Source organism: Canis lupus, chromosome 20, assembly GCF_011100685.1.
Source record: "Canis lupus familiaris isolate Mischka breed German Shepherd chromosome 20, alternate assembly UU_Cfam_GSD_1.0, whole genome shotgun sequence".
Classification (NCBI taxonomy): domain Eukaryota; kingdom Metazoa; phylum Chordata; class Mammalia; order Carnivora; family Canidae; genus Canis; species Canis lupus.
In genome coordinates, this window is record NC_049241.1 from 10083100 (window position 1) to 10155188 (window position 72089).

Sequence of the window (72089 nt, forward strand, 5' to 3'; positions counted from 1 at the left end):
AGCCTCTGAAATATATTGCTGTTTCATCACTTTGCACCTGACATTGTGTTGGTTACATAACCAGAGGCAGTTAAAGTTATATATACATAATATACATAATTACAAAACACCTTCTCTATATTTGCAAGATCTTCTTGTTTTTAGAAGACATTCAAAATCCATCTTAATCACTTTTCTTTTTCCCAAGAGAGTGCAAGAAGTTTAATGCTTCTAGCAAGTGTATCTGGGAAAAAGTTGTATCAAAAAATGATACCAGTACTTCTTCACAGTGATATATATGACTTTTTTGAATCTTTATTGTGGTTGAGGTATGATTGAAGAGAAGTCAGGAAATTCACAGTTAAATCATATAGAAAGACCAGAAGCTATTCCCTTTTCTTTGTAAAGTGAAACTCCAAGGGTATAAATTTAAAAAACAAACGATCTTTCCCAAATTAGTTGAGAATGAGGTTGGATTTAGCCCAGTTGTGGTTGCCTAGCAACCGAGCTACATATTGGAAAGAGGATGAGGGTACTTTAGCCCCTGGGTACCACTTAAGGCACTATGAAAAAAACTTTGCTCTTTTGGAAGTTTCTGTTCAAAGACGCTTATGATCCATACCATATGCCTTTCACCTTTTAAATCAGATTTAACATTGTAAGACATTTTAATTGTCACCTCTTCCGCGAAGCTTTCCCTGACCATCACCATGGAACCCCTCAATCTGGGCCATGTCTACTTCCCCTGTGCTCCCCTTACCCTAGCATTTTATTACCTTTGCACTCATCATCCTAGAATCACTAACTTGCTCATTTATCTGTTTTGTGTGTCTGCCCAACCTGATTGTAATTAGGCACTGTCTCTCCTAATTTCCTTTGTATCTCCCATGCATAACACCATGTCTCATAGTCTGTGGATGCTCTGGCATTATTTGTTGAATGGATGGCTGGATGAAGAAATGAATGTATGAATAAATCAAAGAGTTAATCAGCCTTCAATGGAGATACTCCCTAAATGAGCAGATGTATCAAGGACTCTATATGTAAATGTAATGGAATAACTCTAATACAAACTGTTGGAACAGACTTTGTGATAAGCCTGTTTCAAGTCATTGTTATAAAGAGTTTGTGTGAATTAAGTTACCTTCCCTCTTTTTTTCTGCTCTTTGCCCTACAGGCTGCCTAAGCAGGTGTGACTGGTTCTTAAAGAGTTCAAATTATCAGTCATTTGGCCCCATCTTCCCATCCCAAAGCAGGTGTGTCTGCCTGATTCTCCTTGCTTGTTGGACTTGCCTGTTTGTTATCACTCAACTGCTACCTCTTTCATTTTAGTGTGAAGTATTCTTCATCTCGGGTTGGCACAGGGAATTTTTCTTGGGGAAATCCTGGATCCCCTGTGGCTGTTAACATGTTTAGTTATGGCTACAATAACCTTAGAACTCCCCTGGATAATCCTTAAAAAGGACATTATACATCGAGCTCTTTCCTGAGTTAGGGAGCTATAAAGGGAACTCATTTCTCATATCCAGGTCTTTACATGTAAGGTATTAGAAGGGCCCAGTTTTGATCAGAGTTATGGTAAGAACCATATGGCATACAAATTGTAGTTTGAAGACAATTTTAGAAAGGGACTATTTACAAAGGCCTGGTCAGGGCACAAAGAAAGCAAGACAGATTGGGTACCACCCTATTCTAACCAGGGTTAGAAATAGGATCATCTGAAGGGGAAATTGGGAAAGAATGGTTCTTAAAATCTAAAGGAAAAAAATCAGAGCGAGGATGAGAGTATATGGAGAGAGTTGTCTGAGAAGAGCAGCGCCTTTTGTTCAAGTTAATGGAGACTATGCAGAGAGGCATCCCAGGGAATAAATGCCCTGAACTTTCTTCCTCTAGTCTCTCACTGATGTGCTCCAATATCCAAACCAAACTGGAAAAACTAGAGAGCAGAGAAGCTTGAAGAAGTGGCCTATACTAGGCAGCCTCTTGGGACTCAGGATGCAAATTGGAGAGAAGATCTGGAAGGACAAGCAGAAGATACTTAGCACAATCACCTAGAAGGAATGCAGATATAACAGGATGTGTGGGTGGAGGCAATGTTGTATATAGTTTCACTCCAAAATAATTTGAGGGGAAATATTTTGACATTTTCTTGTAGATTTTCACTGCTCTGTAAACATTTCTTTATCTTATTCCTCATTGGCATTAGCCCATTACTAATTTGCTCATTTAAAGGCTATAACACTTTCTAAAAACACACACAAACTTTCTTTGGCTTGCTCTTACCTCCAGGATGAAGTGTGGCATTTGAGCATCTTTAAACTTTGGTTCCAACTTTTTACTGTCTGGGTAGCTCTTATTCATCTTTCAACCTGAAACTTGACTGAATGAAAGTAGGATAAATCTATATTACACTAGTTTGGGCAAAGAATGGAATTTACTGGACAAATTCCTGCCCAGGAAGGGCAGGTGTCTGAGCAGCTTCTGGAATTCCAACACCCCAGCGGGGGGACAATTTGTCTCTAGAACACCACCATCGATATGACTTACCTTCCAATCCCTATACTCTGTGTGTTTCAGTTTAGGTTCCCCAGGGAGATAATTCAATTGGTCTAGTTCTGGTAAGATGCATACTGCTGGTCTAATGGTCAAGGGGTGCCTGAATGGTACAGTTGGGTAAGTGTCCCACTTGTGATTTCAGCTCAGGTCATGATCTCAGGGTCCTGGGATTGGGTCCTTGCTAGGCACACACTCAGCATAGAGTTTGTTTGGGATACACTCTCTCCCTCTACCCCTCCACCCATGCTCTCTTTACAATAAATAAATAAATTTCTTTTAAAAATTAGGTTTGGTCAATAGAGATACAAAGCAACCATGTTGTTCCTGGGAATGTATTTGTGGATAGTGGTGATAGAGCAGTTATTAGGGAAGAGATAACAGATTATAAATTGGAGAGACACTTTAAAAGGTTATCTAGTATAAAGAACTAACTTAATTGTAGTATTTTTTTTAAGATTTATTCATTTATTTTAGAGAGAGAGTGTGTGTGAACGGGGGTATGGGGAGGGACAAATGGAGAGGGAGAGAAAGAGGGAAGGCAGCAGACTCCTTGCTGAGCATGGACGCTAATGCCTGGCACAATCTCACAACCTTGGCATCACAGCCTGAGCCAAAATCAAGAGTTGGATGCTTAACTGACTGAGCCATCCAGGAGCCCCTATTTGTGATCTTTTTTAATGAAGTCTTTTCAGATTTCTCTAGAGGCTTCTATATCCTTGTTACAATCTATTTTTCTAAATATTTGTCAGTTGCTCCCCTACGATGTTAAATTCAAAGAAAGGGACCATATTTTATTCATCTTTGTATGCCCAGTACCTAATAGACTGAATAGAGAAGCACTCACTACTTTTTGTTAAGCAAATGGGTGAACATCGTTGTAGAAAAGTAATGGGCATTGCAATCACAAGGCTGGTGCTGAGTTACTTTCATTCATTTACTAGATCTTTTTAATTAAACCAATTTTTAAAATTATTTTAGCTCTGGTTTCTTTCTCTCCAGTAATAACCACATCTTAGAGTAATGAGAACCAAATGGGATATTCATGAAGCAATAATCCATAAATGAAGGCTTTAATTGTTTGGGAGCCTGCATACTATTTGAGTAAGACAGACTTGATTTTGAGTCATTCTGTTGCCTCTTGTGTGACATTGAGCAAGTCACTTAGTCTTTCTGAGCCTCTGTAAGACTAAAGATAATAATACCTAACTTCATAAAGTTATGATGAAGATTAAATTTGATAATCTATATATTATGATTGGCACTGGTGATTGCTCATATTGTTACTTACATATATGTACAAGGCCAAATCCTAGACAATATAGGAAAGGTGATGAAGTCTGATCACATATTCCTTTTAGCTGCCACTTGCTTCATCTCCACACTTACTGCCTGGATCTTATGTTGTCTTTCATCTAATCATCTGAAATGATCTTAAGCAATTCAACTGCTCTCCCCTTCACTTTATCAACACAGATTTTCCTGATGGGACTTTTCTTCCTTTAGTCCTTCAAGAACTAAAGTGAACTAACAATCAATCCCTGATAATATTGTAAAGGATGCTTATGAATTCACATCATTTTTCAAACAATTGTCATGTGTATTTTCCTGGGTATATTTTGGAGACTCAAAGTAAACTCAACAGAATGGCTTTCATGGAGAGATGTGCCAGCATTGGGCTTGGTTGATAAGTGAGAGGTCTAGAGGCATGTGTGCCTTTCTGCATTCCACACATTATATAACAGGGGAGAGACCCTTGATGTACCTCAAAGAGCAATGACTCTGATGAAAAAAAAAATAGTCTTTCAAACTTTGTCTTCCTTCTCTAAAGAAAAGAAGATTTTGGCATGGTCAAATAGGTGTAGAACAAAAAGCCGAGATTTCTTTTATGTGGCAATACTATCTACCATCACTATATGGATCACTCTCACTTTATGTGAAATAGGTCTAACCTCCATCCCTTTTTTCTTACAGGACACTTTTGGAAACTCAAGAAATAGCATATGAGCAGAATTTTGTGAAGATCCTTGAAAATCAAGGATCTGTTTCTAAAAGTCTCCATTTCATGTAGCTCAAAGCCTAGAAAGGTATTTTCAGGCTCTAAAAAATTAGTTCTTATATATTGACTCTCTGCTTTATTTTCTTAAAGATTTTGCTTATTCATTCATGAGAGATACAGAGAGAGAGGCAGAGGCATAAGCAGAGGGAGAAGCAGGCTCCATGCAGGGAGCCTGATACAGGATCATGTCCTAAGCCAAAGGCAGCTGCTCAACCACTGAGCCATCCAGGCATCCCTACTCTCTGCTTTAAATGGAGGCTCTAGAACATCATTTTCCATTATGTAGAAGAAACAAACTTAATAATCTGGTTTAGGTTTAAATTGTTGTGACTTTTTTTTTTTTTTTTAATTTTCATCTAGGCTTGTTGGGACTAGCAACAGGGAGACATCAATATTAAAAAGCCACCTCAAAAATTGTTCTGGACTTTTAATAATATTGAAGAAAAAGAGGGATTAGTTCTAGATGTTAAAGAAGTAATATGGTTTTTACATGTATGTTTATTATAAATTTATTTATATCTGAAGTACTTAACACAAGATAAAACTTATAAACTATCATTCTATTCTAAACTAGCCATTTTTTACAATCTGCCACAATTTCTAAAATGTATTTTAAAGACTCTGATACCTAAACAACATGGAGGTTTATATTTCAGATGAATTTACACAAATATGATAGTAAAATTACTTGAGAGTGATTTCTTACTTCTTTGCATTAAAAGGCCAAAAATAGCACTGAGGAACCCTTTTATTTATGATTAAAAAGTTTGATGAGCTTCCTGCATTAACTGGTTTGTCAGTCAACTAAAATACTTTGTGTTTTCCAGGTTACAATTGGTGGATCCTATAGACTTTCTATCTGCACAGGGAAGAAATTTAAAATGAGAAGATACAAATACTTTCACATTCTGGAGATTTACTTGATGACTTTCTTTAATTACAGTCAATTCCTTATTCAAGAGGACTCATATTTCCAATCCCTCATCCTTTCTTTCTCTCAAAGAGAACACTCATACTGTTGTTTCCACAATATTCCACAATATTAGATGGTTTCAAATGATTGCTTTATCATTATTTTTGAAGTCATTTTTTCATGTGAATACCTAATTCAGAATCTCTCTACATGTTAATATCCTGATTTATGGGAGAGATCAGTGGTCATAAGGTTGTTTTGAGAATTCAATGAGTTAAGCAGAAGTAAAGAAGTTAGAATTATCCATGGAACAGAATAAAATTTAATCTATGTCTCCCACAGTGTGGCTGTTGTCCCTATCACTGTTGCCTTTGGTCCTTTAGGACATTCTTGATCATATTCTCTCAAGAACATGAAGATGAATGGGCTTCTTTTGTTTCTCGTGCCCTGATAGAATCCAGAAAGATAAGTCTAGCTAGTAGGATGATCTCTGAGGAGATAAATACAAGATTTTATTTCAGAAGCTTCAATCTTTGAAAGTCTTTCCCTTATGAGCAGAATATGAGTATTTGGAGTTCTCCAAAGTAGAATAATGAATATTTGCTTTTCGTTTCATTTCTTACAATTTTCTGGACCCAGAAGCAGTGGTGGATTCTTCTGTCATTCTGGTATTCCCTCACTATTCCTGTGGGCACCTTGCCTGATTCAGTTATGCTTTATAAATTTCAAAATACAATTGGAGTCTCCAGTCTACTTTATCTGGGAGTCTGAGAAATCTAAAAATGAAAAATATAGTGGAAGCCTGTATTAGTTAGGATTAAATTCAGCTACATATGAAAGAAACTCAAATAGCAGCAGCTTAACTAAGAAAGAAGATATTTTTTTTTCTCTTACAAAAAAATAAGCAGTGATTGACAGTCCAGGGCTGGTATGATAGCTCCACATTAATCAGTGACCCTGGCATCTGCTCTTCCATCTTTAATATGACTTATATCTTCAAGGATGACTTACTGTTGTGAGATGGCCATTGTAACTCCAGCCATCATATTTCTGTTCTAGGCAGGAGGACAGAGAAAAGGAGAGTAGCAGAAGTATTCATCCTCATGGAATGAACTCCCTTTAGAAAGCTTTGTGAGAACTTTTGCCTACCATGTCAAAGGGAGATGGGAAATATAGGTTTTATCTAGAGCTTGTCAAAGATCCTCTTTACCATCTCCATAAGCTGACTAGGTCAGAGCTATATTTCCCATTGTATTCCATAGTGGTAGGCATAGGCTACAGAATTAGACGAGTCTGGGTTTGGATCTCAGTTCCACTCTTACTCTTTGGATGTCCTTGGGAAAAATCAGGGAATTTCTTTGAGGCTTAATTTATCATATATCAGTTGGAAATAATAATATAGCTTATTTTTTAAAGATTGAAGGAGATGACATATGCCTATGTCTTTTTCCAAGTAATAGTTTTTAAATGAGTACCAATAATTTTATTTATTTCACTATCCCTTATGGTTCAAACATTGTACCATCTTTGATAAATGTGATATCTCAACAAGTTTTCAAAGTGTTTTATAAATCAACGAATCAGAAACTCAAAAAGGCTAAGTAATTTGATCAAGTTTTTACAAAATGAAATGTAAGCCTTCCCTACCAATTAAGAAAAAAAAAAAAAAAAGTCCAGATCTTTCTGACTTAACAATTGAGATTTTTCTTCCAGATTAGATTGTTCTTTTCAGATCCAGGTACACACAGTACATATAGGTTTATGTAATAACAAGCTGGATTCTAATAGCATTTTACTTTACTGATTGCATTCATTCAGCAAATGTCAGGAGTTGCCAGAGATTATAAATTGGGCTTTTTAGCCCAGACTTTGGGCTTGTCCTGTCCTGAGAAAAAAATAGGACCCTGCTATAGAAGAAAAATAGGAAAGATTTTCTGCCTAAGACTTTTTTTTCAATCTCTCCATGTTTCTAGTTCTTTGTCACCAAGATACATATGTAGCCTTTGTATGAAATAATCAGGTTGGAGAGCCAGATCCTATTGTTCTCTGTCTTCTGATGTCAGCTCAGTTTGTAAAATTGAAATGGGGCATCTGCTATGCTAGTTATAAGGTTGAGCTGGACTAATGTGATACACCCCTGGATGGTGTATGCAGTGCCCATATTACTTGCATATGGTAATAGCTGCCATTATAGAGAAAGTCTGGGATGCTGTCAGTACAACAGAAGGTACAACTGAATTCTCACATGAAGGTCAGAGCAGAAGAAACATTTTCTAAGCTGAGGCCTAAAAGATAAATTGAGATTTATCAAAAGAAGAGAAGCTGGAAGATATCCCAAGCAGGAGAGAGAGCGTGTGACTTTGACCCTGGGCTCTGACCTATATTCTTTGATTATTCCTACCTTTACCTCTTAACTATTGCCTTGACTCCGCCAGGGCTCGCTTTTAGTCTTGCCATTTGAAAGCCCATCATGAACATAGATGCCACCACCTTAAACAACATGGCACTGGGATTATGTACTCATAAAGCCAATGTTAACAAACCATTCTGCAGAATTGTTCTAAAACAGAGATGGCAACTAGGCTTCATTTCCTGTGCCAATGCTAATAGTTTATAGTAGCAGCCTGGACAGATCAAAAGAATACTGAGAATTAGTGGAAAGAGTCCCATGATTAATTAGTGATGCTTCCCTAGGTTCAGAAAGAGAGTTCTGATGCACGGGCATTGGCATCTTGGGTCCAAAACTCTCTTTCCCCCTTTCTATTATGTTTGAATGGAACTAGGAAAAATGTCAAAGGAAAAACAGGGTATAGGCCAGAACGGACAGATGAGAACACCTCCTGTCTCTTGCCTGTAGCAATTTCAATATCATCATACAAAATTTAGCTTTTGATAATAATGAAAAGCTGGCTCCAAGTTCCCTAGGTCATCTTGGTGGTCCCTACATTTGCAAGTCGACTTCATTCGGACACCCAGCTGTTGCTGCTAATAAACTTGCTAACAATAAAATGCCTAATGTAGGGGTTGCCTCAAACAAGAATGGCTGAAGGAGAGGCAGAAATATATCTGTGGTCACAGACTTGCGTTTGTGCCATACCATCCTGTGCCATACCATCCTGCATGGACTTGAGCCTATGACCTCATCCTCATAAACGTTTCCTGCTAACCTACAAGTAATAGGCCACAAACAATAGTCTCCTTTGCAAAAAATTTTAAAAATTCTTACTGTATTCTCCTGCTTAAAACTTTTCATTGGTCCCATTGACTGCTTGCCAATCATTCTAGACCATCTTGTATACTACATTGCAGATGCATAAAAAACCTAGCATTGCTTTTCTTTGTGCCACTCTGTTTTACTGCCTTTGCCTTTATCTATTCAGATCTTTGGAGCCTTCTTCAGTTCCACATTGTCCATTTAGTTATCTCTCTCTCTATTTTTAAAGATTGTATTAATCGTTCATGAGACACACACACACACACACACACACACACACACACAGAAACAGAGACATAGAGGAAGAGGCAGGCTTCCTGCAGGGAACCCAATGCAGGCCTCCATCCAAGGACCCAGGGAACATGCCCTGAGCTGAAGGCAGTCGCTCAACCACTGAGCTACCCAGGTGTCTCATTTAGCTATCTCTTATCCAAATTCCAGACCTGGCTGGGATACAACCATCTATGCAACTCTTGCCCATCCAACCCACCTGGTTCATCTCTCTCACCAGTGCTATCTCTGTGCGTTTTATATACTTTTATTATTGCACATGTCATATTGGTAGTAAATAAATCCTGTGCCCCAGCAGACTGTGAGCTTCCTGAGTGCAGGAACTAGATCTCCGCCTCTTCCAACAGATATTTAAGCCAGAGTCTGGTCACCTCATATACTGAATTTAACTTAATCTTTAAAAAAACAAAACACATTGGGACACCTGGGTGGCTCAGTGGTTGAGCGTCTGCCTTTGGCTCAGAGTATGATCCCAGAGTACTGGGATCGAGTCCCACGTCAGGCTCTGCATTGAGCCTGCTTCTCCCTCTGGCTGTGTCTCTGCCTCTCTCTCTCTCTCTGTGTCTCTCATGAATAAATAAATAAAATCTAAAATAAATTAATAAATAAAAATAAAAAAACACTAAAATAGTCTTTACATTCACTTTTTTCATTGGGCTCTGTGCATATCTGTAGGAGTGAGGAAACTCCTGGCTAATCAAAGATAGAGATATATGCCTGTTTCATTTGTTTATCTTTGAATTCTCCTATTTCATAGATTATGGTCAGGACAGGGAAGATTGGAATTAAAAATTAGACATTTTGAGTTACTCTACTGCAATTTGGAAGGATGGGAGACTATATATATTTCCTTGGAATTTTTAACCAAAGACATTTTATTTTTATTTATCACAACAGGGTTCCAGGCAACATCTTGCCTAATCATATAAATTGAATTATTCAGATGCTCATGAGTTTACATTATCTTATCCCATGTTTCCAGCTCATTAACTAATAACCAAAAATGCAAGTAATTAAGGCATTTAGAAAATGCCATTAACTGCCATTGAATTTGGTCTCCCTTCTGTGTTTGTTGAATAGCTGGGTAGAAAACACTTAACCTTTGGCTCACATTACCTTTCTAGGGAATGACCATCATCCTCTTGGCTTCTTTCCAAATGTACTGGGCTAGTTTTCTTCACGGCAGATTCTCGAAGCCTTTATTTCCACTAACTCTTGTGCTGTTTGGAAACATGCCATCAGTCAAAGGAAAAGAAGGAGAAAGATTGTGAGCTCTCAGTTGTCTAAACATGCTTATTGGTTTGCTTGCTTTCTCAAAGTTTGATAAAGACAAATTTTAGTGTATCCCAAGGGGCCTCCCAGAACCGCCCCCCCCCCCGCAGCCTCTGTTAGAAAATAAAGTTAAACACCTTTTTTAAATATCAAAATTAGGAAGTGAGCCCCTTTTATGTTTGCAGAAAGCTCTGTCTTCAACACTTGATTTCCTCAGGTGTCTCTGCACATCTACAGAGAATGCTTAAGTATTTCATACATTTATCCAATTGGCTATCTCCACCAACTGTCTGGCTCTAGATCTCTGCCCTTCTCTGCTGCTGGGTCCACTCAGGCTTGGGCTTCTTTCTGTAACTAGGTCTGGGTTTGGGCACATTCTTTTCTTTAACTCACCATAGAGATAGCTAATACAGGCTGATGCAACCTTTTTAAATAATGGAGGAAAATTGCAGCACAAAGACTAGAAATAGATACCGAATGTAGAAGATTTCAGAATTCATAGGCCAAAGCCTCCTCTGGAAGATGTATGGAGGATGCACGATCTACTATGAGCTGATTTATGTTTCCCAAAATGTATTTCAAAATCTTAACCCCCAGTAACTCAGAATGTGACCTTTCTTGGAAATAAGATCTTATGGATGAGGTCAGTTTAGATGAGGTGATACAGGAGTGACACGAACTCTTTAGCCCCACATGATTGATGTCCTTATAAGAGAGAGACCCAGAGAAGAGAATGCTATGTGAAGATAGAGGCAGAAATTAAGGTGATATAGTTGCAACCCAAGGAACACCAAGGACTGATGGCACCACCAGAAGCTAGGAAGAGGCAAGGAAGGATTCTCTGCCATAGGCATGTCCTTGCTATTAGCTTGATTTGGGGCTTCTAGCCTCTGGAACTGTGAGACAATAAATTTCTTGTTTTTTTTTTTTTTTAAGCCACCTGGCTTATGGTACATTGCTATAACATCTCTAGGAAACTATTACCAGGTCCTCCTGCTGGCTCCCAGCCTGTCATTCGTAATTGCAGAAGTGGGGCCCCTGGGTGGCTTAGTCAGTTAAGTGTTGGGCTCTTGATTTTGGCTCAGATCATGATCTCAGGGTCGTGGGATCAAGCTCCACATCAGGATCCGTCCTGAGCATGGAGCCTACTTAGGATTCTCTTCCTCAGGATCCCTGGGTGCCTCAGTGGTTGAGCATCTGCCTTTGGCTCAGGGCATGATCCCAATTCAGGGATCGAGTCCCACATTGGGCTCCCTGCATGGAGCCTGGTTCTCCCTCTGCCTATGTCTCTACCTCTCTCTGTGTCTCTCATGAATAAATAAATAAAATCTTTGGAAAAAAAAAGATCCTCTTCCTCTGTCCACCTCCCCCACTCCTTCTTATACTCTCTCTCACAAAATAATAGTAACAACAATAATAATATGAATAATAATTGCAAAATCCAGCTCATCTCTTAACTAGCAGCTGCCTTTGCCCATCAGAAGTCGCAGATTAAATTCCAAGGTTCTCCCTGTCTAGCTTAATATCTGCTCCATTCTAGGATGACTGCTGCTTGAGATGTCCATTTTTTTAAGAAAATAAATTAATAAGGCTTTGGTTGACTCTCTTGCAGGAACCCCTTTGTGATGACCACCACCAGGCAAACAATATAACATAACAAGGTAGGTTCTGGCACTATTAATCCAGTTCCTTTTAGAGTCCCTCTGGCTAATTTGCTGACACAATCTCTATCATTCTCTCTTTATGTTTTTTGCGTAAATAGGAATACACATATCTTCTCAGAATAAACACACATTTTAGGAACAGCACATGAATTAGGAAATGAATGTATCCTTAGAGAAAGCATAATCTGTAAAATGTTAACACAATGAAATAAAAATTTTTACAGTCTATTTCAGAGAAACTTAAATTGTCTTTGCATTCTATTTCTACATTCTAAAACACATTGCTTTACCTTTGCATAGCTAAAAGCCACATCAGAGTGATTTTCCTAAAATAAAGGTACAATTTTTATTGCAAGGTAAATTTAAATTTCCACCTATTAGGTAATACAAAAATATTAAAAGTATTGAAATGCCCATCCCCATTTATATACCCCATCCTCCTGCTTCTAGCTATGAAGGGTTTCAAGAAAAAGAAATAGAAATATATAGAGCAATAGAGATAGAGATAGAGGTAGAGGTATAAGTGGAGAGGAAGACAGAGGCAGAGAGGCACAGAGAGAAGCCTCAATCCCTCAGCATCCAAAGTTGGCTAGAACTCTCCATTACCTCAAGAGCTTTTTTTCATTTTAGGATTTCAGTTCTTCCTATTCTTTCTTCCTCCATGAGTCATTGCTCCTTGGATTATACTTTCATATGGCAGTTAGAGTTGGAAATTCCATAAGTAAAAGAAGAAATATCTCAAGAGGAAAGAGATGTAGAGGGTACAGTGATAGCAGTGGAGTGAACATGCAGCTTTCCAGAACATTGCCAATCCCCAACCCACTCCCGTGATGGATCTGTGATGTCCACCATGGGTGTGAGAGGAGGTAGAAATGAACCCGTAGCATAGATCTTCTGTTCTGCACAGTCTACCTAATCTGACACTTTATGCAGTAGCTGTCCTTCCTTAGGTTAAACCCTCTAGTCAAGAATCAACAAATTTGGCTCACCATTATTTTCGTAAATAAAATTTTATTGAAAGCAGCCACACTTATTCATTTACATACTATCTGTGGCTGTTTTTATACTACAAAGGCAGAGCTGAGTAGTTCCTGTAGGGACTGTATAGCCCACAAAGCCAAAAATATTTACTATCTAACCCTTCGCAGAAAAAGTTTGCTGATCATTACTCTATATGGTGCCAGTCCTAGGCAAGGCCCTTCTTGTTGGATCTGCTAAGTGGATGAATTCCATCCCTCAACATGGAGTATTTCATATTCTAGTTAGAATCTCTCAGTAACAGATAAGTGAAATCAAAACGAAACAATCTAGAGTGAAAAAAACAAATGATCTAGGATGAAATAGTAGAATGTTGACTCTAAATGCAAAGTCCAGGCTTTAGGTACAGGTGGATCTTAAGAAGCAAGGATGTCATCAGAAGTAATCCCTCTATCTTTATCTTTCAATCTTGCTTTTCTCTCAGGCACCCAGGAGTCCCAGATTTATAGTTGACCCATTATCCCAATAGGGTAATGGCATCTCCTTGCCAATTAGTCCAGCAAAAGCACCAACACTGAGTGTAAAAGAACCAACGTGGATAACTTGACAGCCTTGGACCACTCCTATGGCCAAAAGGAATGAAATTTGGTAAGTAGCCTGCCTGGGACGATGGATCTATCCCTATAATTTCCAGTTCCATCCAAATTATAAGACTAGTTATGAGGAAGAGCTTGTTCTCCAAAGGAAAATCAATGTTTTCCTCCAGGTTAAGGATAAATCAATTTATAGTAAAGAAACATCCACTGTTCCAGACTAATGGGATTTCTATAAGAAGGAAGAGAAATAAAAGAGGCAGGGAACCCATCCTGTTAGATTCTGGTCCTATCTAGTCCTGGATTGGTCCTCCTGGATCCCTTCTGTGATTCTGATCTGATCTGTGACTGCCAGTCATTGCATGCCAATCTGAGGGAGCATTCAGTACTGCCCTAGCCTGAGGTGGTGGACAGGAAGGAAAGCTTGGTGACCTCTGGATGTCTGTATACTCTCCTAACTGAAGATCTGCACAGGCAAAAATCCCAACTCAGAGAATTATACATTGTGACCTTATCCCAAGAGATTTTCCAACAGAGCTGCGCTCATATCCAGCTGTAATTACTGATGATGATATATCATAGCAACAGATCAAACCTTGGCTAATACCTAATAGGGAGATATCTTTCTTTTCTCCCCAAAATAAACTCAAAACAATAAAAAGTGGTTGTTAATTTGATAGCTTTTGTTGAGAAATGATCATTGTTGACCATGAACAGGAAAATGACACAGTGTGCCCATTTCAAAAGTTTATTTCCTTTTCTATCCTAAATTTAAATTGTCAATGCTTCCATCTGTAAATACTTTCAGTAGAAACAAAAGTCACAATTTCCTGTCCCTTTGCCTTCTGTTTATTTTAAATAATAATGTCTTAAGGTGGTGAAGCCCTTTCACTGTATAAAATCTGTTCCTCTACAAGTGAAAATGGGCCACCTCTTTCCACCTATCCACATGTTATATAAGGAGCATCAAGGCATTGGTATTTTTTAAAGCTCCTCAGGTATTTCTAGATACTGATGATTTAGATAGTACTCTTGTTTGGCACCTCTGAATCTTCTAAGCCCTACACTGATCATAGAGTTAGCTATCATCTCTCTTTTCATTGTGCTTTTGTTATGACTTCCTGAGTGATTTTGCAGCAGCTAATTTACTTATTTGCTTCTTTCACTAAGCTTTGATCCCTGTAGGCATAGACTCTTTCTCATTTATTTTTGAATCTTCAGCATTTAGTGGAGCACCTGGAACAAGATAGCTATTTGATAAGTTATAGCTGAATGGAATAATCTCACACCATCCTCTCAAAGATACTATAAAGTAGGTATTATAATCATTCCTGTCTCATCAGGTCAGAAACTGAGGCTTATGGACATTAAGTGCTATGTGCAGGTTTGACTTGAACCCAGACCTTCTGACTCCAAGGCCATGTTCCTCTCCAAAACATCATTCTTAATGGAAAGTACTGATACAGTTGCTACTATTTACGGCTGAAAAATGTGAAATAGCCTGTTAAAAACAGTCAAAATTTGGCAGTTTCGTAGGCTTCAACCTGATAATTTTGTTGTGGCCTTTATGTAGGGGTTGGCTTTTTGTTAAAAGAGAACAACACCCAGGAGTCAAAGCAAATGGACTGGAACTCTCAATGGCCTTAGCTGGTCAGAATAAATGTACCTCGAAGGTTGGTGATCAGAAACTCAGACCCACTGGCCCCTCATAAGTAAAGACTTCAGTCAGTGTTTCATAGGATGAGTTTAGTCTAATGATTGTATGGACATTAACCATCAGATTAGGGCTTTTCTTTAATTTATAGAGTCATGAGTTAGAAGTCAATCCATCAACTCATGGAGCCACAGAGTCATGAAGACTTCTCATGGAGTCAGATCATTGCACAAAGAGTTAAAAGACCTGAATTTAAGTCTCAATTAAGCTACCACCTTGCTATGTGAACTTATGAAAGTCCTTCATTTCTGTGAGCTTTACTTTCTTCATCTGCAAAGTGGAGAGAATAATTTCTATCATACCAGATTACTCTAAGGTTAAAAATAAATATATTATCCATTAAAAGCCTCACAAACTATAATGTAGCGTACACTCGTAAGATAATTTTATTGTGGCTCTCTTTCACATAGAAGAGAAAGACTAGCAGGCTCACTAAACACAACATTACAATATAAATACTTGAATGAACAACCTAGATGTCTTTAATGATAATACATGAGCATCCTCTTTTTAATGTAAGGTCCCCTCTGGCATGAATAGATTGTTACAGCCAGTTCATTTTCCATGTTTCCAGCAGATTAACTGCTTGTCTGAACTCGTGAAATAGGAATGATGAGCCTCCGTGGAGTTGAAGGGGCTTCCTGATGAACTCATCTGTTTTCGTCTTTTGTAATGAGAAGTTACCACTGTGCCCAGAATGTTCTGCTTCTCTGAAGGCTTGCAGTTCTCACTTTATACAGCAGGTGCGCATGCAGGTCAACAGTCTGATTGAGAAATTCACTACCTAAGACCTAGAGAAAGAAATTACATTAGGTCTGAAAACATCTTAAAAATAATACATAAGTAGTGCCATTTCCTTGTTTGTATATTTTGGATACCTCTGAATGAAATTTTGATAGTATATCTATATGGCTCTCAAAGTGCAGATGCCAGAACATTACCACCATCATCATCATCTGGGAACTTTATAGAAATAGACATTCTTAAACACTCCCTGGACTTACTAAATGAGAAAATTGGAGGTGGGCCCCAGCAACCTGTGTTTAAGTACTTTCTTGGTGATGCTGATGCATTAAAGTCTGAGAAGCATGACATATCATTATTGGATAAATTCATGCTCCTTTAAGACAGGGACAGAAGAGTAATATACATATTTAGAGTTAATCTCTCTTTACTTGAGTATTTACTGAGAATTCTTTGTCAATTATTCTCAGTTCTGATTATGGGACTTTATTGAGTTAATAGATGTGTGAGTGGAGAAAATTGGACAAAACCATGAGAATCTGAATTCATATAAATTTTAAAGAGACATGTTGCCATCTTTAGTTGAAAAATTCTGGGAAGTATAGGTGGGGCAAAAAAGGACCGAGATAGCTAAATGAACTGGTCCTTCTTTTAGGAAAAGACAACAACAACAACAACAACAAAAGAGGTAAAACGTGAATGTCCCTAGTTGTTTAAGCCTTCAATCTCCAGTCACACATTTAACTCATTTTCTTGTCTTCAGTGGCCACATCACGTCCATTATCAAATCTTCTCAACTCCATCTCCAAAATGTATCTGAAGCTCATTCACATCTCCGAATCTATGCTGCCACTTCCACATCGAGGACATTATTATCTTTCTCCTGGGCCATGTCTTGCCACCTAATTGGTCCTGCAGTTTCCACTCTTGTCAATCTACTTTACACACATTCTGAATCCCTTAAAACATAATTTAGATCAGTCATTCCTCGACCTGCCCAGTTCTCTTTAATGGTAATTCTTTGCATTTTGAATAAAAGCCATACTTCTAACCATGACCCGTAAGGCTCAGCCTGATATGGACATTAACTACCTAATCTTGTTTTAATCCCCTCCCCCGCAGTCTGATGCAATGCCAGGTTTTTATTGTCAGTTCCTTAAACATCCCAGGCTCTTTCCTGTCTCTGGGTATTTGCCCTTATTATTAACTCTGCTTGGGATGCTTTTCCTCCCACTCTTTCAAAGCCAAGGCTTCCTTCTACTTTAGGTCTTCACCTAACTAGCTGCTCTTCACAAGGACCTGTATTGGCAAATCTGTCTCAAGTGTGTTTCCTTATACTCACTCAGTCCTTACTCTACCTTGACTCCTTTTTTATTAGTATTTTTCACAGTTTGAAACTATTTATTTGTTACTCTAGAATGTGAAGTTCTCACATACTGACATAATGTATGTCTTATTTGATTTTATTTCTGCCCTTACAAGTATGGGCACATAGTTATTGCTCAGTAAATGTTTGTTGAATCAGTAAATTGAAGCATTTTTTTTTTTGTACTCTGTGATTCTTTAGACAGATAGATGGATATTTAGAAAGATTTGCTTGTGCTCTGTTATATAATTCTGTTATAATTGTTCTTCAAGAGAGCTTGGGAAAGGGTTGCTGGTTTTAAATGAGGTGGGCTATGAAAATATGCAGTGCTATGCTAGAACCAGTTCATACTGGCTTGTGAGAACAGATTTTGAGCATTTCTTAATTCCATGACCTTATATTTATAGCTTGAAATCTTTAGTGGTAGGAGTATTTACACTATGGCAACTGACAAAAACTAAAAATGTGAGATTTTTTTTTTACCCAGAGAATTAGTTCTTAAAAATTTCCCAGCATATTGTTGATAGATAGGTGTTTCAGGTTGTGATCCCCAGAAATAGACCCTTAATTGAGAATTTGTGAGAAAGTGATTAATTTGAAATCATTACAGAGATAAGGGAATAAGAGGAGAATAAGGAAATAGGACCTAGTAAAGGAAGAAGGCCAAAGAAGAGTATGATATCAAACACAGTCCTATGGAGTTTTACTTTGTCTTAATCCCACAGAGCATCTCTGAAAACAAAGTTGTCCATTCAGGGACTAGTGATGTGGATTATTTGTACTTTCACTTATCAGTTATTGGTTAAGGACTGACCCTTGGGGAGCATGCATTCTTAGGCACTATGTTTCTGTGTGCAAAAGAAAAGCAAGTTCTGACAGTCTGAGGTCAGGGCTGTTAGAAAGAGACACACAGGTTCTGGCTGTTGGAAATGAGAGCACCCAAAAATGATAAAGGAAACCTGGGCCCATGCTTAGCTTGCTGACAGCCCTGCTACAAGAGTACCTCCTAACCTTTAACATAATTACCCAGTAATAGGGAGATCCGGATAATCAGTAGGTCTGGGGTTGCGTCTAAGATTCTGAATGTCTAACAATCTCCCAGGTAATCTCACTGATGCTTCTCATGAATCACACTTTGAGGAGCAAAGAGCAACAAGATGCTTTAAATCATTTTGTACAGGAAGATCCAGTTTTATTTGGCTTATTCAAGTTAGTTTTCATGGAAACATGGTTTATAGAAGAGTTTGAAATAGAACCACCTGAGAGATATTTGATCCCACTACTGAATTTCCCCAAACACTTTGTCAATGAGGTCAAATCTTATAGTACTTAGATTTGCCAGGGACGTTTCAGATCCCCAGTACTTCAGAGAAGATAAGTAAATGCCAGGTAAGTACTTAACACTTTTTTGACCGTGTCATAGTGCTAGTAGCCAAATCTATTCCTCAGATACCAATGATTTTTGTTCTATCTTTTGGCTTCATTCATTCAACAAGCATTTAATGATACCTATTTGATTGCAAGTCACTATGGGTGTTTTGTTGGGGACATAAAAACGAATTAGGTAAAAAAAAATAGACATGTCTCTTACCCTTTGTGGCATCACAGTTTAGAGTATAGATTTATAGAAATAACTGGAAACTGGTTTCAAATTGATAAAACATCGACAGTGTTTTACTTTGTGGTATTCAATGGGAGACAGAGCTTGAATTACCCCTGACCTGCATTTTCCTTACACAACCAACTTAAAAATGTGAGGGGGCTGCCTATAGCACAAACTCAATGAAGAAATAAAGTAGAAAATTATTTTTAAGCCTCATTGCTGGAGATGTGAAGACATAAATGTTTTTTTCATGCCAACTATACTCTTTATTTTTATATTCCTCAATGAATGCTAATAAGACATACCAGTGCAGACTGCCTTAGGCAGAAATAAATATTATGCACTTGCAGTAATTAATTTATGGCAAAGTGTAGTCAGTAGGGTAAAGTGAATTTGTGAAATTCTCAGAGTACTTGACAGCTTCTTATTGAAGCAGAAATAAAATGTAGTCAATAAACGGTAAAATGCTGAGGAAAGTGTTTAGTTATCACCACAAGGGTTATATTAAGTAATTTGGGGTACTTTGCTTTCCTACTCATCCCAGAAGTTATGCATTCATATTATTGCAACATCAGTGCAGTATTTTCTAAACCAAGTGAATAAGGAATTGAGCAGAAGAAAACTTTATGGAAGTATTCTTTGACAATCCTTTTTTTCTAACAGTATGCAAATGAGTTTCTAGGTAAGTTAGCCTTTACATGGATCTTCATGGGGCCTCCAACTCAAGTATTTTGGAAGTATTTTGGTTCAAATAATTTGGAGGCAGCTGCAATTCATAAAATGTTACTTTATAGACATGGGAATGGTTTGGCAAATAGACATTGTTAACAGGATGCTGTTGAGTATTTTCAGAATTCCCTGCCTTTAGGCATGCAGTTTTGTTGATGGTAATCTCTCTAAGTTCAGATTCCTGAGAAGCAGAGCCTGAGATGAGAAATCTTGTGCAAGTAGTTTATTGAGGGAGGGCACTTGAGAGGACTGAAGGAAAAATATGGGCAAAATAAGAAGATACAGAGAACAAAAATTATTGGTACCTGGGGAAGAGATGTGGCTAATAGCACCATGACATGGTCACCACCATGGGGCAAAGGACCTAGACTTTTGTACCCCCCAAGTCAGTTAATCAGGAAGCAACTCTGTTTGGAGAGAAGTGGACTATCTCCAGGTGCGGTGGCTCCTTTCGGCCAAGGACAGTTCTTGTATTGCAGATTTGGAGACAGAAGCAGCTGAGATCCAATACATACAGGCAGCTGGGGATAGTGCATTAGCCAATAAAGGAAATTTGGGTGGGGCACAGACTTGACCCATTATACTCACCTGGGAATGAGGAAAGGAGAAAAAAATAACAAGTTTACGAACTAAGTGCTATGATAAAATAGTAAAAATAATGCTCTTGCACTGATTAGCAGGTTTTGGCCACAAGAACATTTTGGTTCCTGGTATTATTACTAAACTTTTCCTTCTGAAGTAAGTTAAAGGTTCATCCAGTAATGATTCCACACTTTTTAAATTAGTTTCCAGCGTAAAATATGCCCAGAGGAAATAAATGAGCTATTACAAGATTGGGGGAAATTAACCAGGCAAGGCTCATGCCTTGGATGACAAAATCCGGGGGAAATAGTATAGTGAGTAGACTAATCCTTGGTCATGAGCTAGTATTATTGTGGTGAGTGTATCACTTCCTTTCTCCATACAAGTCTTCTGCAGACCCAATTGACACACCTTGCATTCCTCAGATATCACCTGGGTAGCCGCCAGAACATTGAAAGCCCTGGTCCCTGAAGGGTAGCTAACAGTGTCATCTGTCATCAGCCATGGCCATCCTGTAGGAGAACCTAATTGGTAGAAATATCCTCCCTGGAAGCATGGGTGCAAGTCCAAGGGAAATAGGATTGAAGATACTTTTTTCTTTCCCCACTATCTCGTTATTAGATAGATGATTTTTTTGCATTTTTCAAAATCACCCAGAGTTCTCTCTTTGATCAGTCTGAAGGTGCAGGTCAGAGGGACTTGGAGTCTCCCCACTCCAATTCCTCTAGTTAGCTTTCAGGACAACTAGAACACTAGACATGATACCTTATGTGGACTGATCCTTCTCTTCTTCCCTCTCTTCATTTTCTGTTTCTTCTTTTGCCTTTTTGCTTGTTTCTTCCACCTTTCTTCATTCTTTTTTCTTTAAGTTACTTTATCTTCCTCCTTTCTTCTTGCCATCTCTCTGCCTTCCTTCTATTTCCTCTCCTTTCTTCCCAATTTCCACCCTTAATCTCCTTCCTTCCCACCCCCTTCCACCCCATTTCTTATGTTAAATCCCACACCTACCAGTTTCTTTCTCCTCTCTTCCCTACTCCATTCTTCTGTGTCCCTCCTCATCTTCCTTCCTTCTGTTCATCATTTCATTCTTGCATTTCACATCTGTTCTTTCTTTTTTCTATCCCTTTTTCCTTCCTTCTCTTCTTTAATTTCCACAGCAAAATCTATTGGTTCCCAGGTAGCCAGGGTGCCTGCATATTCAGACTGCCTTCTCAGGATCCAAACAAGGTTCATCACAATTAATTTGGTGAAAGTGATACAACCAAATGATCTAAGTATTTATGTTTCATAATTTGGGGAAGGCACAAAGAATGTGAGAGGCAGGTAATTCAACAGGGCATTGCCTTTCTTCTAAACTACTTAACACAAGGCTTAGCTCTGTCGGGCCCTAACCTGTCAGGGCCCCAGTGCTTTGGATCTACCATGCTTATGGATCCTTTTCCGGATCCCCCCATTTGCAGTTCGTGGCATTCTTTGCAGAGCTCAAAAAATGCTGATGTAAGTTCACTATCCCCACCAGCCAGCTTTGAGCAAGATCTGTCTCAACTGCCTCTCTCTCATTACACATCCCATCTGTCTCTGATGCTCCTTTGGCAGTCAAAGAGCTTGATGCATTATGCATCTCAAATATTAGAAAGATTATATAACCACCAGGCTATCAAAATCAGGAGACCAGAAATAATGGGAGCATCTCTTTCAAGGACTTTTCCCTTAGTTATATTGTCAAGGAGGACAATAGTACTGGTTGGAAAATTTTAAATGGGAAGAAAAATACACAATCACAGGTATATACACTTGCAATCTCATACTGTTCCAAGGATTGACTTTGTCAACTTGGTTAAGAAGAATGGAAGTATTAAACATCTTTTGGCAAGAGTCTCCCAGAATCATTAACTGATTTTGTGATTCAGCAAAGGTCTATAAATTGCTAAAGGTATTGCCAGAAAGATGCAATTTATGTATAAATAGATGAAAGTAGAAGATACTATATCTTTTATAGGTTGCTTAACAATATCCATGGGGTGACATGTTAGTCATAAAAATGAGTAGAGATAGGGGCGGCCCGGGTGGCTCAGCGGTTTAGAGCTGTCTTCAGCCCAGGGTGTGATCCTGGAGTCCCAGGATTGAGTCCCATGTCAGGCTCCCTGCATGAAGCCTGCTTCCCCCTCTGCCTGTGTCTCTGCCTGTCTCTCTCTCTCTCTCATGAGTAAATAAATTTTAAAAAATCTTTTTAAAAAATGAGTAGAGATAGAAGGAATTAATGCAAGCCATTTTTTTCACATTGTTGATTTGCTAATCTGACTAGATTAGTAGTTATTTTTTACACCAGAATGTTAGTTGGTTATGGTAGCAAAGCATCAATCTATGTTGCACCTTGCTCATTAGAGTATTCTAATTATTAGAAAGATTCAAGTTAATTATACACACCATAGGCAGGAAAGAGTTAACTATCCCTATGGAACATTTGCAGATTAGTGGAAGACTAGGAATTCAGAGAAGAAGAGCAGCAGAAAAATCTAACAGGGAGGGTTGCTAAAATCAAGGAGGGGTGCTTATCAAGACTTCATTACCCCCAAACCCTAAAAACCCAGCATAATTATCTTATATGGTTGCAAAGCTTCTTTTAATTTGGGAAATTTCAACCCCTGGAGCTAACTTTCAGGTGTTTGCTATGATTCAGAGATTTATCTTAGAATTCAAGCATAGAAAGTATATGCACTTTGGTCTTCTGCAGGACAGGAATGTCACTGAGAGCCACAAAGTTTCATTCTTAACCTTCTCTGGAGCCACAAGTTCTCTGTTTCTATTTCTGTATTTACCTTCAGAAGAGGAAGGGCTTCTTCTGCTTCATTGGCATATTAGCCCTCATAGCTACTCCCAAGATGGTGCCTTTGGCCACTGAATCCACATCTTATTTCAAATCTCCTGCCATAGCCAAATGGTCCAGTCTTGTCCTGTGCCCCAAATTAGGAGAAAACATCTAATGGCTTCACTTGGGTCATATGACTACCTCTGGTCCAATCAGCTATGACCAAGAGGATGAGTTACATTTCACACATGTGTTCATTTATTTGGTGGAAGGGAGAGTTATTATCAGAGCATGGATGTGGCTAGAAACATCAAAAGTCTGACACATCATTCCAGTATTTAAAAAGTTGAATTGAGGGATCCCTGGGTGGCGCAGCGGTTTGGCGCCTGCCTTTGGCCCAGGGCGCGATCCTGGAGACCCGGGATCGAATCCCACATCGGGCTCCCGGTGCATGGAGCCTGCTTCTCCCTCTGCCTGTGTCTCTGCGCCTCTCTCTCTCTCTGTGACTATCATAAATAAAAAAAAAATAAAAATAAAAAATAAAATAAAAAATAAAAAGTTGAATTGAGAAACACCACCAGCAGAAGGATGATCATGGAATGGAACTGTAAAAGTTGAATGGATCTGTAATCATATCCTAGTTTAAAAGTAATGTCCCCAGAGATCTTAAGCTGTATTATTATTTTTTAAGCTGTCTTTAAAAATATGAAGGTTGTACACAAATTTTAATTTATGGAAATTTAACATGATCTTTAAGATAAGATAACCAATGGCAAAAACATTCCTGCTTGATACTAAAACATCCAGTTTAAAATAAACAAAGCTATATGATGGCTTTAAATCGATGTGTGAATTGTGTTTTTTTTAAATCATTGAAATATGAACACTATTGCCAATTACTTGATTCTTTTAATAAAAAAGTTATTTTCTCCCAGTATGTAAGTTAAATTATCTTCTTATTTCCTAGCTCTACACTTTCCCCTTAAAGGAACTGTATCTAATTCTCTGCCTTTCAGATTAACTTCTTGCTGTTCCAATAACTTAAATAACAGAAGTGACCTGCAATAAGCCCTAAGATATGAGATATGAGCTTTATAAATAAGATCTATACCTCCATCGTTGCTACTATTCATTCAAGTGTAAAAGCCCATAACTCTTCCTTCTCTGACCCAAATTGTTCAGTCACCAAGTCTTGCCAATTTCTCTTTCTTGATGTCTATCAAATCCATCTCTTTCAATATTTCTTTCCTTCAATCTTTTGTATACATTTCCCCAGGAATACTTCCAAGGCACTGTTTTGCTTTTGTCTATTCTTTCTGCTAACAAACTTTTCATGATTCACCATTGATTTCAAAACCAAGTCCACTCTCACCACCCTCCCATTCCAGAATCTTCCTTCCTAGCTTCTAACCCAAAGGTAACAGAAAGCTGGAAAAAGAGAATGAAAAATAAGAGACAAACCTGGTGTCGACTTCTATGGCTAGTTCAGGTAGTGAAGCTGAATTCCCTCAGCCAAATGAGAATAAATCCATCTGTCTTTACCTGGTTTTGGTTGTTAAACATTCTCAGTATTATTTTCTTCTTTATTAACATAGCGGTTCCTGAAATGATGTCAGCCTCCCAGTAGCTTCTGAATGAGTCTTCATTCTATGTCTCCTTATCCATAATAGAAGCCATATGGCCCAGGTATGTTTTATTTAGACAACATGATGCCTTAAATGTTTTAAAATAAGTTACTGACATTTAAAAATGGGGAGATCGCAACAAATCTGGTTTCAGATTTGCTCTGTTAGGGGATGAATCAGAAGCAAGAGTGCAAGGTTTGATTTAAAAGTTATTCTGCTGCTTCTCTTTGCATACCTAGTTCTATAATAAATGTTAGTTTGCATTTGCCCATAAAGATATTTTATGGAGGGGGTGCTTTCCAGTTATTTCATTATTTTCCCAAGTATAGAGAAGATAAATTTTGGTCTTTGTTGTCATAAGCTCCTATGTGTACATTTAAAGTTTTTTTTTTTTTTTTTAAGAGAGAAGAGGTAAATATACAGCAATAAATTAATATATAATAGAAAAGAGTTAGAATCAGAAATTACCTTGGCATCTGCTTATGTTAGAGAATATATCTGTTTGCTCTGGAGTTATAGCCCCTAGCTAGTTCCTAATCCTTCTTCTTGGTTGGGGGTGTGCATAATCACTTTTAAAACAACCTATTTCTGGAAGTCCTGGTTCTGCTTTTTTGACTTCTTAGTTTACAAGTCTTGTAGAGCTGATAGTGTCAGTGGACCCATTCAACAAATACCTATTTTGAGCATCTTCTATATGTAAATACTCTTCTAGGTATCAAAAACAAAAGTGAATATGGTCATGAAAGAGTTTTTAACAGGTTGGATAAACAGTCTCAGTGCTTCTGTGAAAATGAGAGTAGGAATATAACACTAGCCAGGAATGAAAGAGCCTAAAACATAACATGTAATCAATACATGATCAGGGCCTTCAGCCCTGGAATGGAATTTGTTTACTGGTGCCAATGCTAGGTAGAGAGGCTGTTGTCCAGGTGTCACTGTAAAGTACAATAATCATTTACTGATGCCCTACTCTGGACCTAGTATCATGCTAGATGCTAGAGATACAACTAGAAGCAAGACATAACCCTTCCTTTCCAAAGCTGACATACAGTCTCTTAGATTGCTTGGAGGGAGGAGGAATAGGGTACCTATATTAACAAATAAATGTGTGGTCCAAGATAGTCTCATCCCCTTTTGTCTTTCCATTCTCCTCCATCCTTCTGCTTGGTGGAAGTAAGTATCTTTTAACATAAACATCCATGGAATTTATCATTTGAGAGGTGATCAATATTTGTACTGCTTTTAATCTGATTAATTATTCATCATAATAATATTATCAAAACAAATAATAGCTGACATTTATTGAGCACTATTTGCCAGGAACTCTTCTGAGCACTTTTTATATAGTACCTCATTTATCCTCACAACTTCTTTATGAAGTATGTGCTTTTATCCTATATGTAGTTAAGGAAGCTAAGACACAGAAACATTAAATAACTTGCTCAATAATTCATAAGAAAAAATAATAAAAAATAAAAAAAAATAATTCATAAGAGAATTGATCTTGTCAATATGAGGCTCAACCATTGCCAGCCTCAGAGATCTAAGGCCAGGGTTCTTGCTGCTCTGAAACACAGAGAGTGAGGGAGTGGTTTGATGAAATCAGGAAGTTGGGTGAAGGCAGAAGAGGTAGATTTAAGAAGGGAAATGAAGGACTCAGGTTTATCTATCTAAAGTGAGTACTGTCTGAAATGATTCCATGTGAACAGTAGAAAAATCCTTTGATTTAGATGCCAAGTACATTTGAACTTGGCTGGAACTAAGAATTATTTATTTATAGTAGAGATTACCTGGTTATTGTGGGACATAAGTCATATATATATCATCCAGCATCATAGGTCCTAAGACAGGTTTTTTGGGGGAGACAGAAAAGGAAATGGTCAATTTTGCTGATTGGCAGTCTGGAGATAGGGAAGGCTTCTTGATGGAGGTCAAGCTGAGTCTTAGAAAGTAAGCAGGTATTTACCAACTCGCTCTCTCCTTCTCCCCCAAAGAAAAAGAGGGTGGAGAAGGGCATTTCTGACAAAATAGTTAGCATGGACAATGGCATATAAGTAGGAAATGGTCTTCAGAGGAATCACAAGAAGTTTAACTTGGCTAGAGTTACCTTGCTGTAATGATGTTGACTGGAGATGTTGCCATGAACTGACAACGTTGTAAGCCATATTTAGAGTAGGATATAGGAAACTGTTGAGGATGTGTTAGCAGAGGAGTAACCTGGTCAGGTATGGTTTATAAAGCTCACTCTGGCATGATGCAGAGCATGGCTAGGTGAAAGATAAATGCTTCAGCATTGCTCCTAAACCCACTATCTCTAAAGAGGTGCTAACTGTAGCTTGTATATCCCTTTAAACATATCCTGAGTATATGAAAAGGAGAAGAGAGATCTCTAACATGTGTTTTGTGACTTTGAACTTCTCAGGAAAATGACAAACTGTATATTGCGCATGGAGCAGATGGAAGATCACTTGTAGTTTATATTTACATCTGTGAGAAATCTTTAGGATTGAGTGGTTTAACAGTACTTCTGTTGTATGTACTATAAAAATTCATTGGTCAAATCAAGTCTCAAGGCTGATTATGGAAATAAAATGTGCTACTCTATTTCACCATTTTATTATTTAATTAACAAATATAAATTTAATGTTTGCTATGTGCTGAATATGTCTTGGGAGATGCCAAGAACAAAACAAATACTAATACTATTACTAATAATATGGTAGTGGCCAACATTTATTGACTGATAGCTTGAAGGCATTTTTGTAAATGCTTTACTTGGATTACCTCACGAAAATACTGAAAGGTAGATATCATAATTTTTGTTATATTAATGAGGAAACATACCCAGAAAGATATGGTATGAGATTACAAAGCTAGTTAGAGGTAGAGTTGAGATTTCAAGTTTGTCTGATCCCAGAACTTAAGCTTTTAATGTGATACTCAAGGAATTTAGATTCTAACTATGAGCCAACAAAATGGAGAATAATAAAAATGTCACAGGACAGATACAAAATAAGTATAAATGGATCCAGAAAAGCAAGGTGACCACATTTATTTTGGTAAGGTCAGGGAAAACTTTGGAGGGAGAAAGTACTATGTCCTGGATTAGGTTTCTCTAGAAGAAACCCTAAGACAAGGACTCAAGTATAAATAATTTATTTGGGAAGTGATCCCAGAAAGCACTGGTAGGGTTGTGGGGGAGTGAGAAGAGGAGAGAAGTAATAAAGAACATGTTCTAGTACAGGTCACCACTATAGACAACTAAGGCTTAATTCCATGGGGGATTCCAGAAGGTAGTACAGAAAATGATTCAGAGTTGTACCAAGCACAAGGTGAGGAAGCTGAGGTATTTATGCTCCTATTTCAATCTTACAATGACTAAAGGCTGCTCCTGGCTTTGTTAACTCCCCAGAATTTCCAGCCAGTTTCAGGCACTTGCCCTCAAGTCAGTGAGTATCCGGTGACTGCAGTAAGATGAAGTTAGAATGTACTGAAGTGCTGGCTGCTGAGCATAAATGGACCAAGCACTGACAGCATCAGCTTTGAAGTTTAAAATGTGGCCACTCCTTGATGAAAAGGAGGCAAGAGATATAGTCTTTAGTTTGGTCATCTGTGTGCTCAGCTAAAAATCTAGGGTACTACTTCTGAGAAAGAGGAAAAGAACAGGTATAAGGAAACAACTCACAGTCTCTGCTACCTTATTGCCCAGAGTGGTTCAAAGGAGTGGTAATCGGTGTCCATCGAAAGATGAGTGGATAAAGAAGATGTGGTTTATGTATACAGTGGAATATTACTCAGCCATTAGAAACGACAAATACCCACCATTTGCTTCAACGTGGATGGAACTGGAGGGTATTATGCTGAGTGAAATAAGTCAACTGGAGAAGGACAAACATTATATGGTCTAATTCACTTGGGGAATATAAATAATAGTGAAAGGGAATAGAAGGGAAGGGAGAAGAAATGGGTAGGAAATATCAGAAAGGGAGACAGAACATGAAGACTCATAACTCTGGGAAACGAACTAGGGGTGGTGGAAGGGGAGGAGGATGGGATGTGGGGTGAATGGGTGACAGGCACTGAGGGGGGCACTTGATGGGATGAGCACTGGGTGTTATTCTGTATGTTGGCAAATTGAACACCAATAAAAAATAAATTTATTGTTAAAAAAAAAAAAGGAGTGGTAATCTACATAAGAAAGACCAGAGAAATTTTTCCCTGAGGAAGTGTTAGCTGAGCTCAAACGGCTGAGATGAACAAAAGGTCTGTGTGGGTGGCATGGTTGCCGCACTGGACTTGAGGTAGAGGAGGATGTGGTAAATTGGAAGATCTGAGGAAGGCTGTAAGGCAGAAGTGCAGGGGTTAGGGAGAGAACAGGGTATAATGAGGTTAGAGAATGGGGAGGTAAGATGTCAAGCAGGGCCAAGTTAACGTGAACTAAACTGTAAACCTGATGCACTTAAATATCCCCCTCAAATAAGGCATTAATTTGACCTAGTTGACTATCAGCATCATCAGGAGATTAAGGACTGCCTGTAGTTTTAGGAACTTTAGCTATTGGAGTAGATGGTGGAGCGGGTACATAGGTACAGTCTGCCACTCAATGCCTCTGAAATGATACCAAGTGAGTGGCTATCTTTGTTATCAGGATGTATTGAGCTATAAAGATACTGTGACTCAAATTGCCTTAGTAGAAAGAGGTGTGTGACCAGGTTCCAGTGATGAGAGATTTAGCTGTTCCCTGCTGTTCTCTTGATTCTTTCCTCCTCTGTATCAATTTCATTCTCAGCTTGGGTTTCTTCATGGTTATAAGATGGGTGCCATCTGCAACCCTAGCTGCAAAGCACTGCTTTGTTCTAGTAGGAAAGGATAATTTATCTAACTATAGGATGGATTTCCTTCCCTCACTCTTATTAGACTTCCTTACATGTTGAGCCCACCCCTGGGCCAAGGATGATTACCAAGCAAATTTCCACAGCAGACTAGTGCAAGCTTGAAATCTAATTACCATCAAAGAGGACAAGAATACCACAATTGGCTTGGATTAATCAAGGATCACTTCTGGAGATGCAGATGGAGTTATAGTCATGAGAGCAGAGTGCATACCTGGATAAAATAATGCTTTTGAATGGAAGGAAGAGGGTAAAAACGATGCTGGGCTGATCACCAAAAATGTCAACTCCTCTACAAATTCCATCTGTTCTTCAAAATAACCAAAGAAAATACAGGACCAATAACTGATACATTTGAAAACAGAGCTTTTCTTGAAAATATCCACGTGAGGCAACACATAGTTCAGTTAAAAGCCTAGACTCTGGATCTAAACACTTGAGTCCAGATTCACAGTTCACCATTTACCAGATGTATTATCTTAAGAAATTTAAATCCTTGGTTATATTACCTATATACTAGAGATACAAAAAAATTATCTCTACCACAAAGGGTTGTATAGCTGTTAAAATTAAAAAAATGTTTTATAAATCTTGAGACAGTGTAAAGTTCGTGGTAAAACAAGAATTTAATACTATTACTCATTTGCTTAGTGCAAAATGCTTTTCTGCCAGTTATGTTAAAATAGAGTGAGAACTTGTGATTTGACTGGGAATTTCTGGCATGAGGATATTTTTGGGAATTGGTAGAATTGATATGAATTTAAAACAACTCCTTCTAAATGTCCAGTTTACAAATCTGGGTTTTTGAAATGCAATGAAGGCATTAAAAAGAGCTTTACTGATATGAAAGCATAACCAGAATATTAGTGTTTCCATGTATAGACATTACTGAGCCCCTCCAAGGAACAGATGGACTTAAATGTGAATGAATGAAGTGATAACCTAGGTATAATTAGTGGGAAGGGATAATGACACTGTAATTAGACCAGGGATATGAAGAGTTAGAGAAGGCTCCAAACACCTATCTTTCACTGCCCAGAAATCATTATAGGAGGTTGGGGCTTAGGGAGCAAGGAGAACTTGCTTCATAAGGATGTTTCCATTGCTAATGCCAAAACACATCCAGCCATTGTATAGTTTTGCAAATCACTCTCCTGAGAGAATGAGAAGATAATTTTCAAGGCAGCTAAGCCTACATAACATTTTCCTACTAAAATGGAAATGAAATTAATGGAATAGTTTTTATATTCCCTCTCACATTCATCTATAATAAATCATATGAAGCTGCAGCATTTCTGCATTTATCATATAAACAGTCCCTTTCCTCCTAATGGTTGTATTTGTGTCTTTAAATACTAGAGAAATAGATTAATTGTCTGGAGTCTGGGAAAAGACAGTACTTGCTCATAAGTAGCTATCAAATGATCATGCCTGTGCTATCCAAAAGGCAGTCACCGTTAGGACTCTTGGGCAGTGGAAGAATGTTCAGATAACAGAAATACAGGAACAGACTCATCCCTCCCACCCCACCACCCTACCCCTTTTGGTCCATCCACTAGATGCAAGGACGCTGCTCTGTTGTCAACGCTGTAAGGAAAACCACATTGAGAGGACACCTTCCCTTCTTGTCTTTGCTTGCATAACTTATTTTAAAAACTGAAAGCTGATACATCAGGCCACTCAGAGGCTCTTGAACAAAAGTACATGAGCCCCAAAGGAAACAAATAGAAAAACTCTTTAAGAACGTTAAATATTCTTTGTGCTGGTGTACTACCTCTTACCTTCAATCTAAAAAGCACTTTGCATGTATGAATGTCATGGCTATTCCCTAAACAGAGAGCTCAGGTAAACTCAGACATAGGATAAAAGAATTCCCCTTATTTTTCTTAGTCTTTGAAATGTTGATGTTTTCCCAAGACTATGCTTTTCTGTCTCGGATACATGTGGTCCCTGACATCGTGGCCTAGTGTGTCTGGTAATACATCAAACCTCACAATAAAGTTAGATCTATTGTAGTGGAGCATTTTTTCTACTTCAGGGTTAGTATATTAATTAGGAATACACTGAGCTGCAAGTAACAAAACCAGTGGTTTAAACAAATAAATAGTATAATTTGCTTACATAACAAGATCTATAGCATTAGATGGTACTTTTAGGGACTTAGATTTTTGTCTGTCTTTTTACTCTAGTAGCCATTCTTTCACCTTCTTTTGCATTTCAGCTTTTGTCTTTTTTCTTGCACCTAGTATTGCAACACAGCTGCTGTACTTCAATGGACAAGGCTGTGTACAATGTGGTTGGGCAATGTTAGTTGCCTCTGGGAAAAAAATCTTTCCAGGATCCTCTCCCTAAATATTCCATCTTACCCTCAGTTGCTGAAAATGGACAATATTTTGTCCTCACAGATAGGGACAATTATACATCAGAATTCACAATTGTCTCAATTGGCTTAGACTAATTATGATCCTGTACTTGGAGCTTTTCACATTGTCATCTTGAATGAAATTCTGATTCTGTTAATGAGGAGAGAAATGACTTTTTATTACTCAATTAATGAGGTTTACTACAGTAAATATCAGGAATATCTTGTAATAGCAAAACAAAGAAGAATATATTGCATTAAAGATGAAAAATTTGCATTAAATTTTGAGACAATATTTGAAGACACCACAAGATTTCAGAATGCACTTCAGGCCTGTCATAGTGAATAACTGACTACCTGTGCCCCCTCCTCCAGTCTACTTTACACAGAGTAACAGAGAGATCTTTGGAAAGTACAATCTGAATGTGTTCCCTTGCTTAAGACCTGTCAGTACCATCTCAACTGTGTTGGGATAAAGTTTAAAGTTCTTATGGTGCCATTGAAAATCTCTCAGAGTCTGATCTCAGATTTCTCCCTATCCCCATTTTTGCCACTCCTCCAATTTACCTTTGAAACTCCTGTTTTACTTATTCCACTCTTCAACAGAGCTAAGCAAACTTGCCTTTGAATCTGGTACATGCTTCTTCTCTCTGGATCTCTCTACTACCACCTTCCATATATTTTTTTTCCATTGATAACTCCCAGCCATCCTTCCAGCTGTTGCTTCCTCTGAGAAGCCTTCCTTGATGTACCTCGTAGGTTCAGTGGCTGCTTTTTGTTCCTCCTGCACCCTCTTCTTGAATTTAGAGTTCTTTATCAGAATTGCTGTAGATTATTCAGAACATAGAACTATTATCTTACCTTGCTTACTGTTTGATCCTGACTGCCTAGCACATCGCCTAGCATTCAGTAGGAATTCCATAAATATCTTGAGTTTTAGTTGGTTCCTACTTGAGGTTTGTTTGAAGATCTTCTAACTCATTCATTGACAGCATGCTAATTACATAAGGGGAAGTTCCATCCCTTCCCAATGACTTTGAACAAATAGACAAAACTCAGATGCTAAGGGAAAAATAGGATATCAGAAGCAGAGAGACATTTGACCAATTGCCTAATATGACCCCAATGCCCATTTTATCAGGAAGATTTAGCAGGTGAGAATTTTATCACAGCTACTCTTAAGAGAACTGCCTTTTTCTTCAATAAATAAGGCTTTTATTTTGCTTTTGACTTGTTTTGTAAAGATGCCTGTCATCTCGTATTTAATGACTTATTACTGTTTGTTTGGTTTTCCTCCAAGTTTACAAATGAGAGTGTAGGGCCTAGAATACTCATTAAGCTGGCTTTCCCTCCCTAAACTCACCGATCCTTCTTGGTGGGTCTGGTTGCCAACTATGTGAGACAGGCTGGAACCATGCTGCAGAACAGATGGTACCTGGGAGCCAAGTTTATTATTGATACCTCCAGATTCATGGTTTGTCTTTCAGAAGGAAGTCAGGCAAAGAAAGAGGCATCTGAGCTTCTGGATATAGCCATATCTGAACCTAGATGCTCCTTTAAGCTCCCAGGTTTATAAATCAGTAAATGTCTTTTTTGTTTAGTCTTCTTTGAGTTGAGATTTGGTCATTCATAAATGAAGAGCAAATACAGGATTTGGAATCAGAAGTGTAATGGTTGATTGGCTAGAAGTATTAGCATAATCCTGTGGCCAACAGTAGGAGGAATTATTCCCACCTAAACTACTGACTATTCTATTATCAGAGAAGGGGGAAAGCATTCCAAGAGACAAAAATGAAAAAAACAAAGGTATCTATTTCATCCACATCATATGCCCCTTCATCACTGCACCATTAGCTAAATTTATGAATTGCTTTTATTTCTAATTTTGGAGCATCCTTCAGGATGGTAGAAGTAAATAACTTCCAAAAATTAATTTCCCAAATGTCACTTTATCAAGAGTAGTCTACTGAAAGCCAATTTGTTAAAAATTAATTATAAATTTTAATTTAAATTTAAAAATGTATGAACAAATCAAAAGTAGCCAAAGTATATCATAAAATAAATAAATTAGGATCAAAAGAAAACTACCATATCAACACTGAGATTTTAGTTCCAAATGATAAAAGATATTTAATATGTTTCTAAATATTATATTTAATAGCCAAAGTTGTACATTTTTGTTAAAACTGTTGAATCTTTCATTAAGTTTTATAAAATTACAATGAGTACACTGACAACCAAATGCTGGCAAGGATGTGGAGCAACAGGAACACTCTTTCATTGCTAGTAGGAATGCAAAATGGTATAGCCACTTTTGAAGACAGTTGGTGGTTTCTTAGAAAACTAAGCATACTCTTACTATATGATCTAGTAGTTGTACTTCTTAATTTTTAATCAAAGGAGTTAAAAACACATGTCCACACAAAAATTTGCACATAGATGTTTAGAGCACCTTTTTCATAAATGCCAAAGCTAGAAAGCAACCAAGATATCCTTTAGCAGGTGAACAAGTAGATAAACTGTGGTACATTCAGACAATGGAATATTATTCAGCACTAAAATTAAATGAACTATCAAGTCATAAAAAGACATGAAAGAAACTTAAATGCATATTCCTGAGAGAAACCAATCTGAAAAGGCTACATATTATGTGATTCTAACTGTATGACGTTCTAGAAAAGGCAAAACTATGGAGACAACAGGAAGATGAATGGTTGCCTGAGGTTTGGGGTGAAGAAGGGATGGATAGTTGGAGAACAGAGGATTTTTAGGGTAGTGAAAATACCCTGTACACTATACTGATAGGTACATATCATTATGCATTTGTCCAAACCAACAGAATGTATAACACCAAGAGTAAACCCTAATGTAAACAATGAACTTTGGATGATTATGATGTGTCAGTGTAGATTTATCACTTGTTACAAATGTGCCCTCTGGTGAAAGATGTTGGTAATGGGGAAGGCTGTATATACTGGAATCAAGGATATATAGGAAGTCTGTCTACCTTACCCTCAATTTCACTATGAACCTAAAACTGCTCTAAAAAATAAAGTCTTAAAAAATTGCAAAGGCTCTGCAAAAAAAAGGGGGGTGGTTGGTGAGCAGTGAACAAATTTTGTATATTGGCCAAATGATCCTTTGGTAACTAGGCTTTCTCCTCTGATCTAGATCTAGAGTGGGTGTCTAGGGCTAGTAATGCTCTCCACTGGTTTATTTGACTTGAATTCACACTAATGTGGGCTTTCCATAAATAAGGCAGGAAGTCCAATGCAGGTAGATAAAGACAGTGCAGATAAAAGAAGATATCTTTCATAGGGGAGGATCTATAGTGTGCAAGCTGAAGCTGCTTAGTTGCCTTGCTTTCATCTCCTTTACTAAGTCTATGATCTGATAATAAGCTGCCTCATTGTTGAGATAATTTCTTTGTTTTGTAAACATGCCTTAGTGGTTAAAGGGCTGCTTTCTAGTACTAACTTAATCTATTTCCTGAATCTGTAAAACTTATTTAAGTCAGAATAAATTAGATTATGCTGCAGTAAGGAATAGCTCCAGAGTCTTAGTGTTTTAACACAACATGTTCCATGTCCAGCACGGGTTGACTCTCCCCAGGGGAGACTCAGGTCAATATTGTCTTTACTGGACAATCTCACAGGAGCTACCATCCATGTAGAGCTATACCACCTAGACATATGGCCTCTTTGGTCAACCCAGCAAAGGAGGAGAGAACATACAGGGTCACATAGAGGCTCTTCCATGGTTCCACTCAGAAATGGTACTTCACTTCCACTCACATTCCAATGGCCAAAGCAAGTCACATTGATACACTTCAAGTGGGCAAGGGATGGCAATCCTTGAGGACCTTATTAAAGGAGAATTAGATATTGATGAACATTGATGTTATCAACCACAGGTAAAGTTAATTGTTCTATGCCACTGTTAAATCATCTGTAAAAAGAGGATAAGAATATCCATGTCATAGGGCTATTTATGAAATTGAAAATGAAATAATGAATGCAAAAAGCCTGCCTAGCACACTTGGTATTCAGAAATCAATAAAATTAAGTATTATTGCTATTATCATCAGAATTAATATTTATCTTTGGTGTAGACTATCACTTTGAGTAACATCATCTTGGTCTTTTAAAAAATGTATCTTATTTATAATTAGATCAGTTTAATTAATTTTCACTGGAATGAGTAAGTTACATAATCATAAAATTTCTTCTTTTCTCTACTCTATTTTTGTAAAAAATGACATCATCACCTTTCCATTTATAGGAGTTATAAATTTAGATATCATCTTTAACATTTTTTTCCTCACCTCCCTAATTCAGTTAATTTAACAAGTCCTGTCAATTCTACTTTATGAATATTTTTCCACAATACTGCTATCACCTTTTCAAAACCACAATCTTTTCCCTGGAATGATTTCAATAGCCTCTCAAATGGTCTCCCCAGCATCCACTCTTCTTCTTCATCTCTATTTCATGCAAAATCCAAAGTCATTCTTTTTTAAAAAATGCAGACATGAATAAGCTTCTCTCTAGATGATATATCCTTAAATGGCTTTCCATTTCATTTTTTACCAAGGCCTACAAAGCTCTTTATGAGCATGGGCAGCTCTTCTACATAAAGCTACATTCTAGGGCCACCGGAATGAGAGACTCGTCTAGTGTTTCTTTAATTTGCTTTCCCTGGGCTCTAGTGCATTTGGCCAGTGTTCTGGTGTACGTCGTGGATGCCACATGAGGCCATTCTCCTCTCTTCCAAATAAAACTACAATCAAAATAAGGTAAATACAAAGGCCAATCCTGCCACCTCCCCAAGGTGTTCCAAGGGCTCTCACTTTCCCAGAAAATAGAGCTAGGAGTATTTGCTTCCACTTGTCAAGCTCTAAAATGCTAATGTGTCACAATAACTCAGAGGGTTGTAAACCTCAGTGTGATTGCAAACTATGTGCCCATTTGAAAACTTTATTCGGCTTCTCTCTATTTTTAAAACAGCAGCTAGAATCCGACATAAGACAAATTAAAAATGATTGCTGTTACTCTTGGTTCCATCAGTCAACTCTCTGAATATGATTCTAGGAGAGACAGGGGTTTCTACTCCCAGATGAGTCTCATTTGTCAAAGCATGCGGTTCTATCCTGCTTGGTAGGCCTACAAACATTTGTGACTATAGGCTTTTCTTTTCTCTTAGGTTAGCATGATGTTTTAAATCAACATTGTTGAGGTATAATTCGCATACAAAGAATTGTGCAAACTTTTAGTATGCAGTACAATGAATTTTGACAAATGTATACACACATGTAACCACGACCACAGTAAAATATGGGGCATTTCCATTACCCCTAAATGTACCCTGAGCTCCTTCGTGGTCACCCTTCCCATCCTCTGCTGAAGATAATCACTAATCTGCTTTCTGTTACTAGAGATTAGTTTTGCTTGTCCTAAAATTTCACATGAATAGAATCATAGAGTATCTACTCTTCTGGATTTGGCCTCCTCCTCTCAATATCATGTTTTTTAAAAGTTTATCTATATTGCATATATGAGTGTGTGTGTGTGTGTGTGTGTATATATATATATACATATATGTATTAATGGGTCTGTATGTGTGTGTATATATGCATATGTATATATGCATATGTATATATACATATGCATGTGTGTGCATATACATATGCATATATATATGCACTTCTTTACATTGTATTCTATAAAGACAGCACAGTCTGTTTATCCGTTCTGCAGATGCACATTTCAGTATATCCAGTTTTTGACTCTTTTTTTTTAAAATTTTTATTTATTTATGATAGTCACAGAGAGAAAGAGAGAGAGAGAGAGAGGCAGAGACATAGGCAGAGGGAGAAGCAGGCTCCATGCACCGGGAGCCCGACGTGGGATTCGATCCCGGTTCTCCAGGATCGCGCCCTGGGCCAAAGGCAGGCGCTAAACCGCTGCGCCACCCAGGGATCCCTTTTTTTTTTTTAATTTTTATTTATTTATGATAGTCACACAGAGAGACAGTTTTTGACTCTTATGCATATAGCTTCATTAAACATTTGTGTGCATTTGTGATTTTCTGTGCATATGTGATTTTATTTCTCTTCAGTAAAACACCTCCCCTAGCTTAACATAATTTTTAAATTTTCCATGATGGTCTTACAATTAGACAAATTCAGTATTTTCATTATGATATTCTAAAGATATTGTTAGCTGTACTCCCTTCTAAAACTCTCTCAATTTAGAACAATTAGAACTTTGATATGTTTAGGTTCATCAGGTCCTTTGAGACATAATTAAATAACTCACATATTTATTAACGGCAATTAATTTATTAATGGGAGGTAATCTTAATCATATCAGCAAATATTTATCATGTAATAAGTGCCAATTGAAATATATAGTATGAATAAAATCTGTGCTATACACAGAAGGAAGTTGTCTTTACCATGAAAAACACTACAATCTAGTAGTGTTTAATCAATGTTAATCAATCAGAGACTTCAAAATAATGATGAAATATTGAGTTGAGTGGTACACACCAGCATTGAATCAGGACATGCAAGAGGTTGAATGATGGATAGTGGTTATCTGGGATGCAGGTGTAGATTTCAAACTGGGATAATCACCGAGGAGGAGATACTCTAGTCTTTTTCTTCAAAGCAAAAAAGATTTGCTAATATGTTTGGTCGTAATTAAGCTCAACTGTATGGGCCTTTGGATTTATGGTTACCATGTGACAAAACGGCAAATGCCACATTTATCTTACTCTTAGTCTATGCAATTGATTGGATAAATGGACATGGGAGTCCTATGAGGTAGGTCCATCTCTCATCATGTGTTTTGCAGGAATAATTGAGCATTCTTGGATTTGGGGAGATGAAATAATAGAACGTTTTTCTTTTTTTTAAATTTTTATTTATTTATGATAGTCACAGAGAGAGAGAGAGAGAGAGAGAGAGAGAGGCAGAGACATAGGCAGAGGGAGAAGCAGGCTCCATGCACCGGGAGCCTGACGTGGGACTCGATCCCGGGTCTCCAGGATCGCGCCCTGGGCCAAAGGCAGGCGCCAAACCGCTGCACCACCCAGGGATCCCCCTAGAACGTTTTTCTCTGGAGGCTCTAACTTGGTCTTTATCAGAGACACTCAATGACAGATGCTGACTTAGATAATAATATCTGATTTGCCTTCTGCTTTGGATTTGTCTACATCTGGGTCCTTAATTTTGAGGGGAAATGTTTATAAGGTAGTGTTTAAGTCCTTTGCTGTAATACCATTAATAGGCCACCAAAATATTCACTGAGTAAATCCTGAAATTAACTAAGATAAATATTTTTAATAAGAAGTTGGAACATACTATATATGTTTCAAGCTATGGAAGGTTTAGTTAACTGAGACAGGATTACAGAAATAACAAATCAGGGAAAACTAAACAATCTTTAAAAAATCTTATGGAATATCTTCAGTTGTAAACATTGGTAGTGAATTTCATACTCCCTGCCTTGAGTTTCTACAATTAGTTTTATTATTTCTTAAAGAGAAAATGAGGGGCAGATAGGAGCAGGAGAAGTCGGAACATTTAAAAAATCTCATCCCCTGCCCCTTTTGATCTCTAATTGAGAAGGTGATATTGTACCTTTTCAAATGAACAAGGGGTTCAAAACAGAGCCTCAGGAATATTGTCTCTAGTTAGCAATTTCAATCTGAGAGAAAGATAGCAAATGTCTTTCACTTCCTACTTTCCACTTCAGTTCATTGTTAATGGTTATCCTGAGGGTTGAGGGGAGAAGGTTAAAGTGGCTTCCAATGGGGGAGAGGGGAAGCATTAAAAATGACTAGTGATCTCTGCCACCAGGCTTAATGTGAAAAAGTATTGAGATCCTTTAGTGAGGTTTGCCAATGGTGAAAGAAGAGCTAATGCAATGGTATTGTCACCCTTATCTGAGCCTTCCATCCTGGATGACAACTTTTCTCTGGAATCCCAGAAGTCATCTCTCTTTGAAGAACTTCTTCTCAAGAAGCATTCAAACATTTATTTGCTGAGAATGTCAGAAGGTTTAAATGCTGATGGAATTTGGGGGAACCTCTGAGGAAAGCGTATCACGATGCTAGGCAGGTATGACATTAGTTTCATGTCTTATACTCACTTTCACTGCTGGAGATATTTTGATTTCTCTCTTCTGTGCCACAAGAGCAGCAGAATATTTGGTTCAAATAGAACCTTTTTATTCAAAGGCCTCACGCTATAATGGTAAAAACGTGGAAAATGCCTGGAGGAAATTAACAGCACAAGTTGCTTACTCATTTTCAGCCTATTAAAATCACCCTGAACCTTGTAAACCAGAGGATGTTTTCCTCCCATGGGTCTGCATCTGTGTTGCTCTGGCTTTTAAAAATAATCCAAGAAAAGTAAGCACGGAATCTGGGGAGACACCAGAAAAGTTTCAACCTGGATGCAAAATTCAGTTACCTTCTTTTATTATTTTGTTTCCTTCTAAAGCCCATGTATCATACCACATGGTTTCTTCTGCAAAACAGTTGAGAATTACCAGTAATTGGAACTATTTACATTCGATGCCATCATGACAGAAGCAGCTTTATTATATTACAGGGGGATGATTAATATATGACAGAGATTAAAGATTGCATCGCAGCAGGTAGGCTCCTTGTCTGATCTGTCATTTCACTGATTACAAAGGCATGCAAATTATATAAACAGAAAAGTGATTTTCTTTTATGCTAATTTTACCTCAGCCCACCTGTGCATTAACTCATTTTCAATTAACTGGAGAAAGGTGGATTATAATATGTTCACTAAGGTAGATTTCCGCTTCGTTGGCCTACTGGCTCTGACATCAAATGCCATTGTCTTATATCTGTATTTCAGCCTTAGTTTTAGTCCCATATTTGTTGTGTTGTTTTTTAACCTGTTCTTTTTAATTCCTGAAAAGTTAAAATTCAAGCAAGTGATTTACATAAACTCTAGTGATTTTAGGAGGTGCTGTGTACCAGTAATTTGGGTAAAGTAAACTTATCTTTCCTGACAAACTAAGAAAATGACAGTAATATTGTAATATTTAGGTTTTTAGGTTTATTATTTAGGTTTTTCAGGTTTATGCCTGTGTACCAAGAATCTTTAATACCTAATATGGTTAGTTGCATATACTATCAATACCTTCCTATGCTTCTATTATAGGTCAAATGTGCGTGGCATGCAATAATGATAAACCAGTTTAGATTTATTGCCACTGGAGCAAGAATAGGAAAAAAAAAGTGCCATCTCAAATTCCAACTTCAAGTGATTTCTGGTGGGTTTTTAGGAGTCCTATGTGACCAAGTCCAGACTCAGTGGAAAGACAATTAGGATTAGTTAGTTATATTTCCTATAGGCAAGTAAAAATGCTTATGAGTTGTGAGAGGAATTACCATCCTTAAATTAGCATTTGCAGTCTTCTGTTAGGCCACAAGCTTCTGAGGGCAAAAGCTGCATAAACCCTTTTCATGGCCTCAATTCCAGGCACACAGTAGCTGCCCCACTTGATGGTTAAGGACATTGGGTCTGGAGTCAGACTTAGCTTAATAGCTCTCCCTGTCACTTAAGTGGAGTGATCTTTGTAAGGTTTTTTGTTTGGTTAGTTTTTTACCTAACCATGGTTCAGTTTTCTCCTCTACAGAAAGGTTATAAAATGAGTTCTTAATATATCGGGTTTTAATGAAGGTAAAACGAAATAATGAAACAGTAAGCATCTATAGAGTTTAGCATGTACCTGGGAGATAATAAGTGCTTGATCAATGCATGCTTGAATTCATATAGGAAGAAAAAGTGTTGATGTACCTGTAGTTCAGTGTTCATTTTCTGTTAAAAGCAAGGAAGCAGAGGGCAAGAAAAAAATAGTCCTGCTGGTTATAAGTGTTTAAGATTGAAAAATCCTTAACCATTAAGATTTGGGTCAGAGACTTATTATTTCAGGTTGTTAGTAAATGTGAGGCCATTTCAGAGTTTGGATCAAGAACAATAAAAGAAGAGGCCAACAAGGCTGCAAATAAGAAGTGGCTTCTCTAGGAACAATATTTTCCATGATCATGTCTTTTGTCCTGTCCCATAAACGATCCTGTCTTTTATCCTCCCTTATATATCTCCAGATGTGATACCAATGCAATACAAGTATTTTTCCCCCTTCTTAGACAACAGTAGGCAAGACAAGCATGCCAGTGAGGACTAAAACTATAAGTTCAGGGGCCTTTGCTACTGCCCCTCTGCATAGTTTACTGACTCCCTTTCTCCAATAGGACTCTGCCTCATGCCATGCTCTGTTTTATATGCATCATCTTTTTCCTCTCTGCAAACTTGAAGTGGGCACTAGTGTCCCCCTCTTACAAATAGAGAAGCTAAGGCCTAGGATGAGAAGCCATTTTTCCTATTCAAGGACTTGTTCCTGCCAACTTCCAAATGGGTGATGCTTCCTCTCATAGGCATCCTGAACCAGAAAGTAGTCAGAGCTCCTGGGCTGTTGAAGTGGGTTCTCAGAGCAGGTGTCACATCACCTGGCCATGCCAGCCTTGGCTTTGAAGACAGACATCTTTTTTCCCTGTTAAAGTTTCCTGTGTATCAATTTTTTCATTTAGAAAGTGGGATTAAGTGGGTCAGGTAACATTTTAAATCAAGCTATGAACATTTGAGTACAGAACAGTTTTTAGAATTTGGTTCTATGGTTCAGTGTTGGACTTAAGTCAGTGCTTCGCTAACTGTTAGGTCCAAAGCAGCACCTGGGGTGATTATTAATGTCCACATTGATTAAGAAGCAGCAAGGCCTAAGTAGTTTGTGGAGTTCTAAAAAACTTCCAGGTGATGCTGACCCTGGTGAACAAGGACCACACTGTGAGCATCAGGGCTTGAGGTGAGGCTTTAGTCTCAAAGAGCTTTCTGCAGATGACTTGTACCAGAATGTGCAAACACTAAGAGAGTCAGTGTCACTGGGTTTGGTTTGAGACTACTTAATAAGCATTCAAGTGATTCAAATACATACTTGAGGTCGTGGCATTAACAATGCCATGTTTTCCAAACTAGCCCTATCATTAGAATGTGTTGTCAGTGAAAAGGCATGGACTCCAAGGCTCCTCCTTCTAGAGACTCAGATTTTAAAGACTTGGTTTTCCTAGTCTTGATCCTTACAATGTCACAATCTATGGCTCAGTGAGATTAAACATTTTGCCTAGAATCAAAAGCAGTGAAGAGGAGTCTTGAGCATATGCGTAGATTAATGAAGAAGAAATAAAGAGTAAATGAGAAGGGAACCCAAGAGGCTCCATCAGGAGGCACCTGAGGGCAGCCCTAAGCTACTCAGTACTCTGTGCCTGTGCTGGAAATGTGTTCACCCTGTGGAGGACAGCAGTGACCTTCCCACAGCATGTCCCACCTTCAGGAGCACGAGAGGCAAGTTTCAGACAGGTAAGATGTACAGTGGAGACAGCCATATCGACTCATAATTAGCCCGAGAACTTCATTGAAAGATCACAGATTTCTAGAGTTTCTAGTGTTTGTCATACCAGTAACCCGTGCCTTGAGTTCTTATTGCTCCAAAACAAACAAATGAAAAATCTACACAAAGACATAACTGGAAATTATCTTATGAAAATAGAACTTTCCCAATAATCCCCTCTGCTTCTGTATCAGTTTTTTTAGTCACTTATAATCCTTTCTTTTTTCAGTTTTTATATACACACATTCACACATATACTTTCCCAATTTTGGTAAAACTGCTATTTCTAAGAAGAGTTCAACTTTTTACAGGCCAATGAGCCCCAACAAAGTTAGTGGAAGTCAGATTTTTGTGGACAGATTAAAGGATAATGGTTTAAAAAAAACAACATGGGAATTAATTAGACCAGAGATGGTGAAAACCCTTCATCTTTTATGCTAATCCCAATCAATTATTGGCTGCCTAGATAACTGTGTGGAAAGGGTTCTGAGCTGACAGCAGTATTTAGAGGTAAGCATCTTCTGATTATTTCATAAGTTCTGTCTGGGCTCCCCAGAGATGAATTGTGACACGTTTGCTAGGTTAGATGTTCTCTAACTCTATTCCATATAGCACCAGCATTACATTCACAAATACCATATACCACCTACTTTTTCATCTTGAGGGTGGCTGGTGGCATGAAAATGCAAAGCCGTGCTGAGCAATGCCTAGTCCTTTGCTGTTAAGTTCTCTCCTCCATCATTTTCATAGCCCAGTTGTGTAAGCCAGGGGTGGAAAAACTTCTATAAACCTCCAGATAGTAAATATTTTAGGCATTTGGAGCCATATGGTGTCTGTCGCAACTACTTAACTCAGTTTGTAGAAGGAAAGCAGCTGTAGGCAATATGATGTAGACAAATGATGGTCCTGGCTGTGCTCCAGTAAACATTTATGTACAAAACCTAGTGGTGGGCTAGATAGGGCCCATGTACCACAGTTTTCTGACCCCTGGCATAGAGGATTCTTAGGAAATTGCTACTTTATGGACAGTTTAGATGGTAGGATTAGGAAATGATAGAGTTGATTAAGGAGTAATTAAATGCTATGGGAGAGTTCTGCTGAGAGCCTCCTCGAGCTCTCCTATCTGGCCTATGGTGCACGTATGCATATGTCACCACAGATTTATATTGCATTATGAGAATTGCCATGTGGTTTTTAGATCAGGTATATTGTAAAAAGGCAGTAGTAGAGTTTTCTGGCCTTTGGTTCTGCTAATGGAGTGTTTGCAGCAGACATCAGTGGTATCTGGTGGGCACTGAGTGAAGATAGCAAATGGCTTAGCCAACTATCCCATTCACTATTAAAATCATCAACTTGTCAACATCGTTTTTGAACTTATTATGGATTTTTTTTCTCTCCATGACATTCTTATTTGAATCTATTTGCAAATATTTAAAACAGAATGGAATTCCTATTATTTGCATATTCTTTTTGTGGAATTGGTAGGTTTTTTTCTCTAAGGCAGTTTATAACTATGGTGCTTAGAGTATTTTAGGGGAGTAAAGGGTAGGGGTTTGATGACTGTAGTGACTATTTTTATTGCTTAAGTTCTCAGAACTGACTTTAAAGGAACAATTTTTAGTCAACTTTTAAAAAAGACCTTGGTGGCTGAGTCTTTTGTGTGTTAGGTATAATATGAATTGTTTCCGATTTGTCACGGTTGTGTTTTAATGGTTCTCTGGGTAATAAGAGAAAAACTCTCTAAAGGCCTGATATACAAGGGATGCAATTTTAGGTCTCTAAGTCAACGTGTCTGTTGATAAACTTTGTTTAAACCAAAGGCCTGATTTATGGCCTGCCACACATGCGTGCGTTGAACATCTGCTTTGTGTATGAGTGGCCTAAAGGAAAACTATCTTGTCTTTGAGATATCGATTAATACTCCTACTCCCTGCATTCTTTATGATAAAACTCGTAATTCCTGCCTATCTGCTAATCTAATGTTTTGAGCTTTTGCAAGATGGAAAACCTTTATAACCCTGTAAAAACTGTTCATTCTCCTTAACAGTTTCTTCCTTGTGAATAGTGTGTTTATTGGGCAACTGTCCTAACTTGGGGTCGAGTAAAACTATCTTTTTACCGTTAGAGATTCTAAAATGTTTATTTAGTTTGCATTGACATGGGTTAATATGCACTAGATTCTGGGTGATATACATTAATATGCCTGAGGATTTGATGAGGACTAGCCATTCCTGGTTTCTTATTAATATTAGAAATAAAACTTGGTTTGTCATGCTTTAGGGCCTGGCTCTTGTGAAGTGGTGGTTCTGGAGTTTAAGAACTGTGGTGGAACAAACGGAGGTGGGTTCTATCACAGACAGCCTTCCAGAGGCGGAAGGGATGAATGAGGTCATGCTTCTTGCCTGGTTGTTGGTTTACAACACTTTTGGGAACTTCCCACGTATAATCTGAAACTGGCCCTCCCTATGGTGGAGACCAGGGAGAGATCCAAGAAGGAGACGAGTCGCTCCAGGTTGGTAGGTGGCAGTTTTAATAAGCAAAGGAAACTTACATCTGAGGTTTGTCTTGAGCAGCAGGGTGAAGGGATCCCTGTACCCGTGTGCCAAATCTTAGAAGTTTACAAAGAGGCACTAACTGGGTGTAGGCTCATATACTGGGCAGGTGTTTTCAATACCACATCACTATCTCAAGGCTGTGTCTTTGGAGCAGCCTCTGGGAATGGGAAAGGCAAGCGGAACCCACATTTCTAGGACAGAGGAATGAGGAGCTGCCTAATGTCTAGGTCTAGCTCATAGGTCAGTCAGCAGTCCTGTCTTTTCAACGGTCTTCCCCAACACTAGTCTTATCCTGTATTTTCCACAGACCGCAAGGTACCTCCCAGAAAACCCAAGTGAGATTGAAGTCTTCATTTGTTACCTTCTTGAATCTACAGCATCTAGATGAAAGTCCAGTTTGTCAGTTAATAACCATGTCTTTCCTTGCTTTTATCCTGATTCTTTCACTTGCCTCTCTAACCTCCTCTCCCTACATAGGCCCATTTTGCTGTGATCATCCTATTATATTTGTCCAGTTAACTTACCCCTAAGTATGATTCAAATCTTCATATAAATCAAACCCCCAATTTTTATTTCTTCAATTTATTTGATTCTCTGCTGTCCATGAGGTTTTGGGACTCTGTGATCTTTCCAAAGTTCTAGGTTTCCTTTCTTGCTGACCCATGCAAACTTCAGATTCAACATCAATTTTAGAACTGTTTGTACTTTAGAGAAAATTTAGAGGACCTAGAAACTTAGAGAAAACTATTTGTATTTCACAATTGGACATTTTTCTATGTATTCTTAATTTTATGAATCTGTAAACTAGTAGAGAGCTTTATTCTTTTGGACAACACAGGGACCTTTGGATGTTTAAATTCTAATCACCTTTGCAAGGATTATATACTGCTACTGTTCAGTATTAAAATCTTACCTGTTTTAAAATTTCAAGCACTATTATTCATTTACACAGTCATTACTTGTTTAGATTCACCCACATAATCATCAGTTTACCTGGCTCACCATTCATAACTTATATCTCAAACCTTTCTGGTACAATATTTCTTTTTCCAAAAGTATGTATTTTAGAAATTCCTTTAAGAAAGGTTTATACGGCGAACTCTATATTTTGGTTTATCTGAAAATAGCATTTTTATCTTGAGAGAGATTTTTGCTGGATACATAATTCCAATTGACAACCATTTACTTTCAGACCTTTGAACATGTTATTTTACTGTAGTCTGGTTTCCATTCTTGCTGCAGAGAAGTCTTCTGTTCTTGTAATTACTACTCTTCTTTTTTAAGTGATCTTTTTTTCTCTGTTTTTTTCTAGCTGTTTTTTTTTCCTTTAGTATCCTATAGTTTAACTATAAAATATTTGTGAATTTGTTATTAATTTTTCTCAAAACTCCTTGTCCTTCCTAAATCAGCAAATCCATGTTTTCTCAATTGCGAAAAATTCTCAACTCTTATCTATCGATGTTGGTGAATAGTCCATGTATAGTTGAAAATATAACCTGCTAAGTGTGCAATATTCTTTCATATTTGCTAGGTCAGGTTAGTTGATAGTGTTGTTCTACTCTTCTTTTTTTTTTTTTTTTTTGTATATTTTTTATTGGAGTTTGATTTGCCAACATATAGCATAACACCCAGTGCTCATCCCGTCAAGTGACCCCCTCAGTGCCCGTCACTCAGTCTCTCCAACCCCCCTCCCACCTCCCCTTCCACTACCCCTTGTTCATTTCCCAGAGTTAGGAGTCTCTCATGTTCCGTCTCCCTCTCTGATTTTTCCCACTCATTTTCTCTCCTTTCCCCTATGATCCCTTTCACTACTTTTTATATTCCCCATATGAGTGAAACCATACGATGATTGTCCTTCTCCAGTTGACTTAGTTCACTCAGCATAATAGCCTCCAGTTCCATCCACATCGAAGCAAATGGTGGGTATTCATCGTTTCTAATGGATGAGTAATATTCCATTGTATATATAAGAATTACTACTGACTTTTTCTGTCTACTTTGTTTAATGATCACTGAGAGAGTTAAGTGTTCATTTTCAACTATAATTGTAGATATATCTATTTCTCCTTTTAGTTGTGTCAGTTTTATATATATATATATATATATATATATATATATATATATATATTCTGATATTGGGTGCATACACACTTAGGATTTTTATGTCCTTTTCATAAACTTACCCTTTTTATCATTATGAAAAACTTTGCTTTTTTATCTGGCAATATAACTAACCCACAATCTAATATATCTCTCTCTTATCCAGCTTTCTCAATATTAGTGTTTGCATACTCTTTTTCCATCCATTTACTTTGACCTATTTGTGTCTTTATATTTAAAATGCATTTCTGATAGACAGCAGGAGATTAGGACTTGATATTGGTTGGAACAACCTATCCACTGTTTAGAGTGGCCCAAAGAGTGTGACCAGTTTACTAGGTTGATATAACCTCCTTATTTTGGTAATTAGGAACTTTACTTGGAGAGAAAAAGGCACTTGGATCACAAAAGGCACAGGATCGCATATCAAACTGTCACAGACATGAGCATAGAATTTAGGTACCTGATGCTCTACTCAGCCATTGTCTTGTTGCTACACTGACTTTGTCTCATGATTCGCAATGAAATTGAGGGGGTTTCTCAGATATCCTACTTTTTGTTTGATTTCCATAGAAGCATTTCAACTAAAGGTCAGTAGGATGAGTGCCATTGTTCTGGAGTAGTTGAAAGCTTTTAGCTTTGCCTGCTTCAGTGACTTGCTCATAATATGCAGTCCTTAGTGCCAAGTGACTTCTTGTAAACCTTCAAAGATTTTAGACAACTCTAAAACCTTTGTAGTGTGCAACTGGGCAGTTCAAAAGCCAAGTGTTCTTTGAAAAGGGCAAGAAAACTCTACCCATGTGCACACTTGCTCTTTGACCTCTTTTGATGTCCCCCCTTTGAGAATATATATCTTTTTTGCATTCCAGCCTCTCCATACTGATAGGTCTACAGTAATTTCCCTTGACAATGCCATGCCTTATCACATCCATTTAAACTACAAAACACTTTAAAAATTCTTCCTGAACATGTGGGATCTGCTATTTGGTTTGGTTAAAAAAAAAGTGATAATGATGGAAATAAAGAATTTTTTTCCCTTTTGAAGTTAGAATTGTAGATATTCAGGAATCAAGGAAGCTCATTTTATATTTTAATTAAATCTGCATGACTATAGTGAGCTATAAATGAATATCATCAATTATGCATACACATGGGTTTCAATTCATAGACTATAAAGTCTTGAAAAGGCTCAATCATGGAATGAGAGACACCTGATTTCTACTTTTGAGTACTAACCAACCACTTGACCTTGGGCAAGTCATTTAACTTCTCTGGGTCACAGTATCTACATCTGTTTAATAAAATGCTTGGGATTTCCAGTCTCAGAGATTTCCTTTTGTAGTGCTGTTTCAATGCCATTTAAATAAAGCCCAACATTTCTTTTTCTTTTGCATAATAATTTCTGTAATATATGTGTGTATATCTATAAATTTTACCCCACACTGAGATGATGAATTTCATAGAATCTCTTCTGCTATGATTTTTTTGCTTGTGCTTAGCAAGTTTTCTCCCCTAAATTCAATGCATTCTTTTCATGATTTTATACTATTTTAAAACTACCTTTACTTTGGGAATTTGTGTGTATATGCATGATGTCGCATATAGATTAGTCTGCATGGTGTTCAGAAAACATACTTCCTGGGTTTCTGTTGTTTTGGGGAGGGATTTTTGTTTGTCATTGACCTTTCCTAATGAAGCTGACAGTTAGCCAATTCTCTGTGCATTGTATAAGGGTTCAGTGCCATAGATAAAGTCTGATGATGGGGCATTGCCCACCAGAAATGGTATTTGCTAAAGGAAGGAATATTTCATGCACTTTAAAACAGTGGCTTCACTTATCATTTTGAAGGTCAGGTGCAGTGGGCTTTAAAGTAAACTTTGTTAGAGAGTTGATTCTGCCACAAATTTGCTTTAGATCAAGGAATAGAGACTTGATAAACTTACTGAGCCATACTTTCTTTTCTAATTTTCCATGGTTGCTATAAGGTTAAATGGTTTAGAGTATGGTAAAGTATATCTTATGTCTGGCATATAACCAGTGCTCCATTCCTTTCACTTTATACCTTAAAAAAATCACCTATGACTCTAATTACCAATTATAATCATCATCAAATCCTTCTTTATCTTTTTTATAGGATGTATTGTTTCAGAATGATCAGTTTCCTTCTTCTAAAGTGGTATCATAGTGTTCATAAGTATCAGGAAAGGAAATCCTCTTGGAATGTATCAGTTAAAGAGAACTTGTAGGAAGCATTGGGGATAGTGTGGATCTCAACTGTAATAAATATAATTTACTATCACAGGAACTGGAGATAATCAGGTGACCTCTTCCTCTAGGCCGTCTTCTTGATCAACCATTCTAGCATATTTACTTTTTGAGATTGCTCTGTTCTGCTCTTTGCAGATCTGAGTTAGGCACAATTAACCTTATCTCCTTGACCCACATTCTACTTTTGACTCCCATGACATAATTTCCTGGTTTCTCCCATCTGACTGACATCCCCATCCCTTCCCCCCTCCTTCCTCTTCTTCTTCCTGTATTCTTTTCCTCCGCTAGACTCTTGAATATTGATATGTCTTAAGGGTTTGGGTCTAATCCCTCTTATGTCTGAATACAATTTCCCTGGAAGCTTTGACTTAGTGATTTGCCTATTGCCTCTCAGTTTTCTTTTAAAGATTTTATTTATTCATGAGAGACAGACAGAGGCGAGGCGGGGGGCGGGGAGGCAGAGACACAGACAGAGGGGGAAACAGGCTCCATGCAGGGAGCCCAATGTGGGACTCGATCCCATGTCTCCAGGATCAGGCCCTGGGCTGAAGGCTGTGCTAAACCACTGAGCCACCTGGGCTGCCCTCAAATTTTTTCTATATTCCTTAGTCCCTGAGCTCCAGACCAGTATCTCCAACCTTCTACTTGTTTTATGTACTTGAAAATCTTATCGACCTCTAACATGGCCCAAATAGAATTCTTGGTCCCACAAGCCTGTTTCCCCTTGAGGTATTTTAAACCAAGTTTCAAGCTAGTTCCTCAAGCCAAGTACCTAAAAATCACTTTTATCATCCTTATTCCTTCCTTCTCTTCACCATCTACATGTAAGTCATCAGTATTTCCTGTCCTGATGCAAATATGTAATCTGAAGACTTTTACTGTTTGCTTTCTGTGTTCTCGTTACTTACCTGGATAAAATTATCATGTCACCTAATGTTACGATGGCCTCCAAACTTGTCTCCCTACTGGTATTCTTGCCCTTTTAGCTATCCATTCTCTATACTTCCTTTATCAAGAGTTATAATTTAAGAATGAAAACCTTATCCTATCACTCTTCTGGTTAAAATGCTTCAGTTGTCTCCTATTGGATTGAGATTGGTAACTAAGGTTCTTATTCTCACACACAAGGGCCAGCCTGATAAGATTTCTACTGACTTCTATAACCCTAAATAAATGGTTTCTCTTCTTTCCTCACCATAATACATTGGTCACACTATGGGGTTTAATTTTCCTTTTTTTTTTTTTTTTTTTTTTCTTTAGTAAGCCATGCTCTTTAAAGTATCAGGGCATTTGTATTTGACAATGTCTCTGTTTTGAATGCTATCTCATGGGTCTTTGCAGAATTGTCTCTTTACATCATGTGAGACTATTCCAGAAAACTCTGAATACTGAAAGGATGAATCAAAAACTAATAAAATGGTTATCTAGAGGATAGATGTGAGGACATAATGGCATAAATGAAACTACTATGAGTTTATTTTTAGTATTCTTACTCTGAAACATGTAAATCTAAGAACAGTGAAAATTGTAATTCTTAAAATTAAAAACAAGCAGAAATTACTAACAATAAATGATGGGAAAATGAGGAAAAAAAGCATTTATAAAGACTTCTACTTCTGGAGATGATATAATAAGAAGGGCCAGATTCACTGTGCCACTTTAAATAACAAGACAAAAGACAAAGAAACACAAAATTTCTGAAATGATGGTTTTTCAGTCATTGTGCAACAGATAGTACAAGACTGTGATCCCTGAAGAGGAAAAATTGAGGTGAGCCCAGTTGCCTACAGGCAGTTTTCAAGCAACACATAGGAGAGAGAATTCTGGGACCCCAAAGAAGCAAGAATTTGTAAGGGCAGGATATCAGAGAAGATGGTGCTAAACAGAGAGAGAGCTCTGGTGATTTGTAGAGGTATCCCTTCTGATTTTTGGCTGAGTACTGGCCTTTTTTCTTTTTTTAAAATGACGTATAGTTGACATACAACATTAAATTATTTCCAGGGGGCACAATATAGTGACTCAACAATTATATACATTACAAAATGCTCACCGTAATAAGTGTATTACAGTATTGACTATGTTCCCAATGCGTTACTTTTCATCCCTCTGACTTAATTATTTTATAACTGGGGGTTTGTACTTCTTAATGTCTTTGACCTATTTTGCCTATCCTCTAACCCCGCCACCCCCCTCTTTGGCAAACACCAGCTTGTTCTCTGCATTTATGAGTCTGTTTCTTCTTTTCTGTTGTTGGTTATTGTTTTGGTTTTTAAACTCCACATAAAAAATGAAGTCATATGGTATTCATCTTTCTCTATTGGTGTGCATAACAGAAAATTATGGATAAGGTCAGGGAGAGAATTGCTGAGCAGAGACAGGATCATGACTCTACAGCTGCTTCCAAGTTGGGAATATTTTCTGTTGTAACAACCAGTTTGGAAAGTCTCCCAGTACATGGGGAATTGATTTGAATCTTCAGGTTGTAACCTTAAGAGACAGGGTAACATTAGCCCTAGATGATAGACAGCTTTATATCTTCCCTAATAAAGGGTAGAGGCAAGTTTTAATAGATTTAGCTGTTTCAAAGTAACTGAGAGCTGGAAAATAGTTTAATACTATTTAAAGGAATAAAGCTAAGTCTGACAACTAACAACATGAAATATCCAGTGTTTAGCATCCAATCAAAAATACAAAGCATACAAAATAGCAAGAAAATCTAACCTACAACCATGAGAAAAATCTCTTAGCAAAGATAAGAAATCCAGACATAACAGATGATATTGCAGATGATTACAGCTGTGAAAAACTCACACAGATAAAATTATTTTTATTAAATGACTTTAGAATAAATTAGTTTAACTACACATGGCTAGTGGGATATTTTTTAAGGTTTCTAAACAAATAAAACACTAAACTAGAACATTTGAGCAAATGAATCCAAGTAAATAAAAAACATAATATATCCACAAAGAGACACCTTCTTTTTTTAAAAAAAAAGATTTTATTTATTCATGAGAGACACAGAAAGAGAGGTAGAGACATAGGCAGAGGGAGAAACAGGCTCCATGCAGAAGCCCAATGCGGGCGGGACTCAATCCCCGGACCCTGGGATCACTCCCTGAGCTGAAGGCAGATACTCAACCACTGAGCCACCCAGGCATCCCTAAAAGAGACTCTTTGAAGTGATTTCTGATAAAGTAGCAACTGAGTGACTGTATCGTTATTGAGATATATCCTAAGGACCATAACTGCAAGGTAATTTTAAACAGCACGGAGCAGTTGTGTTTGTAGGAATAATGCTGGTTTTGCTATCTTGAAACCATTATATTTAAATTACAGGGTAAGTAAATAATTATGTTATTATAATTAGAAACCATGATTTCTAATGCAAGAGAAAAGAGGTACAATTATAAAATAATATTAAGTAAACCTTTTAGGGCTTAATGTGACTTGGAAGTTTCAGTATGTACTCATAATTTTTAAAAGATAATTTTGCTATCTCTGCATTAAAAAGGCTGGAAGCAATAACTTCCCAGGACCATTGAGAATGCATGGAATTTAGATTTTATTCTTTAAATACTATTTCTTACTGAAATACTTAAGGCCTTTTTAGAGAAATGGCTGATTTCTTATGGAGAGAATGCATTGGGTGTCACTGAGATCTCATAGATGTACTAGAAAGAAAAAAAAAAGGATAAGAAGCCTGTTTGAGGGGATCTTAGTATTCACAGTCACAATTTAAATAACAGTAAGAAAAGTATAATTTATTTTAGCATAATTAATATATAAAATTATAAGTCCATAGTAATTCTCAAAAAACAAATCCAAATTAAAGCCAAATAATGACAACAATAAAAAATTCCTTAGTGCTGTAAAGGTAAAGAGGTATTTATTCTGGCTCTCCTCTGCAAGCTACATGTCAGGGTGATCACATAGCTCCATCTGATAAGAGAAGGGTCTCCTTAGAAGATTGCTTGGCTAATAAATATAGAAGACAAAAGAATTAGAAAAATGACCTTTTTAAAATTACCTAATGGTAATTAGTTAGTCAGGGATCATCAATTAAATTGTTTCATCAATGAAAGATTGATAAGGATATGTGTATGGTGCCATACTACCTTTGTGTACCACCTGCTGGTTGCAAGTCAGGAACTGTCACTCTTTGAAGGCAGAATCAGGTTGTCACTGCCTTACCCCAGGAGCTTGAGGGATCATCTAGATGTTATGTGCCTTTTGACATGACATAATATGAAGTGCACAAGGCACTCTGTTAAGTAGTCTTTTCAAAAATGTCTAACTTGAATACAATCAAGCCTTTATGCCTAATTTCAAGTTTTAATGAAATACAGGGAAGAAAGAACATGTTATATAACACCATGATAAAACCTTTAAGCAAATCCAGAACTAGCCCAGTATCCTGAACTAGTCAATAACATGGGGAAAGAGGGAGAGAGGACTGGCAGGTCTTTTCTAGATTAAAATAACATAGAACTTACCGTAAAGATGGGACCTTATTAACATCTTGTTTTGAACAAATCAGTCCTAATAGACTTTTGGAGAATAACTGGATTGAATATAGTGGGGAATTTGACATTAAGAAATTATCATTTCCATTTAGTGTGTTTATGGTGCTGTTTGGGAAAATTCTCTCATTTTTCCAAGAGTACTTTATTGAAGGGTTGAAGTAGATCTGTAAATTACTTTAAAACAAAAACATGATAGCATATGTAATGTTCTCTCTTCTTTGCTGACTCTTCAAAAGTTTTTTAAAGAAATTTAGAAAAATCTATTATTTTCCATAATCACACTAGCCAATAAATCCATCTTATCACCTCTTTTCCCCATGGCACTAATCAAGGTTGTGAAGTATTTTATTTTCTAAGTATTCTGACTTCTTCCATGAGAATATTGGTTTAGTTGGAGCAGGGACTTTCTCTATCATTATTCACCAATGGAGTCCTGAGAATGGGTCCTGACACATGGCAGGTCTTCTTCTTTTTAGTTAATGAAAATAAAAGAAAGTATTATATGGATGAGTAAGTTAGAGGAAGATTATAGAATACCATGATGGGTAATAAACACAAATTAAACTGTAGTAATCAGGCAATGAAATGCTTCTGGGGACTTCTCAGCAGATCAGTAATATGATCTAAATTATAACATGATTTTTCCACCATTGTGAAAGATTTTGCAATCCTGGATGATCCAGGTGCTTTGCATAGTAAAAATGGTAAATATGGGCAGGCAGCAAGTCTTCATGAATTTCCACCATAGCTTTGTGACTGACATGTAATATCTTATGAGGCCGGTTAGCATTGTATAGTGATTCATGTACACACAGCCTATGTATATACTAAACTGAAGGGGACTTTTAAATATTCAATTGAAAAGCTGTTGTAAGGAACAAATTGTGTCTCAAAATGAGAACCTCAAGTAGTGTTTCTGAAATTATTTGCAGGTATTTGAGTAGCTGTGAAATGCCACATACTTTACTCCTTCAAAGATACTTTCATTTCTTTTTTTTTTTAGGATTATTTATTTCTTTTTTTAATTTTTATTTATTTATGATAGTCACAGAGAGAGAGAGAGAGAGAGAGAGAGAGAGAGGCAGAGACATAGGCAGAGGGAGAAGCAGGCTCCATGTACCGGGAGCCCGACGTGGGATTCGATCCAGGGTCTCCAGGATCGTGCCCTGGGCCAAAGGCAGGTGCTAAACCACTGCACCACCCAGGGATCCCTCATTTCTCTTCAGGAATTCTTCTGGGCATCTGTAACTAACTATTTTATTTATGAATGAATGCCAATTGTTTTCCTGACCCCTTTCATTTATCTGTACCCCCACTTTACCCCACAATCTTTCCTTGAGAACGTAAATGTGTTCAACCCACTACTAGGTTTCTGAGATGGGCCTGGTCTTTGTTCTCCAATGTCTGTAACCTCAACAGGGAAGGCTTGATGGCTTGTGGCTAGAACCACCTACAATTTTTCTCATTTACATACCTGAACTGGGATGATTCTGGACAGCTAAACACAGCTGGGACTGTTAACCAGAGTGCCTACATGTGGACCCCTCAGGTGACTTGGGCTTCCCCACAGGCTGTACCATTTGGGTAGTTGGCTTCTTAAATAAGCTCATGACTGCAGTACATAGTGTTCCAGTGACCAAAGTAGAAGTTGTATAGCCTCATATTAGAAGTCATATAGTGTAACTCCTATTGTACTTAATTAGTTGAAGCAGCCAAAAGACTGCCCAGAATCAAGGGAAGGACTTAGACTCACCTCTCAATGGGAGGAGTATCAAATAATTTGCAGTCATGTTTTAAGTCTGCCAGGACTAGAAATACTATCCAGTCAGCAAGACTTCACTGGAATGACTATTTTAAAAAATAAGCATGCTTGTTCTCAGTCTTATGCACATGTGCTGTGAGGCAGAGCAAACTCTGCAGGGCTGACTTGAGCAGGTCTTCATCATTTGACGTCTTGTTTTGCTGGTTCCTTCTCAGACAGTGTATGATAGTGTATAAAAACTGTGTTTTCATATCCCAGCTAACAAACTTTTCTCATTGTGCTTTACAAATGTAGATGCCCCAAATTCTATAAAATTGAAGAATTAAATGGTTAGTGGATCATTCATAAAGTGAGTAACGGATAATGATTCCTCTGAGCTCTAAACCTCTATGACTCTTAACTCATTTTCTTCAGGACACATTTAGAGTTGATTTTTTTATCAGATCGCATAGCCTAGTACTTGGGCTGTCATGGCCCAGTCATGATGATTCTGGGCTGGTTGGCCTCAAGAAGCATGAACAGCAAACAGGGACTTTTCAAATTGTTCTGACAGTCAGCCTAGTAAATTAATTATTGAACGGTCACTACCAAATGCTGTTGACATGTGTGCAGTTTGACAAGTCTGCTATAACATCCAGCCCTTTCAGGAAAGTAATTCTGTAAGGAAATTGCCTGCAATAGAAGTTATGGGACTCAGCTGGGTGACAGCCATGTCATGGCAATCAATACAGGAACAAAAAAAAATCAAATATTAATGAAAGATAGATTTATTCGTGCACAAGATTAGTATTTTTTGTAAATGCCATTTTACTTCCACTGTCTACTTTCCAGCCAAGACTGAGTGTTGTTAGCTCGCTGACACTAAACTCAAGGTGACATTTCTCATTTCAATTATTTCTTAGAGTGTCTTCCTCCTCCTCTTTCTCCTACCTCTTGTCAAGAATTGCAGGCAACATAATGAAATACTCCATCAACTATGGAGCCCACGGTCTGGAAAGGCAGGAGAGAGTTTTATTGAGATTGCTGGATGTAGAACACATCCTAATTTGAAAGCCAGCATGAGGCTTTGAGGAGAATCTTGGCCTCAGAAAAAAAAAACGATATTGAGATAATTTAATCTTAAGAAAAGTCTGAATTTCTATTTAGCAAATTAGCTGTTAGCTAGCTATAAGTTGGAAAATTTCAAGATAAGACTCCTAGGGATGCTTATCCTACTAGATAACACTTGTTCAGTACTTAGGCTGGATATTGTTAAAGAATCTCTTGTTTTATGAAGAACTAGTACCCATTTCTAATCAGTTATATTTATGGGATCTCATCAAGGTTTGCTCTTGATTGCTTTTTCTACATAATGTATAAGCAGATAGGGGAATTCATGGAGGGGGAAAAGCAATAATAATAATTGTTTGGTGTTATTTAGACTGGAAAGAACATGTTGGACAGTTTTTTGGATTGTCCATTTCAACTGAGTTGAGCTAATAATATGTCAAGCATAAAAACAAGTAGATGCCACTTACCGTTAGAAACATCGAATAACTTCCAGTTGTTGCCACTTGATCTATTTCCCAGAGGCTTCTAACATAACTTTTATCTTGTTTTTGAATGGACAATTGCTCATTTTGCTGTGGCATCCACCAAACATGCTCATTAAGTCTGAAATAATTAAAGATGATATATTTAATTAATAAAGAATGAATAAAAAATTTGTACTGATCAAGGTATTTTGTTAACCTCAGTCTGAACTCAAAAAATTTGGTTGAAGGCAAGAGTGACCAACAGATTCATAAATACATAGTGTTATAATGGAAAGTTTTTTCAGGGATCAGGTTTTAGGTAGAGTGAGGGGTTAGGAGGAGAGAATCATTCCTCCTTTTCTCCCCTCCCTTTCCTTCTCCTCCTTTCCCTTTCCTCCTCTGTGGTAGACAGAATAATGAACCACCAAAAGTGTTCATATCCTAATCCTCAGATCTGTGAATAAATTATCTTACATGGCAAAAGAGACTGCACATGCAGTGTGATTATAGATCTTGAAATGCTGTGGAGAGTACCTTAGTTATCCAGGTGTGTGCATGGTAATAACAAGGATCTTTTTAAGAAAGGGGCAGTTAGAATCCGAATTAGAGAAGGGGAGGTTGAGGTTTTACCATTGCTGGAAGGAGGCCAGGAGCCAAGGAAGGAAGAAGCTAAAAATGGCAAGGAACAGATTGTACCCTTGAGGCACCAGAAGAAATGCGACCATGCTGCCACCTTGATGTTAGCCATGTTGACTCACGTTGGACTTCTGACCTACAGAACTGTAAGATAATAAATCTATTATTTTAAGCCCGTGGGATTGTACTAACTTGGTACTTCAGACACTGGAAGTTAATACAACCTCTTTCCCCTTCTTTCTCTCTCAACTACAACTCCTGTTTCCCTTAATCTCCTCTTCTCCTCACTTCATCTTGTCCATTTCCCTCCAACAATATTTCTCAAAATACACAGTAGTGAAAAAACAGGGCTTATGCCTACGTGGGATATATGTGAATGGAGGGGGGTTGGCTATAAAAAAAAAAGAGGCAGAAAATGTTAAATGCCTTACACAATTGGTTTGAAGGGAATAAGCAGGGATCAGAGGAAATGAAGTGGTATTTACATGGTAATTGAGGATGGTCTTGTTAAGAAGATGACCTTTATACAGAAATGCCAAAATTGAAAAGGAGCTACATGCAACAGAATTATGTGTAGGTGGAGGTGAATCCCTTCTATCCAGATGAAGGGGCCAGTAGGAGTCAGGGAAGAGTAGGCAAAGCAGTTCAGGTTGCTTCCTAAGAGTAAGAGTTGTCTAACTATAATCATTCTTTTAACCTCACTGAGTAAAAAATCAATAACTTTCATATGCAGGATTTTAAGCTCTCATCTAACATTTAGTTCAAGCTGCCAAAATTCTTGTTCTTGAAGACATGGAGAGGTTTGATTAATTGGTTTGACTCCCAAGTTCCATCCTACGTAGGAGAATAATGTCTAGTAATGTAACACTCTAAAAGCAGCAGAGTGTTGGCTTGACTGGCTTGGCATTGGAGCTGGTTATTAAGGAGAATGTAGCTGCTATGCATGGTCTCTCTCATGTACTCTGCACAATTAGGGACTCAATGGATGGTGCAGTTGATTATCTTTCTATCTTCTTTCCACCTTTAAATTTTAGTCCTCATTTGTGTTTGAAGTTTTTAATAGCACAGTCTCCAGAAATCTCACCTTTGTTGATAAGAGCTCTTGTCTCATTTATGGACCAGCTGAGGATACTGATACCACTTATCCTTTTCTCCCATCGTGCTCTTACCTGCAGCCTTCTCTACTAGAAAGTGGAAGATTGAGGGGTTATCATGGATAATTCAAGTCACAGAATGCTTTCCTTTGTATTATCCAGCTAGGTAACCAATAGGTACCTTTTGATTTGAATTACCTGGATAATTGCCTTAAAAATAGTGTATTTGAGGCTTTGACTTCTTCTTAAAACAAGTAGTAAAGTATAGCATTTATAGATGATAAAAGGAAAAACTGAGATAACAGTTGAAAGTAAATCAGTTCGTTGGCTATGTAACTTTGTTATTATTGAGTACTTGCTTTGTTTCTCTTCGCACTACAATCTTGAAATCATTCTATCTCAGTTTTTTTTTTTTTTTAAGATTTTGTTTACTTATTCATGAGAAACAGAGAGAGAGAGAGAGAGAGAGAGAGAGGCAGGGACATAGGCAGAGGTAGAAGAAGACTCCCTGTGGGGAGACTCAATCCCAGGACCCCGGATTGCAACCTGAGGCAAAGGTTGATGCTCAACCACTAAGCCACCCAGGTGCTCCTCTATCTCATTTTTAAGTCATCCGTCTTACCATTCACTTTACTCCTTGACTACCTGTTTCCTCCAACTGCTTTCTCAAAGGTCCCTGATACCCTCCTAATAATTAAATTCAATAACTTCCTGCTCCTCACCATTTTTTATTTCTCCTACAGGTAAATATCCCTGTCCTCTTATAATATTTTTGAAAATAAATTCTCTGATACCTTACTCTCATTATTTGATTATTTTTTGTGGGTTTCTTCTTCCTCTCTAAATGTTGTTTCTCCTTGTCTTCCCCACTTACATACAAAGATGCCACTAGGATCTGCCCTCAATCTCCTAACATGTCATTTTTCTGTGTATACCTTCTCTCCAAGGCTGGATTCTGTACTAAGCTGTATTTCTAGCACTGTAATAGACATCTGCATCCAGGTGTCCATCTGGTACCTGTTAAGAACTTGTGAAATCTCTCTGCTAAATTCCTCAGGAGATCTTGCCATTGGACCATGCTATTCTATATCTCAGTCTTTTAAATCTCCACCTGTAGATTAGGAACATCATGGGGCTTGAGTTCTAGGACTCTAAGCACCATGACCTGGTAGTCCTGCCCCTAGAGGCCTCTACTACTCCAACAGTCTTTCTAGATTGATTTTGGGCAAAGTCACTGAAAGTGATTCCAGGAGCTGTTCAGTGTGAGGCAGAGAGAGGTATATATTTATTATAACACTGTGACCACTCCCAGTGGATACATCATTGTATTTGCAGAGGAGGGCTCAGCCTTACCCAGCCTATCCTTAATGGAATATGTTTACTCCTGCCCTTTGCCTACTTTACCTTTCTATGCCGTTCTGAGCTACAGCCTGAGAATGTATGAAGAAGTCATGATATGCTCCTTTATTTGGTCTTTTCCTGTATCATATCTAATGAATGAAGGAAATTGGTGTTTGAAGAAAATGAGACATAACTTAGACTTTGTGGACACGGTCCCATGGGGAGTTGGTGGATTAGTCATCTGTCTAGTGGGCTTCTAGCTGTGCACTGCTTCAACTCAGTGTTTTCTTCAAACAGACCATACATACTTCTTTCCCAGTGGGCTCTCTAAGTGTGCTCTTTATTTTTTTCTGGTGATTTTGCAATCACTGACAATCCAAACACCCAAGTTCCATATTCGAGAGCTGTTTTTGCTTCTGATTAGAATACTATTGAAATAGTATAGCTATGTAATAGTAAGGGTATGTTGACACAGAACTGAAGCTCTGACTATGGGAATGGGGAAGGAGGGATAAGTACAGAAAATAAATGATGAATTTAACGAGACTTGAGACTTCTTTATAAAGAAAGGGTGAAGGAGAGGGTGGAGTTGGATAGTTGGATGTTATAGTTAACATTCATCGAACCCTTACTTATGTGCTGGGCATTATTCCAAGTTCTACCCATATTATCTCCATTAAGGAGTTGTAAATAGGTTAATGTTGACGTTTGACTGGAGCCAGCTGGTGGTACATGCTAGTGCCACTCAAAGTCCACCGATGGGTGTAGGCCCACAAACTGCAGTGATCCATGTCACAGTGAGCAGAGAAGCTAAAAGTAAGGATAAGGATTAGAAGCTTTTATGGAAAATTGATAGAGTGACTTTATGTAATAAAATTTGGTCTCTGTGCTTTATGCCTTTGATTTTATATTTCACATAGTTCATTTCTGGGGGGCATCTGGAGGCTGTTTCAAGCCTTCTTCTCCCACTAAATTCAGTTTGTTTAGTCTATAGAAGTAGTAATAGCAGTGATACTACTTCTTGGGGCTCATTTAAATAGTTTTTGCCTTATGCCCTTCTTCTTAAGTATCAAATTGTTTCACATTTTTAAAGAGAAATCTTCCAAAGAATTCTTATGGACGCTTAGAAGGAGCTGTATAAATAATAAGGGCATGTTGAAACTTCACTCATTTTTGCCTGTAAGGAAAGAGCTTAATCTAATCTAATCTAATCTAAGAACTGGCAAAGGGGGGCTGCCTTTGTAAAGATTCTCTAGGGAGTACTGATACTACATATGAATCTGCTTACCTGGGTTCAGGACAGTTGAGTGTCTACCTAAGGCTCCTAGTCCTGTTCCCCAAATAATTATGGGCCCACTTGATCTGGACTTTGTCCCAAATTAGTTGGAAGGGACCAGGATGACCCTTATGAGAGAGAAGAGAGCCTGGGAGCTAAAATTCATAGCCTTTGATGATAACAACAGCTCATTTCTGTTGAACACTTAGTGTATGTGGGCAGTTTTCTAAGTTTTCCACCTATGCCAACTTCTTGAATCTTCACAACATATTTGTGAAGTTGTGATACCATAGTCTTGATAGATGAAGGAATTGAACCACAGAGTTTAAGTTGCTGATGGGTATACAGATAGATGATAAATGTCAAAACCAATATTCATACCTGGGCTGTCTGGCTTCACATTTTGGACTGTTGTACTTCTGAGATGTTCCTGCATGCTGCTGCTGCTGCTGCTTCTTTTATTTTCAGTTGAGTTATAGTTGACATATAACTTTATAATAGTTTTTGGTGTATGATATAATGATTAGTATTTGTATATATTGTGAATTGATCACCATAGCAAATGTAGCTAAATTCCATCACCACACATAGTTAGGAAAACGTTTTTCTTGAGATGAGAAATTTTAAGATCTGTTCTTTAAGCATGCAATTCTTTTCTTTTTTTCATTTCATACATGTATTGGTATATATATATATATATATACATATATATATATATCTGTTTCTCATGAATAAGTAAACAAAATCTTAAAAAAAAAAACTGAGATAGAACGATTTCAAGATTGTAGTGCAAAGAGAAACAAAGCAAGTACTCAATAATAACAAAGTTACATAGCCAACGAACTGATTTACTTTCAACTGTTATCTCAGTTTTTCCTTTTATCATCTATAAATGCTATACTTCACTACTTGTTTTAAGAAGAAGTCAAAGCCTCAAATACACTATTTTTAAGGCAATTATCCAGGTAATTCAAATCAAAAGGAAAGCATTCTGTGACTTGAATTATCCATGATAACCCCTCAATCTTCCACTTTCTAGTAGAGAAGGCTGCAGGTAAGAACACGATGGGAGAAAAGGATAAGTGGTATCAGTATCCTCAGCTGGTCCATAAATGAGACAAGAGCTCTTATCAACAAAGGTGAGATTTCTGGAGACTGTGCTATTAAAAACTTCAAACACAAATGAGGACTAAAATTTAAAGGTGGAAAGAAGATAGAAAGATAATCAACTGCACCATCCATTGAGTCCCTAATTGTGCAGAGTACATGAGAGAGGCCATGCATATATATATAGTATATAACAGCAATATATATATAGTATTCTTACAGAAAAAAAAACAGGGTCTCTGAATCATAGAACATATTGTTTATTGCTCAGAAAAAGTATCTTAGTACCCATTCCCCGAGCCCCAACCCTCTTGGGGTGATACAATGAAGGCGAGAGAGGAACCCAGAAATTATGAGACTTTGAGTTTATTTATGGTGATTGATATATTGGCTCCTCCTCCCCTCCAGAGAGAGAGAGAGAGAGAAAGAGAGAGACCTTTATTCTGGAAAATAAGGAAATATTCTCCAGGAAGCAAAGGAAATGAGATATCTAGCTTCCCTAGCTTGGAAGAAAGTCAATGGCTTCATGAGAGATAAGACTCTAAATCTCTTCAGAGCAATATGCTATTTCCAGCTTCCAAGGGTCTATTTGCCATTAAATCATCTTTTATCCAAGTTTTTCAGTTTACAGAAAGCTTAAGCCAAGCAAAAATATAAAAATATTCATGGAGCATTAACTCCAAAGATTATTAATCTGAGAGAGAAAAGAGAATTAAATACATAAAAGGTGCACCCTCCCCGAAAAATAGTTTGGGAAGCACTAGTCAAAGTGATGCAATTAAGGAAATCAAGATGTGAAACCAGATTTGGTGAGGGCCAGGGTGAAGAATTTTGTTGCGATGACGCTTCCTGTAAAGGTCATCCTATAGCTTAAAGGAGAAGGAGAGTTAAAGACAAAGTTTCGTAAGTCATCATTAGAATGATATTTGAGACCAGGAGTGGAAGGAATCTCCAATGGGCAGAGAAGAGGAAGAAAAGAAAAGACAGAGATGAGAATATTCAGAGGCAAAACTTGGCTAAGCATTGGGATTCATGGAGGGAAGAGTGGTTTTTGAAGGAGTTTCTGGAGGATGTTAGATGGGACATCTAGATAGAGCCAAAGAGTGTTCTGAGGGAAGACTGTGGGTCAGCCTTTGCCACAGAGCAGTCCCCTCCTCTTAGCTAGAAGGCCTCTCACCAGGTGTTTCAGGACACCAGTTGCAATCCCTTAGGCCCATTTCTGTAAAATTACCTCTCTTTCAATGCTAATTCTTCTGATAATGAGATGGTAGCAGAAATAACATTTGAAAATCTGAGCTTTCTCATAAAAGTTCACATTGCTGTCCTCTCTATCTTCTCTTTCTTGCCCCCTCCAAAAAATTCAACCATAGTAGATCTGTATTTGTCCTTGCTCCTAGATACAGTTCCGTAATCCCCAACATACTAACATACCCACCCCCACAGCCTTGAACTTGAATAGCAGTTGCCCTTAACTAGTGTATCTCACTTTTCTTCCCCTGACTGGTTTTACTTATGTGCTGGATGCTTCAAGCACCTGTGATGCACAACATTTTCCTTAGAAATTTTCTTTTGGATATAGACTTCTGTATCTTAAAAACAATGCTGGTCTCCCAAAGTTTGGTGCCCAAAACTGATTCAGCGGGGGCTTAAAGAGCTGAATTTCAAATGTAAGATCTACCATGTGCTAGCTGTGGAAGAGAGGGAGGCTGATTGCCAGAGCTGATGGCCTCTGCTCAGAATGGTGAATTGTTGCTGGAAACTGGCTGCCCAGCCAACCATTACAGTTTTGAGCTCCTTTGTATCTAGGTGAGACCATTTTATTTTATGCCGGGAAAAAAAATGTGGGAGGCAATGATGCATGTCACATCCTGACCTAGGAAGTTTCTAAAAATATAGTTTGCTTTCTCCATTTTATTGTACCCCTGTGATGTTTTCACAGGACATTTAGCTCCACAAATGCCTCTAGTCTGGATTCCTGAGTCCTTACTTGAAAAAGAGCCACCCAACAGGAGTGGGGGTGACTTGACCTGGAATATTTGACTTGGGCTTTATTGCAAAAAGAATTACCTCCTCAGTGTGTTACAAGGATTTTAGGATTACCTGTTACAGTTGTTAGTCTCTTAACAAAAATGCCCCCTATATGACCTTGAATGGGATAATTTATCTCTCCACACTTCAGTTTCCTCAATTATAAAATGGAAAGGAGAACAGAGAATACCTCACGAGCTCTGAGAAGGAAATGAGGATAACTTGTGTAAACATTTAATTTTTTTTTTAATTTTATTTATGATAGTCACACAGAGAGAGAGAGAGAGAGAGAGAGAGAGAGAGGCAGAGACATAGGCAAAGGGAGAAGCAGGCTCCATGTACCGGGAGCCCAACGTGGGATCCGATCCCGGGTCTCCAGGATCAGGCCCTGGGCCAAAGGCAGGCACTAAACCACTGCGCCACCCAGAGATCCCACTTGTGTAAACGTTTAAAGTGCCTGCCACATCTTAGGCACTGAGAAAATAGCTATTGTCATTTGTACCATGGTTATTTGTTTTTTTTAGTGGAACCACAGGTGGTCTTTATAAAAATGGAGCTTATTCTATTTCTTCTTAATATATGGTCAGACCACCGGGTCAAATTAGGCAAAACCTAAAATCCTCAAGTAAAAGTAGAAAAATCTACCAAGAAAGTAGAAGATCTTGTTGTCTGTATTTCTATTTGCCAAAAATTATCTAGATAATTGAATAGGACTTTCTTGAAATGGCCATTCTATCAATTCCTTCTTTTTCTTGGGATGAGCCTATGCAGCCACCAAGCTAATGGCTAATGGTGGAAAATGTGGCAAATTCCACTGCAAATAGATAGATCAAATAGTATTATTTTTACTGTTGGGCAGGCATAGCATCATGGTGGGGACTGGCTATTGTGTTGATTCTTTCTTGCATCTGATCTTCCTTGTAACAGAGGCCTCTATTTTTGGGGCATGGAACTCAATGCAGAGAACATGTTTCCTACAATGAAGCTTAAAGAAGTGCCTGAGTCTCCTTGACTCTGGGTCTCCCACATTCCACCCCACCCATGGGTGTTGGTTAGGGTTGAGCCAGAGAACAGCATTCTGGGAAGCATTGTTGGGATGGCCTGCCCTCCTGTGATGTGAGAAGACACAGGAAGGGGGGACAGTAGGAATGTTTGGAGGGGTCATACCCAAGAAACCCTAGCAGTTTGTAGGAGTCTTTGCTAAAAGGCAAAATCTGCCAGTTTCCCCCATTTAAGCTATATCAGACCTGTGTTTGTTTGAGCTTTGACTCTGTCTGATCTCTCTCTATCTTTTCCCTACCAAGTTGTTTTGTTGTTGTTATTGTTGTTGTTTTTAAGATGTATTTATTTATTTATTCAGAGAGTGAGAGAGATACAGAGACTCAGGCAGAGGCAGAAGCAGGCTCCATGCAGGAAGCCTGACGTGGGACTCGATCCCTCCTCTCCAGGATCACACCCCAGGCTGAAGGCGGCACTAAACCGCTGCGCCACCGGGGCTGCCCCTACCAAGTTGTTTTGGATCCATGTTCCTTCTCTATTAAAACTGCTTCTTATTCCCTTGACTTAATTAAAACAAAAAAACAAAAAACTCTGGCTTCATTTAAACCCACAGGTAGTTGGCCCCCTGTCTCTCAATCCATGACTTATTTATTAAAAGACCATGAAGAGTGCCCTGCCCCTATATCAGGACCCAAAGCACATCCCTTGTATCCTCTTCCACCCCTCAGGCTGGTTTCCCTCCCCATGAGGCAGCTCTGGAAGAAGCCTGTCAGCACTGGGAAGGAAACCAAGCAGATAATCAGGAAATCAAGTATTCACCAGGAATGGGTATTTGGAGTGCAGCAAGTTCAATTTGCCAGATAATTTGCTTCCCACACTCAGCTTTACCTACAGCACAATGAAATATATTTCAATCTAAATTGCCTCCTAACTCCAATCAGCATTAATTTAATAATACATATTCAACAGATATAAACACTCTAAATGACTGGAAAATGAGTACAGATCCACATGTGTTTATGCTGATATTGGCACCTAAATACGATATTTATCAGTGATGGCAATGGAAATGTTTTTTCATTTTATTCCCCCCTCCCAGATGTGAATACAAAATCATTTGCAGGCTGCTAAGGGGTTTACATATTGGCAGGGTTGGGAGAGCCTTCAGCTACTTTTCTTTGCTTTTTTGTGTATTCACTATGATTTTCTCTGCTGGGCCTCACTCTGGTCTGAGAAATTTCTTCTCTAGTCAGGACACAGTACAACCTCTGCTGGTTGGTGTAGAGGCTCAAAGGTGATTTTTCTTCCAACTTTGTGGAAGAAGAGGGGAAACTGAGGAAGCATTATCATGTAGATAAGAGGGCCACAATAAAAGCCTCTAGAACAGAGAACATCTAGAAATGGGGTAACGTCAAGATTATTACACAGATGGGGAGACTGAGCCTCTGAGAAGGAATGAGTGTTTCTTAGAGTGTTAGATAAAGCAGTTACCAGAAATGAGGCTTCCTGACCCCCCAGTCTCTGGACATCCCCAAATGCAGCCTCCCATGCTGGGAAAAATGTAAAGGACTTATAACTTACGTGCAACTGGAATGGCCTTTTTTTTTATTGGTGTTTAAAGAAATGGTTTAGCAGCTGAAAAAATAACGAAAAAAATTTGAGACTTTAATATAAAAGCAAATGGTAGTGATATTGGAAGGAGTTTTACAATATTAACTCTGTCAAAGTACAATTTTCAAAATGTTAAAAACATGACTGTAATACAAATAAAGTATGAACATGTGTCAAATTTATTTAACTCATTAATAAGGAAACAGATGATATAGTGAGGCTGGTTATAAGAATATTCAAGGAATTTAGCATTGATAGGAATTAAAAAATTTTAGCCCAAGTTTGCTAGGTTGGATACAAAATTGGTTGAGGTCCAATAAGGCTATAAAACCTTAAAACCTGAGTGTTGGGGGGATATCTTTTCTATCTGACATAAATCTGCAAGTTAATGTGTAATGTCACAGTGCCTGGGCTCCAATCAAACAATAAATAGCAATGTCAAACAGGTACAGTCTTCCAGAGAACTAATCCTGGAGTGGACCTGTCAAGACATGTCTCCGCATGCATTGGTTAAAAATGCCTCTGTTCCTCCTTATCATCTTATGTTACAGATTTGAATAATAAAGCAGATTTCCATGTTCTAGGTCATCATCACAATAGAATTTCATAATCACTCTTTGCATTTTTCTTTTTTTTTAAGATTTTATTTATTTATTCATGAGAGACAGAGAGAGAGAGAGAGAGGCAGAGACACAGGGGGAGGGAGAAGCAGTCTCCATGCAGGGAGCCCAACGTGAGACTCAATCCTGTGTCTCCAGGATCACATCCTGGACTGAGGGTAGCGCTAAATCTGGGCTGCCCACTTTTTGCATTTTTCTAAATATACTTCACCTACCAGACCCTGTCTGTCCTGATCGCATACACACTGTTAGCAGACTCAAAAGCCTGTATAGGCAATTAAATTTCTCCTTTCCCTCCCTGAGTCCTTACTCTTACTTCTTCGTGCTCAGTACTTCTTTCCATTCCCAACGTTAGGCCCACAAGATCTTCAGGTTTGTACAATTTCTCCTATCATGGATCAATTTAATGATCCTTAAAGTCAGAAAAGGTCATGCCAGGCAAAAGTCCATGCCAACAATAGACAGAAGGGTCAGACCTGGAAAGCAAAGACTAAATTTTCCCTGGGGAAGGAAGGAGTAGGGCAAAAACTAAGAATACTCAAGAAGTAGACATTTTATCCCTGTCACCAATAAAATCCCCACCCAGCAATAGGTCTGTCAGAGATTTGCGGTTCTGGAAAACATACAAGTCTTTGGCATTTTGAAGCCAATGTACCAGCTTAGGGTAGCATCAACTCCTTCCATGTCTATCAGTCCTACACTTTCCTGAGCTGTCGTATAACCACTTGGAAGATGCCCAGCTTTTAATGAGAAACTATGTTGGATCCATTATTTTTCCTTTACTGATCTCTGTGCTTGTTTCTGTGAATATATAATTATTATTAACCATTGGCCTGTTTATTCAGACATACACACTTAAATTGCAATACCAAGTTCTAATATTTTGAGAAAAAAATGTATTTGAAGCTGACATTTCATCAGGTTTCTCACAGGATCCAAGACATGGAATGCATTTGCTGAGCATAAATAATTAAAGAAATTTCTGCCTTCAATTGGAGTCAGTAAGTACAGAATTTGTTTACTTTTAAAATAGATCAGAGACACTTAAAGTGTGTGAGGCTTGAGGTTGGAAGACCCTGGTTGTCATTTGAGGATTCTTAAAAGTAGCTGTGTAGCCTTGGGTAAGCTCTTCAGACCCTGAGTGGGGAAGTGATCTTTTCTTGGAGCTTTAAGTTATCCAGAAGCTTGTGAAGAGAAGTGTGCATCTCGGGGGGAGGGCAGTAGATTGATGGGTAGGGACAGCATGGTAACCTGCTTTACTGTTTCTCATTGCACGGCATGTTTGTGTGTTTGCACGTAATATCTAAAGCAGTAAAATCAAGTGTTCTCCTGGACTTTATTTTGTGTTCGTGTGACTTACCTAGAGGATATAGTAATCCTCATCATTAGCAGAGCTGCATTTTGATTAATTTGCAAAGGCTGTGGAGGTAGGCAATGGGTATCAACTCAGCACATGAGTATTTGCTCTTGATTTTGGTCATGTGACATGTTCTGCTGAAGGGCACTACTCTGTTCTCCTCCCTGTGAATTCTGTTAGCCCCCACCCCTAGAGAATCACTGCTGTGAGCATGGGTCTAGGGGGAGGTCCCTGGACTCATTTTAGAAAGCCCTTAAGGCTCCTGGACTGGGTCCAGTATTTGTGTGTGTTATCAGGAGCCTCCCCATACTTGGGATGCTCAGCTCCCACAGTGGATGAGTTTCCATTTAGAGAAGTGTTGAGCACATCAACATCCCCTGCTCATGATACACATTGTCTCTATAGCCCCCAACCTCTGCCCCCACACAGCAGTCACTGCTAAAGACTTCTGAGCGAAGGTATTAGAACTCAGGAGGCTTCCACTTGTAAGTGCATTTTAACCAATCTCCTCAAAGGGTCCAGTGCATCTCCCAGAGGTGTGAAGGACTTATCCAGCTCAACAACCTGAGGCTCACATTTGGCTCCTGCAACTTTGGTATAATTCACCTTTGCCCTATGTCTCCTGCCATCTGAATACTTCTTTCATCCTGAAGATTCTGAGTTCTGGCTCTTGATCAAATTTTAGCACAAGATCACCCACTATTTCTCTGTGGCTGCATCTCTTATATGGGTTATCTACATCCTATAAATGGGATGGCTAGGCCCTATAGATTTTCTACAGATTGGCATATCATGGCCTGGGACTTCTATTATTTTTGAGACTTCTCATGAGAAGGGAATGCAAGCTCCTATGTAGAGAGGCTTCCCAAATTAACTGTGGGGAAGGGTCAGTTTTGTTGTTTTTAAAATTTTGAATCCATTGCAGACTAATATACTTTTAAAATGCAACAAAACAAGCTTTTAAAAATGAAACTACAGAAGATACAAAGTACAAGCTCCTTTTTTATAGTATTAGATTCAACAAGTATAAAACTATCCACTCAAGTCTCTATTACAGTTTCTGTATGATTTCTGCTCAATTTCAGTACTTACCTTTCTGTGGACCAGTACCAAGCAACTCACAGACCACCCCTATTATCCATCCACAGTTTGAGTAGCTCTGATTGAGAGCATATGTAGGAAGGTTCTCAGTCCAGTGTATACTGTCCCTTTTTATGGTGGAGGGTGATGGTGTGTCGCTGTGATGATACTCTCAAAGTTGGGAGTGCCTCCATCCTATCCATCCTGTCCCAAGAGGTTAGGGCCGCATTTGGGAAGTCTGTTCTACCATGAAAAAACATATTCTTGTTCATAAAAATCTAATCAGAGCTTAAGGAGACTTCTTTCATAATAATGAAAATGAAAGACTTTACCATCCAGAACAGTCTTGATGTTAAGTTACCCAACACGGTATCTTTGGTGAATCTGGGATTCACCAAATTTTCCTCGCCAACTGGAATTGCCTTAAATTACCTTATGACAAATGGCATAGATAAAATGCATTGGGATGTCAGTTTAATGGCCATTTAAATGAGACAGGCTGGAATGCAGATCCAACAGACGATAGAAGTCATTCTATGTTTTCCCAACATGTCAATTTGAGAGGGTTCAAAAAGTATACTTACTACCTGTAAAAAGGTCTGTGTAGAAGCCAGGGACTTTAAAATGAGCATAAGACCCCTGACCTCCTCTAAGTGATTAAGGTAACAACCTAAAAACTGCATGAAATAAAGGACAAAAGGAGGGAGGGAGGGAAGAAGAAAGAAAAAACAAGAATCTGAAATTGGCAGAGCAGATGGCTTCAAAAGATACAGATTTGAGGAG

At 38.0% G+C, this 72089-nt stretch overlaps 1 long non-coding RNA gene across 1 annotated transcript; it reads left to right on the forward strand.

The window, feature by feature from the left end:
• The first annotated feature begins 11883 nt into the window (after positions 1-11883).
• Positions 11884-24739, forward strand: LOC119864571. Its single transcript, XR_005374403.1, has 4 exons — positions 11884-11942; positions 13408-13571; positions 15805-15973; positions 24659-24739. It is a non-coding gene; the product is annotated as an uncharacterized LOC119864571 (long non-coding RNA).
• The last annotated feature ends 47350 nt before the right edge of the window (positions 24740-72089 follow it).